At 37.5% G+C, this 63,240-nt stretch overlaps 1 long non-coding RNA gene across 1 annotated transcript; it reads right to left on the bottom strand.

Moving 5' to 3' along the window:
* Positions 1 to 31,873: 31,873 nt before the first annotated feature.
* Positions 31,874 to 53,968, bottom strand: LOC105505996. The gene is made up of 5 exons (XR_001000857.1): positions 53,838 to 53,968; positions 51,137 to 51,307; positions 34,094 to 34,195; positions 33,001 to 33,134; positions 31,874 to 32,031 (listed from the first exon to the last, which is right to left on the bottom strand). It is a non-coding gene; the product is annotated as an uncharacterized LOC105505996 (long non-coding RNA).
* Between the last annotated feature and the right edge of the window lie 9,272 nt (positions 53,969 to 63,240).

The raw sequence follows: 63,240 nt of genomic DNA, 5'->3' as shown, positions 1-63,240 counted from the left end.
CTGCACTCCAGCCTGGGCGACAGAGCGAGACTCCGTCTCAAAAAAAAAAAAAAATCCACATATCTGCCTGTGACCGTCTTAATAGGAGGAGACAATTAAGTCTTTCATTGGAAATAAAACATTTCAGACCAGCACCGTATATCAACATGGGGTAAAGTTTATGTTACTTACATGGAACTTGTTTCCCCAACGTGAGAAATCAACATACAGACAGGTCACAAGCCCTTGAAATTTCAGGAGCAAACTGCAGAGCAAACTGAAAGCACACACAGTTTCACTGAGAAAAATAAAACAACAACCTCTGCTGAAATGCCCACAATAAAGAAATGATAAACTGCCCAAAGAAACAATACATGAGGTCAGATCAACAAACAGGGATATTAGTATACAAAAAATTTGAAGTAATAGAATCATGTAAGAAGACTGTAACACAGATATAAGTCAAATAATTAAGGATATAAAATAAATAATCAAAACACAAGGACAAAAATAAACAGATTTGCTGAAAGACAGGGAAGTCCAAATTAAGATATGTGATCAAAGCAAGAAAAAAGATCATTGGACAAATTAAACTGCTGTTGAAATGAGAATTAGTAATCTGGAGAATAGAACTGGGAAGTTATTCAGAATACAGTACAAAGAGAAAAGGAAATTCAGAATATAAAACATGAACAGAAATAAGAAGGACAGAATAAGGAAGTATGAAAATGTCTAATACAAATTATAACAGGAGAAAGTAGAGAGAACAGTGAATAAAATAAATATTTAAATAGAGAGTAGCTGGAAATTTTTCAGAATTGCTGGAGATTTTAAATACAGTCAGACATGTGGTTTTAAAAAGAGACTCAGGAACTTTTGAGCCCAGTGGTAGAATGGACTAATATACCTGCGAATAACAATTAGAAGCTGAGCAAAATGTAAAAAATATTTTGAAGGCACTGTAAAGTGAGGAAACAAGCAGAAAGCAGGGGGCTTTGGATCTTTGAAAGGAGGAAATTACACTGGGTGAGAGTCCCATTTAGCACAGTATCTTCCCCAGAGGGCTTCCTGCATTCTGTGTAGTATGAAGTAGCTGAGACTTGTCACACTGCAGGCACAATTTAATTCAAGATGAAGCATAAACAAGAATGTAAAAAAAGCTAAATCTAAAACAGCTCCAGAAGACAGAGAATACCTTCCCTACCCAGGATAGATAACATAGGATGTAAAAACATTATGAAGAAAATGGATAAATCAGACTTCATCAAAATTAGAACATCTTCTCTTCAAAGAGCACCAGTAAGAAAAATGAAAATGTAAGCCATGGTCCAGGAGAAAAGATTTATAATTTATCAATTTGAAGAAAGCACTATATTCAGAATATATAAAGAACTGCTTGTGGCTATACAAATTTTTCTATTTTGTGTTACATTCATTTTGGCGGTTTGTATGTTTCAAAGAATGTGTTTATTTCATCTAAGTGTCAGATTGATTGGCATAAAGGTATTCAAGATATTCCATTACTATCTTTTTTTTCTAGTTGCGTTCAACAGCTACACAATACAGTATTTATAAGGGCAAACTGAATATTTGTCAAGTGTTTTAGTCCATTTTGTGTTGCTATACAGGAATATCTCAGACTGGGTAATTTATTTTAAAAAGAGGCTTATTTGGCTGATGGTTTTCCAGGTGGTAAAAGCATGGCACCTGCATCTGCTTGACTTCTGGTGGAAGCCAGAAGCCAGAAAGGAAGCCAGAAAGGAAGGTTTTACTCATGGCAGAAGAGGAAGGGGAAGCAGGTATGTCTCGTGACGGAAGAGGGAGCAAAAGAGAGATGGAGGCAATCCCAGGCTCTTTTTTAACAACCAGATCTCCCATGAACTCATTATCATGGGGAGGGCACCGAGCCATTCATGAGGGATCTGCCCCAATGACCCAAACACCTCCTACCAGGCCCTACTCCTAACACCAGGGATCACATTTCAACATGACATTTGGAAAGGATACACATCCAAACATTTTATGCCCCTGGCCCTCCAAATTTCATGTCCTTCTCACATTGTAAAATACAACCATCCATTCTCAATAGCCTCCCAAAATCTTAACTCATTCCAGCATGAGCCTTCCTGAAGCAAGTTCCTTCCACCTATGAGCCTGTAAAGATCAAACACAAGTTATGTACTCCCAAAATAAAATGGTGGCACAAGCATTGGGAAAACATCCTCATTCTAAGAGGGATAAATTAGCCAAAAGGAAAAGGCAACAAGCCCTACACAAGTCCAAAACCCAGCAGGGCAGACTCAAAATCTTAAAGCTCCCAAATGATCCTGGACTCCATGTCCCACATCCTGGGCACACTGATATGCAGGGTAGGCTCCCAAGGCCTTTGTGCAGCTCTGGCCCTGTGGCTTTGATAGGTGCAGCTTATATAGCTGTTTTCAAAGGTTGGAGTCTGGTGCCTGTAGCTTTTCCATGCTGAGGTTGTAAGCTGCTGGTGGCTCTTCTATTCTGGGGTCTGGAGGACAGTAGCCTTCTTCCCACAGCTCTATTAGGTGGTGTCTCATTGAGGACTCTATCTGGAGGCTGCAACCCCGTATCTCCCCTTGGCATTGCCTTAGCAGAGGTTGTCTGTGGGGGCTCTGCCCCTGTGGCAGACTTCTGCCTGGGCACCCAGGCTTTCTCATACCTCCTGTGAAATCTAAATGGAAGCTGCCAAGCATCTCTTGCTCGTGTACTCTGTGTACCTGCAGACTTAACACTGTGTGGAAGCCACCAAGGTTTATGGTTTGCACCTTCCAGGGCAGAAGCCTGAGCTGTGTCTAGGGTCTTTAAGCCATAGCTGGAGCTAGAGCAGCAAGGATGTAGGGAGCAGCCTCTTAAGGTGACACAGGACAGTGGCATCCCAGGCCTGGCACCTGAAACTATTCTTTCCTCCCGTGCCTCTGGGTCTGTGTTGGGAAAAACTGTCCAGAAGACATCTGAAATGCCTTCCAAACCATTTTCCCAATGTCTTAACTATTAGCGTTTTGCTCCCATTCAGTCATGTCAGTCTCTCTAGCAAATAGTTGCTCTGCAGTCTGCGTGTATTCCTCTCCTGAAAATTCTCTTTCCTTCTTTATCATGTGATCAGGCTGCAAATTTTTAAAACTTTTATGCTCTGCATCCCTTTTAACTAGAAGTTCCAACTTTAAGTCATGTCTTTGCTCCCATATCTGATCATGGGCTATTAAAAGCAGCTGCACCACATATTGAATACTTTACTTTAGAAATTTCTTCCACCAGATACCCTAGGTCATCATTCTTAAGCCTGACCTTCCATAAATCCGTAGAGCATAGACACAACACAGTCAAGGTCTTTGCTATGTCTTAAGAAGAATGGTCTTTATTCCTGGACCCAATAAATTCCTCATTTCCATCTGAGACCTCCTCAGTCTGGCCTCCACTGTTCATATTTCTACCACCATTTTGGTCACAATCACTTAAAAAGTCTCTAAGAATTTCCAAACTTTCTCTCATCTTCCTGTCTTCTTCTGAGCCTTCCAAATTCTTACGACATCTGCCTGTTTCCCTGCTTCAAAGCTGCTTCCACACTCTCAGGTCTTTTACAGCAATGCCTCACTCCTCAGTATGAATTTTCTGTTTACTGTTTTTTGTTGCTATAAAGAATGTAACCAATACTGGATAATTTATAAAGAGAGGAAGTCTGTTTGGCTCATGATTCTGTAGGCTATACAAGCACAGAATATTTATCTGCTTAGCTTCTGGTGAAACCTCAGTAAGCTTTTACTTATGGTGGAAGGCGAAGTGGGGAGCAGGCATCTCACATGATGAGAGAGGGAGCAAGAGGTAGGAGAGCTCCTAAACTCTTTTTAACAACCAGATTTCATGTGAACTCATTAGATGGGGAAGGCACAGAGCCATTCATGAGGGATCTGGCCCCGTAATCTGACATCCCACCAGAGCCTACATCCAACATTAGAGATCACATTTCAACATGAGATTTGGAGGGGACACACATCCCAACCACACCACCAAAATAAACTATATCCTGGATCATATGAACCAAACACCATATGCAGGATAATAAAACAAGTCTTAATAACTTTCAAAGGTTTGAAATCATACGTCGCATGTTTTTTCTAATCTTTTTTTTTTTTTTTTTGAGGTGGAGTCTCCCTCTGTCGCCCAGGCTGGAGTACAGTGGCATGATCTCTACTTACTGCAACCTCTACCTCCTGGGTTCAAGTGATTCTCCTGCCTCAGCCTCCTGAGTAGCTGGGATTACAGGCACGTGCCACCACGCCCACCTAATTTTTTGTGATTTTTAGCAGAGACAGGGTTGGTCTCAAACTCCTGACCTCAAGTGATCTGCCCGCCTCGGCCTCTCAAAATGCTGGTATTACAGGTGTAAGCCACCGTGCCCGACCAATACATCGCATGCTCTGTGACAACAATGAAATTAAATTGAAAAGCAATAGTCATAATAACAAAATATCTGGGTATCTAGAAAAATCAAAATATTTCATAATGAATTAACAGCCTTCTAAATAACCCATGAATCAAATAAAAAATAGCAAAATTAATTAGAAAATATCTTGAAATAAAATTAAAGAAGACGTAATATATCAAAAATTGAGAGATGCAGCTAAAGCAGAGCTTAGAGGAAAATGTATGTTCTTAAATGCTTAATATCAATGTTTAAGCATTTAATACTTAAAATCAATGCCTAAGAATTTAAAATGATTAAAATCAATAATCTAAGTTCCAGCTTAAGAAGCCAGAAAAGCAAGAGCCAAAACAATACAAGGTAAATAGAAAAAAGAAAATAACAAACATAAGAATGGAATTCAATGAAATAGAAAACAAAAAGGGGAAATAATAGATAAAGCCAAAAGTTGGCTCTTTGAAAAATGTAATAAAATTAATAAACCTCTAGCTAACAATTTATCTATGTAAACAAAATGAAAATGAATTTCTAACTAAACATATTCCCATAAAGAAATTTCCTGGCTCAAGTGGCTTTACTTAGCAATTCTGAATAAAGATTTTTTTATGTTCATTGCATGAGAAGTTTCAATATTAAAACAGAAATGTTCTACCCAATTGATCCATAGATTTCAATGCTATCCCAGCCTACATCCCAACAAATTTTTCTGAGAAGTTGATACACTGATTCTAAAATTTATATGGCCATCAGAAGAACCTGGAGGAGCAAATATATATATTTAAAAAGTTCAAAGGCTTAAATCACCAGATTTTAACTTGTAATATGAAGCTATAATAACTCAGATAACATAGTATTGGTATAAAGATAGACACAGATATCAACAAAATAGAACAGAAAGTACAAAAAATAGATTCATATATATAGTCAATTGATTTTCTACAAAGGTGTCAAGGTATTTCATCAGAGGAAAAGATGATTTTTGTTACAAATTGTGCTGAAACAACTATCTATTTTAAAATAAAATAAACTCAAGGTTTATCACACATCATATACAAAAACAACTCAAAATAGATAACAAGCCACAATGTTAAGAACTGAAACTGTAAAATTCTACAACAGCTGTTAAATCTTAGTGGTAAGTACAGAGGTGTCTAATACAAATTTGTATACTATTCTATAATATTCTCAATGTTGAAGCATTCCACTGCATAATTTAACTTCAAAACATTTCTTGTTATCTTCCTTAATTTCTGAGCCAATTTGGGGTATGCCTAGCTTATTTCTTTCTTAGATAATGTACTCCTCAGGCTTCAACTTTTCTGTCTTATTCTAAAAGTGCTTTTCTTGGGAGATCACAGTTCTTCTCTGGTCTCTCTCCCCATGTGGTCAAAGATCCTCATACAACTCAGGAATTATTAGCCTCGAGCTTCAGATTCATTTTGCCTACTTTCAATTGAATATCTTCACCTCAATGACACATGGACAAACATAATTCATTATAACCTAATCTAAAAAACATCCTCCTTCATGTCTCCATCTTTTCTATTTTGGCTTAATGGCTTTATATTGCTTGTCTTGTCTAGAAACCCAAGAGGTCTCTAGACTTACTTTTCCCTTTTATCACAACATTCAAAGAGTCATCAAATAATGCTGATTTCATCTCCAAGGTTTTATTGAATATTTTCACCTTTCCCATTTCTGCTGAAATATTGATTTTCTACCATACCCTGAATATATACCCTATATGGCCTATTGGGGTCATGTTGCCCCATATATATGACCTGATAATATATTATCTGTGCTGCCACTAGATCTATCTTCTATCACAATCTGATGGTAACCTACTGGTTAGCCCTATCTCAGACACTTCCATACTTAACACTCCAACCTTGCAAAACTACATCCTTATCCACTAAATATGTATTTCATGCTCCAACATGGTGTTCTATTAAAAAAAAAAGTTTTCTTCACTTCACTACCTACCAAATGCCAATTTCCCCTTTTAGCTCTCTGTTCAATTTCTCCTTCATAAAATCTTCCTTGCTTCCTTAGACAGATTGAGCTACTTTCTTTTCTATTCCCATAGTATGTTTGTGTGAATATTTCTAACAATAGTACTTGTCACACTATATATTTATTATTGCTTGTCTACCTCTCTTTTTGATGGAATTCGAGCTTATCACAGGCAAAATCTAAGTTTTACTTTAAATAATTACTAGCACAGTGCTTGCAGAATAATCAATACTTAAAATACGTTGAATAAATTGATATAAATGGATGAATTAAGAAACAGAAGAAATTTTTTTATTGTTCTTCTAAAGACATCTCTACCTCCAAGTCAAAAATACTGCTTTCCATTAACTTTGAAGATCATACTCATTGAGATATTTTCATGGATGAAGGTCTTTAAACTCCAGTTATCATGGAAAAGAGAAGATACTTAACATTTATTTTACCTTCTGTAGACATTCCAGTAAGATAGATGGTTTACCTACATGATCTCATTTAGTCCTCACAGTGGACTTTTAAGACATTGTTAGTTTTCGGAGTAGCTAACTGAATTAGTTAAATCAGGTTTGGTTATGAGTAATAGAAAAATATAACAGTGACTCAAACAATCATCATGGACTTAAGGTCCTTCCATTTTGCTACACTACCACTCTCTACACCTTGGTCCCAACTGATTACTGCACTCCTGAAGGGAGGAGAAAAGAAAGGGAAAAGAACATGTCTCTTCCTTCCAGGAAGTTACACCATTGCTTTCATTTATGTATCACTGGCCGAACTTTGTTACTGGTGCACACTACCTGCAAAGGAATCTTGGAAGAACTGTCTTCTTTAAGATATTTCCAATCCTACCTAAAACTCTGGGGATTTATTGCTAAAGAATAAGGGCAAAAACTCAGATTTTTCATGGTTAAATGGTAATATCCTCCTTGATAAAGTCAGACTTCAGAACAAATTCCTGAAAGCTGGTGGTCCTTGGTCCTGACCAGTCTTATCTATTCAGAGGCATTATGTTTTGCTAAGCCCTTTCCTTTTTAGTTCAATAGTGAACGTTTATTTTAATTTATATGTTTTGGATGCTTGTGCACTTAGCACATGAAAATATTTATGGGGTCAGAAATAAAGAAAATCAAAACTGTTTGATGTCTGAAAAGCCTTGAGTTAATTTCACAACAATTTTTCATCTTCTTTTAAAGCATGAAATCACTCTTTGCTAAGTTTTTTTGTTGTTGGTTTTTAAGTCACAAAATTGAAAAATTCCAATACAGTTTGAGGGCTCCCAAGTGAACTCCCTTAGGATAAGAAAAATTGGGAATTGACTAAGAAATCCAAATTAAACTTAAATAATTTGTGTTTTATTAAGAAACATTCATCCTTTTTGAATTCCTCACAACAAAGCAAAATAGTGAGATACTCATGGTTCTCATTTGTGTTGTTTTAAATCACCAATTTGAAAAATGAAGATCAAAAAGCTAAATCTGGTTAAAATTTCCTCAAACCAGGAAATCCCATCAGGTATCAAACACGGAAGTCTTACAAAAACCATGTTTCATCTCAAGCAAGAGCTTTATGCAATTCTTGCAAGAAAGATGTAAGGAAGACCACTTTATTAGTGTTGAAACAAAGAAATTGGAATGTGGTCCTAATTATGAACAGACTCCTTAACATGCCATCAATTCGGACAAAATGGAACTGGAGGTCAATGATCTTCTTTTGGTGGTGAGTTACGTAGAATGAGCTGCCTGGGAAGGGTGAGAGAATAGATAACTAACTTTACGTTGTTATCTGTAGTCTGTTGTCCGCTGACTTGCTTACTTTTTTAAAGGGTGGCCTACATGGGAAGTGTCTTAACATATTCCATGCAGCATAAAATAAAAGACCTTCGTGAAGCCAGTCAACATCCAGACATTATTTTCAACTTTATCTTGGATTAGGATTAAGACATCAATCAATGCTATAGGTTATCAGAGAGAATGATAATTCTTTTTTTTTTCTTTTTTTTTTGAGACAGAGTCTCATTCTGTCGCCTGGGCTGGAGCGCAGTGGCGTGATCTCGGCTCACTGCAAGCTCCATCTCCTGGGTTCACTCCATTCTCCCACCTCAGCCTCCCGAGTAGCTGGGACTACAGGCGCCCGCTACCACGCCTGGATAACTTTTTGTATTTTTAGTAGAGCCAGGGTTTCACCATGTTAGCCAGGATGGTCTCGATCTCCTGACCTCGTGATCCACCCACCTCAGCCTCCCAAAGTGCTGGGATTACAGGCGTGAGCCACTGTGCCCTGCCAGAGAATGAAAATTCTTAATGAATTGGAGGCAGAATAACATATTCCCAATTGACCGGGTGCAGTGGCTCATGCTTGTAATGTGCAGTGGCTCCCAGCACTTTGGGAGGCCAAGGTGGGTGGATCGCCTGAGGTCAGGAGTTCAAGACCAGCCTGACCAATATGGTGAAACCCCATTTCTACTAAAAGTACAAAAAATTAGCCAGGCATGGTGGCAGGCACGTGTAATCCCAGCTAATCAGGAGGCTGAGTCAGGAGGATTGCTTGAATTTGGGAGGCGGAGGTTGCAGTGAGCCAAGATCATGCCATTGCACTCCAGCCTGGACAACAAAGGCGAAACTCTGTCTCAAATACTTATATATATATACACACACGTATGTATATGTATGTATATATGTACATATGTGTATATGTGTATATGTACATATGTGTATATATGTGTGTGTATATATACATTCCCAGTAATGCCCATGTCCTAATCTCGAGAATTGGGGAATATGTTATATTACATGACAAAGGGAAATTAAGATAGCAGACGGAATCAAGGTGGTTGATGAGCTGATTATCCTGGACTATCCAGGTGTGTTCACCATAATCACAGTGTTCTTAACAAGAAAGGCAGAGGAGTCAGCATCAGAGTGCTGTAATGTGAGATGAAAGACGACTGGCTGGCCATTGCTGACTTTGAATATGGAAGAGGGTCATGAGCCAAGGAATGCAGAAGGTTGCTAGCCACTGAAAAGGCAAGAAGACAGATTAACTCCCATAGCCTCCAGAAAAGAATGCAGCACTGCCAACACCTTGATTTTAGCTCAGTGAAGTCCACTTCAGACTTCTGATCTACAAAAATATAAGTTAATAGGTTTAGGTTTATCAGAGTGAACAGGCAACCTACAGAATGGGAGAAAATTTTTGCAATCTACTCATCTGACAAAGGGCTAATATCCAGAATCTACAAAGAACTCAAACAAATTTACAAGAAAAAAACAAACAACCTCATCAAAAAGTGGGCAAAGGATATGAACAGACATTTCTCAAAAGAAGACATTCATACAGCCAACAGACACATGAAAAAATGCTCATCATCACTGGCCATCAGAGAAATGCAAATCAAAACCACAATGAGATACCATCTCACACCAGTTAGAATGGCAATCATTAAAAAGTCAGGAAGCAACAGGTGCTGGAGAGGATGTGGAGAAATAGGAACACTTTTACACTGCTGGTGGGATTGTAAACTAGTTCAACCATTATGGAAAACAGTATGGCGATTCCTCAAGGGTCTAGATCTAGATGTACCATATGACCCAGCCATCCCACTACTGGGTATATACCCAAAGGATTATAAATCATGCTGCTATAAAGACACATGCACACGTATGTTTATTGCGGCACTATTCACAATAGCAAAGACTTGGAATCAACCCAAATGTCCATCTGTGACAGACTGGATTAAGAAAATGTGGCACATATACACCATGGAATATTATGCAACCATAAAAAAGGATGAGTTTGCGTCCTTTGTAGGGACATGGATGCAGCTGGAAACCATCATTCTTAGCAAACTATCACAAGAACAGAAAACCAAACACCGCATGTTCTCACTCATAGGTGGGAACTGAACAATGACATCACTTGGACTCGGGAAGGGGAACATCACACATCGGGGCCTATCATGGGGGGGAGGGGGGAGGGATTGCATTGGGAGTTATACCTGATATAAATGACGAATTGATGGGTGCTGACGAGTTGATGGGTGCAGCACACCAACATGGCACAAGTATACATATGTAACAAACCTGCATGCTATGCACATGTACCCTAGAACTTAAAGTATAATAATAATAAAAAAATAGGTTTAGGTTTTTCAAATTCACTAAGTTTGTAGTAATTTGTTACCACAGCAACAGGAACTGAATATGTCCTTAATACACCCCCTTAGTGGTTTTTTTTTTTTTTAATGAATTCCTGCACAGACTCTCATCTAAGATGGAAAAATTGATTCTTGTCATTCTAAGTCCTTTCTCAAAGGTGTAGAGAACTCCTAACTCCAATGCACTCGGAGTAGTTTTGCCTGGCTAAATAATTGTTAACATATCTGTTACATATTAATAGTTTGTTCCTAAAAGATAGACTGTTCTTACCTAGTGTCACCCCAGGATCTAACAAGCAAGCAGCACTTCTCATTTCTATATATTATCTTCAAATAAACAAATTAATGCTTGTTACCTAAAATTTTGTAGCTAACTGAAATCTTCAAGCAGTTCCCAGAATTTCAACTTGCGGAGTACCAAGTGCTTTTGAGTTACACACTTGAGCAACAAAACTGAAAATGCCTGAGGCCACCCAGTTGATACTGGGATTTCTTAACACTGCCTTTTTATGCTTTCAAAATCAACTTTAATTACCAGTTGAAATTCAGCCCAATTTGAAAGTGTGCAGTAATTGGTATGTAAACAAGTCCAAGGCGAAGATTTTTAACTACTGAATGCTATAAATACCAAATTAAAGCTGCTGGGAAGAGCGCAGATTCTATGCATTTAAGCTGATGAATCTCCATTGCCTAGAAAAGTGTTAGGAATCTGATAAACATTAAATATGTGTTTGTGGAGTTAACAAGTGGTCTAACCCTGTTCTCCTGAGACTTGGTGACCCACTGATCATTATTAAGTTGAAGTGAGGCAACTAGAGGTACTTAGTGGATGTGCAGCAGAAAGTAGGTACATGGCCCAATGACCAGGGGAAGTACATAGAAAAATACCCACCAAAAGCACTCTATGTGAGGCAGCTATATTTAATGAAGAATCAAGGCCAGACGAGGTGGCTCATGCCTGTAATCCCAGCACTTTGGGAGGCTGAGAGGCAGGAAGATCACTTAAGCCCAGGAGTTTGAGGCTACAGTGAGTTGTGATTGTGCTACTGCACTCAGCTTGGGTGACAGAGTGAGACATTGTCTCAAAAAAATAAAAGAAAGAAAGAGAGAGAGAGAAAGAGAGAAAAAAAGAAAGAGAAAGAAAGAGAGAAAGAAAGAGAAAAAAAGAAAAAAAAGAGAAAGAAAGAAAGAAAGAAAGAAAGAAAGAAAGAAAGAGGAAGGAAGGAAGGAAGGAAGGAAGGAAGGAAGGAAGGAAGGAAATAAATGAAGCCTAGCATTCCTCTGCTCTTCCTAGCATCCACTTCTCCTCAGTTTTCTTAGAAATGATTGTAAACATTAGTTGTAGCTATTTTACTGGATTTCAATTCCAGTTACAAAATGAAATATTGTGGATGAAATCTTTGGTGTTTCTATTCATATATCTTTCTTTATTTAAAAATTTACGTACAGTAAAATTCACTCTTTGTGCTTTACAGATCCACGGGATTTGATTCACAATGGTTTTAGCACTTTCAAAATTCCCACACATTCTCCTTTTTCAGTCAACTCATCCTCCATTCCCAATCCCAGGCAACCATTGATCTGTTCTCTTTCCTCATCATTTTTTTGCCATTTCCAGAATGTCATATAAATTGAATCATTTGTATACATGTAGCTTCTTGGGTCTATTTTGTTTCACTTAGAAGAAAGCATTTGGGATTCACCCCTGTTGCTTAGTCAATTAATTTAATTGCATGGATATCCCATGATTTGTTTATCCATTCAACAATTGAAAAACATTTGGTGAGAATGATGGTTTCCAGTTCATCCATGTCTCTACAAAGGACATGAACTCATCCTTTTTTATGGCTGCATAGTATTCCATGGTGTATGTGTGCCACATTTTCTTAATCCAGTCTATCATTGATGGACATTTGGGTTGGTTCCAAGTCTTTGCTATTGTGAATAGTGCCACAATAAACATACATGTACATGTGTCTTTATGTCAGCATGATTTATAATCCTTTGGGTATATATCCAGTAATGGGATGGCTGGGTCAAATGGTATTTCTAGTTCTGGATCCTTGAGGAATTGCCACACTGTCTTCCACAATGGTTGAACTAGTTTACAGTCCCACCAACAGTGTAAAAGTGTTCCTACTTCTCCACAGCCTCTCCAGCACCTGTTGTTCCCTGACTTTTTAATGATCGCCATTCTAACTGGTGTGAGACAGTATCTCATTGTGGTTTTGTTTTGCATTTCTCTGATGGCGAGTGATGATAAGCATTTTTTCATGGGTCTGTTGGCTGCATAAATGTCTTCTTTTGAGAAGTGTCTGTTCATATCCTTCACCCACTTTTTGATGAGGTTGTTTGTTTTTTTCTTGTAAATTTGTTTGAGTTCTTTGTAGATTCTGGATATTAGCCCTTTGTCAGATGAGTAGGTTGCAAAAATTTTCTCCCATTCTGTAGGTTGCCTGTTCACTCTGATGGTAGTTTCTTTTGCTGTGCAGAAGCTAGTTAGTTTAATTAGATCTCATTTGTCAATTCTGGCTTTTGTTGCCGTTACTTTTGGTGTTTTAGACATGAAGTCCTTGCCCATGCCTATGTCCTGAATGATATTGCCTAGGTTTTCTTCTAGGGTTTTTATAGTTTTAGGCCTGGGTTCCTTTGGTTTAGTCCCTCTTCTGGCCCTCTTCTCTCCCCGTGAGCAATCTGCCTATCTCACCAACAACCCAGTCAGATCTCTCTTATTTTCCTGCGCTCTAGAGTAAACTGTCTCAAATTTTTAAAATTTGCATCCTTTTTGGTATCAAGTCTGCAAATAGTTCGTTTAAAAGCCAGGCCATTATTTGGAAAAATAAACTCAAAGTTACCATGCTGTTCATAGCAGCATTTTCTTAATACGTGAAGAGCAGCAATGATCAAAATGAGAAGGATGAAGACTTTAAGAAAATGGAATAGTTTTAAAGCGCCAAACACTATCACAGGGCACTTGGAGTATTTAAATTTCCATCCAACACAGTTCATTTAATACTACCCAGTCAGTGCCACATGAATTACCCTTCTGTTCTTTTTCTTATTAAAGTTATCTCAATTAAGTCGTTTTCTCCAAACTTTGAACTTTTAAGGCAAAAGAGAAAGATAAAATCTGTGGGTTACTTTTGTAACAAGTTATGTTCTTTCCTAATGAATTTTCCATGACATCTGTTTAGGAAAATCTCAGAAGATACCAAAATGAGATAATGATGGGGTTTTATATTTGTCAAAGGCAGCCTTACCCCCATGCACAAATACACTAACTCCCCATTGCACGGCAGGACGCTTTTGTGTGCCCACAGGCACCGTCAGTGAAAGGAAACTAGTTCTAACGAAAAAGATCTTACTAAATCCTCCTTGCTAAAAGTTAGAGCCATCTGAGCTTGACTTTTCTGATATTTCTATCAATTTGGCCTCACTTTTGTTTATATATATACACACACACACACGTATATATATATAAACATATATGAACACACACATACATACATGTGTATGTATATATGTGTACATATATAAATACATATTTTATACACACACCACACACACACACAAACACTTTTGCCTTACTTGTTCTGCTTTCAGGTTGAACTTGAGAACACATTTAAGGAAGTTCTCAGCAATAAGGTATTTTCAGAGAAGGACTCTTCATGATGCAGGAAAATGAGCCTTTGTTTTTGATTTTTGTTTGTTTGTTTTTGAGATGGACTTTCCCTCTTGTTGCTCAGGCTGGAGTGCAATGGCATGATATCGGCTCACTGCAACCTCTGTCTCCTGTGTTCAAGCAATTCTCCTGCCTCAGCCTCCAGAGTAGCTGGGATTACAGGCACGCACCACCACGCCCAGATAATTTTTGTACTTTTAGTAGAGATGGGACTTTGTCATGTTGGTCAGGCTGGTCTCGAACTCCTGACCTCAGGTGATCCACCTGCCTCAGCCTCCCAAAGTGCTGGGATTGCAGGCGTGAGCCACTGTGCCCGGCCGAGACTTTGTCTTTGAATGTTTTTATAGTTGTTCTCAGGTAGTGCCTGACTCAGGCAGAGGCTTTTGTCACCAGTCATAAAGTGATGAGAACCCTTTAGGTTGAGAATACTATAAATGGCACTCTGGGAATCGAACGGCTTTAATGAGATATGTGCTTTGCTTGCTAGGTTTTTTCAAATGCTACTTAATTTATTATTCAATAGAGAATCTGAAGATCTATAGGTCCGTAATCTAAAGAATGATTATTAAGACACGTAATGTCCATTTCTTTCTTTATAACCACCATAGAGGAAATTCTTTGATCTTAATTTTAACCACAAATTCTCTGGAAATACAAATCATGCTGGTCACTAGTAATATTTTAAGATGTTTATGTATGTATTTCCCTATTTAAGATGAGAATATATCAGAGTCACTTCAGCCTAGAAGTTCATCCAGCTCTTACTGAGAATAATGTTCATTTTTTTCCTCAATCTCTTCTCCACAATATTAGTTCCCCAGATGCTCCCCTGTTATTTGTTTCTCTCATTCTCTAAGTGTTTTCATTTGCTCCTTGACCTTCAGTAATCTGCTTCCATTAGTTACACCAGCACATCCAAACCTATGCCTCAGGCTGTGGCATTTTACCTTCAATTCAGTCTTGATTTCCCAATTGACTAGAGACCTGAAGAACCGAGTGTTTTGCTGGTACCACAAACACTTGTAAAAATGAATTCTTCACCACCTGGCATTAAACCAGTGTCTCCTTCAGATTCATCTCTTCCTGCTAAATGATGTTCCATTGGTCCAGACACTCAGATACCCAAGCTCTTGTCTTTTGGACTACTCTCTCAACATCTATACTCAGGAAATATCTATACACAATTTGGTTGTATTTTGTTTTCCCACAGTGTATTTTACTTTAATATTTTCATTGCTGTGTACTCAGTATCATCAAGTGATATACATTAATTAATCCAGGCATTAAGTAAGAGGCTTAATTATATCAGCACTTGGCAATCCATCCACATCCCAACCATCTTAATGGCTACAAGACAAGTTTGCCAAAATTCTACTTTAACAGGTTATTTTCCTACCCCCCAAACATCAAATAGTTCCATTCATATAAAGTCTAGAAAGTCAAAGTTCTGACAACTTTACTCAAGGCTCAATGAAGGTTGACCTGTACTTTTTCAAGGCTTGTATCTTGCTACTTCCTTATATGTACCCCATACCCCAGCAAAACTTTTGCTTTCAAATTCCCAGCATGGCATATTTTCAGCTGCCATACCTTTGTCTATATTCTGTCCATCTACAATTGTTGTCCAACTTAGTCACCTAATGAAATCTAACCTTTCCCTTTAGAATTTGTGCTCCACTTTGATGTACATTAGAATAAACCAAAATGATTGTTAAAAATTCAGATTTTCTTACCCAATGTCAGAATTTTGATTGAAGAAGTTAGAGGAAGGACCCAAGAGTCTACATTTTTAACAAATCCACTTGAGCGATTCTCATACAGATGGTCATGGGACCAAAAACATTTGAAAAACATTATAAAGACCAAAAATATAGACTGTTTAAAGTTTTCTTAGATGTTACTGGTTAAAAACTATTTCTTTTTTAAGGAATACATCAAGCATCTTTATTAAATCTAAAAAGAAGTGAATTCACTACCAGACAGCAGCCTAAATTAGCATTTTGATTCCATCCCGAATTAATTAACTAAGGTCTGTGACACTCTTTTGTAGTCTGTAGAATGTAGTAAATAATAGTACCCGCTTAATAACATTGTTTTAAGCTATGAGAAGCACTTGGCCTGCGTCTGGCACAGAGAAAAAATTACATATTAGCTGTTATTGCATTTCTTACCAGAGGTTCCTAGACACAAAATATTTTTATGGCTTTGGATTATAATCCTGGCCTCCCTTTTCAGTCCCTGTCAAGCATCAGGTTTATTTTTGAACATGCCCTTTCTCCTTAACCAATCATAGAAGTTCCTAAAAAGTGGTGATTATGTTGATAGAGTGTGCATTGAAAAAAAAAAACAAAAAAACTCAGGTCAGGTGTGATGTCTTACACCTGTAATCCCAGCACTTTGGGAAGTCAAGGTGGGCAGATCACGAGGTCAGGAGTTCGAGACCAGCCTGGCCAAAACAGTGAAACCCTGTCTCTACTAAAAATACAAAAATTAGCCGGGTGTTGTGGTGGGCGCCTATAGTCCCAGCTACTGGGGAGGTTGAGGCAGGAGAATTGCTTGAACCCAGGAGGCACAGGTTGCAATGAGCTATGACCATGCCATTGCATGCCAGCCTGGGTGACAGAGTGAGACTCCACCTCAAAACCAAACCAAACCAAAACAAAACAACACAAAACAAAACAAAAAAAGCTCAATAAGTATGTTATTTTATTCTATGTGTATTGCCCACACCTATCTCTGATGTAATAAACAGTAAATGCTAATAAACATTTCAAATTATGTTAATTCAGAAGTTTTATATGTACTTTGAGCAAGTGAAAATTAGGGTGTACATTAGAGAATCTTAAAACTATATGGATCACAGTGATTATGCATGCAAACTTTTTACTTTTGTATGTTACCTTTTCAGAAGAAGAGAGTGAAGTCCACAGAGGTAACATGATCAATGGTCTGCAGTTAGTTGGTGGCAGAGCAAGGTCTGGAACACAAGTCTCTAGGCCATGGGTCCAACACTGTATCTATCATATCTCTGCCGCAACTGCTACTAGAACTTGTGATTTCCACCAAGATTTTAAAACTAGGAATAAAATTTAGTATAAGTCCTCTGAAGATGTTCATAAATAGAACATTCTGTGCACGTGTAACGTCCTAAGTAACTAAGTGAGTTCTGGTGGAGGTAAGTAGGCAAATGCATTTTCTTCATTGAAAATTAAATAAAACCAAGTGTACAAAGTACAGCTTAAAACTAAGGATCCCTATGAATAGTACCTGAGTTGGGTTCTTACTTTTTTAAAACTCAGAGGAGTAGATTTTCAGGCATGACATCCTGTGTCCTACTTTTACGGTAGAACAGGAAGTAGACTAACAGAGAGGAACTCTATGGGGCCCATGAGCTGGCAAACAAACAAACAAAATGACTCTATGTCTAGGAATGGTATTCATACTCCAAAGTCCTTGGTCCATCCAGGATATCTTGTGTCTGTAATGTCAAAACTAATAAGAGAAAGGAATGAAGACAAAGTCCAGAAGTCTGACAGCTGCTTATTTCCTATTGGAAGCCATGATAACTCATGCCTGTGTGATTAAAACAAATGGTTGAAACATCTCAATGATGTCTTATGGATCAGACAGCAGTGACCAAATATTGATACCAGAATTCAATGAAATAGTCCTATAAACCAGCCATACCAAGATTTCAAAATTATTGATTTAATCCCATATATTTTCCCAATTGTCAACACTCAACATTGGATGCCCAGCCAAATGTCTTTTTGGTTATCTTTAAAAATCAAACACTTTATACTTCCCTGAGTGTTTGTTCCATAATCTCACATGTTTTTACTTAGATTTTCCTGATAGAGTGCCTATTTTTTAAAATCTTAGCTTTATCCAATATTCATACTTATTTTATCTTTTTCCATCACATTGCAGTAACTCTCCATCAGTGTTGTAATCTTTGCTTCTGCATTGTTGCTTTTTCTACCACAGATGTATATTAAGACATTACTAAATTCAGAAATTAACTCTGAGATCCTGTTGCAAATGTACCCATCTTGCTGCTTTTGACCCCATACACATCTTTTGGCTAAGAGTAAGAGGGAAAGAAGAAAACCAATGCTCTTATTCATTCCAGAATAAACAATATTTATAATCCCAGACCTGTGGGAAGCATTTCCAAGAAATATGGATCATCACATTGGCTCTCGTTACCAGAACTGTGCAAGGCAAAGGAAGCCCCTCAAAACACACTGAATTATCAAATGGGAAAAAGGTCACATTTACTGGCAAAGAGTCATTCTTTTCCTCATTCATTCAACAACCATGTTTTGATTATACCTTATGAACAAACTGCTGTGTTCGTATAACATTAACTCTTTGGGTGGCATATCTGTCAGTGTCCCAGCAAGGAAAGAAAAAGGCCATATTCAATGGACTTGAGGAAGATTTAATAAAGAAACTATTAGCAAAATTACAGGAAGAGTTCAGAGAAATCAAAAAACAGAGGCAAAAACTACAACACAGTGGTAGCCTAAGGCTAATAATGCCCAAATTGTTATTATCCCTAGGCCTAAATGACAAAGGAAGAGAGATGTTACTGGATCCTGGCAGGAGAGACTCCTGTAGAGGAACTGCCATAAAGAGAAGATAAGGTTCGGGAGAGGGACACAGGTAGCCTCAGTCGACCCCACAGAGAGAGGCTTAGGGGTTAGTCAAAGTGACCTTACTCTTCTCTCTTCAATTGTAGGCTCCCATTGGCTGAACACAACTGGATTTCAGAAGACTTAATGGAGCCTGTACAGGTCAGCCTTCCAGGGTACAGAGCAAGATGGAGAGTGATAGAGTAGATACAGAAGAGCTCACCCAGAGGACAACACTCACTCTGACTACCCAACTTTGTTGAAACTAAAAGAAACTTCATCTTGCTTTAGAGGAAAATAATCTTGGCCAGATATTCAGTTTGGGCTGATAAGTAGACTGCTGTGTATATGTTACACTTCACAGAGATGTGGCAGATACCTAAAATCTGTGTTTAATGAACTGAATAAAAAATACTCTGATGTATATATTTAACTTCCAGATACCTAATAATGAATAGTGTGGTGCACAGACTCTAAGGAAGCCCCCATGATCCCTGCCTCCAGGTGTCCAGGCCTTTGTGAGATCTGCTCCCCTTGAGTGTAGGCAGGATCTGAGACTAGCCTCTAACCCATAAAATTGCAAAGGTAATAGGTTGTCACTACTGTGATTATGTCATTCATATAATAAAGGTGCTGATGTCACTCCTGTGATTATATTGCATTACATAAAGCTGCCCTGCTAGCAGGCTCATGCTGGAGACTTTCTCTCTTGCTGGCTTTGAAGGAATGACCTGCCTTGATGTGAGAGGTTTGGGGAGAGAGCCATGTGGCAAGGAACTGTGGGCAGCCTCTTGGAACTCCTGGTTAACAGTCAGCAAAAAGCCAGAAACCTCAGTTTATAACCACAAAATGATGAATCCTGCCAACAATCTGAGTGGGTCTTGTAGTGGATCCATCCCCCAGTCAAGCTTTCAGATGAGAATCCAGCTCCGGCCAAGAGCCTTTGCTGTTGTTCTTGGAATTCATTGTGGGATTTTTTTCGGTTTTATGGAGACATAGTTGACAAATTAAATTGTAAAAACTTAAAATATACAATGTGATGATAGGATATATTGAGATACTGTGACATGATTACTACAATTAAGTTAATTAACTGTGTTAGGCTATTCTTGCATTGCTGTAAAGAAATAACTGAGGGCTGGGCATGGTGGCATATGCCTGTAATCCCAATACTTTTAGGGGGCCGAGGTGAGCACATTGCTTGAGGTCAGGAGTTCGAGACTAGCCTGGCCAATGTGGTGAAACCCCATCTCTACTAAAAAAAAAAAAAAAAAAAAAAAAAGCCAGGCATGGTGGTGGGCACCTGTAATCCCAGCTACTCGGGAGGGTAAGGCAAGTTTCACTTGAACCTGGAAGGTAGAGGTTGTAGTGAGCCAAGATTGTGCCATGCACTCCAGATCAGAGACAGAGTGAGACTCCGTCTAAAAAAAAAAAAGAAAGAAAGAAAAAGAAAAAGAAAAGAAATAGCTGAGACTTGATAATTTATAAAAAGAAGAGGTTTAATTTGCTCACAGTTCTGCAGGCTGTACAAGAATGACACTGGCATCTGCTCAGCTTCTGGGGAGGCCTCCAGGAACTTTTACTCAAGGCTAAAGGCAAAGCTGAAACAGGCACATGTCATGGCCAGAGCAGGAACAAGAGAGACAATGTGTAGGGGAAGATGCCACACACTTTCAAACAACCGATCTCATGAGAAATGAGAATTCACTCACTAACATAAGGACAGTACGAAACACCTCTAGCACTGAGGATCACAATTCAACATGAGATTTGGTGGGAACATATATTCAAAATAACACATCCATCACCTCACATAGTTACCGTGTGTGTGTGTGTGTGTGTGTGTGTGCAGCGAGAACATTTAAGATCTACAATTTTAGCAAATTTCAAGTATAGGATACAGTATTAACTAGAGTTACCATGCTATACATCAGGCATGTAGAACTTAGTTATCTCATATCTGAAAGTTTGTACCCTGTGACCAACATCTCCTCATTTCCCCACCCCCACCCCCGGCAACCACCATTCTACTTTTTATTTCTTTGAGTTTGATTTTTTTAGATTTCACATACAAATGAGATCATACAGTATTTTTCTTTCTCTGCTTGACTTATTTCACTAAACATAATGCCCTCAAGTTTCATCCATGTTGTTGCAAATGGCAGAATTTCCTTTTTTTTTCAATCTGGCAGACGCCTTGATTCTAGATGGATCCTTTCCAAAAGACCCAGCTAAGCCACACCTAGACCCCTTACCTACAGAACCTGTGAGATAATAAATGTGTCTTGTTTTAAGTCATAAAGTTTGGTAATTTGTTATGTAACAATAGAAACTAATATAAATGAGTATTTCATTTTTCCATATTGCATTATTGAACCCCTTAAAATTAATATTCTCTCACATTCCTAGAACTGGGCCTTGTGGCTCAGGTATTATTTTATTCAATATCTATGTAGGACTTTACCACTTACAAACTATTTTCATAAGTCTTAAATCAACTGTTCATTGAGATAAGCCCATATTATTAGTCTCAGATAAAGGATAAAGAAACAGAGGCTGTGAAGTTTGAGTTGACGTACCCAAGGTTAAATACTAAATGGCAAATTTTGGCTTTTGTCCCTTGACCTCTGACTACAATTCCCAGTTTCTTCCACTCTGCTGCACTGCCTTTTTAAATTTAGTTCCAGATGATTAAAATAGTGCTAACAAGCCACACCTTCAGTCCTTAGAAGGACCAGCTACATTAATCCAGCTCCTCAGAATGGCAAAATGCCTTCTCTTTCTCTCAAAAATAGGTATGTTACTGGCTACAAGATGAAAATTATCTGCCAGTAGGAAAATTCCCATGGAAAATTCAAAGTCTCCTTGGTTAATCATGGCTCAGCAGCACATCCTTATCTAAAAATCATGGTTTGAATTGCAGTTAGGAGTGTTACTAGCAGCAACAGCAGCAAAGACATAAGTTAACATTCAGAAACACTTACTGCATAGTCTACCCAAGCTTAATTGTTTATTCCTTAAAATAGCCGAAAATGAAAGGACTTTGGCAAAATCCCTTATGATAAAAGCCCAGACTCAAAACCTTATTAGAGATCAGAGCAGATGGCAATATTAGTTAACAGATTTTTTTTTTTTTTTTTTGTAAACTGCTCTCTGCTTAAAAAAATGTTTAAAAGTAATGCAAAAGACCTACAATTTACCTCTTTGTGAATGGCCAATGGTGGAATTCTATCTGTGAGGTCTGTTGTTGGTTTGATCCAAAGAACAGTGAACGGCAAATGGCGTATGTGACCATCTCTTTTGAAATGGAGCAGAGCATTTTCTATGATGGAGATCAAAGGCGCTAGTACAACAAGTCATCAAAATGGGCACCTGTAATAATATAAAAAAGAGTGATTGCAGTTTTCCCACCCTTGCGTTTCACATTAGTCCATTTGAATAGTCATCATTAACATTTCTCCCCATATTTGTCTCTTTACTTAGACCTATTAGTATCGTTGGAGCTATGAGAGCCTAAGAATAATTGTATAACAAATAAGACATTGTTTAATGTTGCCAAACATTAATAAGCTTCTAGAAAATATTCTGGGTTGGGTGCAGTGGCTCACGCCTGTAATCCCAGCACTTTGGGAGGCCGAGGCAGGTGGATCACGAGGTCAGGAGTTCGAGACCAGCCTGACCAACACGGTGAAACTCTGTCTCTACTAAAAATACAAAAATTAGCCAGGTGTGGTGGTGGGCACCTGTAATCCCAGCTACTCGGGAGTCTGAGGCAGGAGAATTGCTTGAACCCAGGAGGCGGATGTTGCAGTGAACCGAGATCATGCTATTGTACTCCAGCCTGGGTGACAGAGCGAGACTCCGTCTCAAAAAAAAAAAAAAAGAAAAAAAGAAAATATTCTGTTTTAGTTTGGCTCAAAATTTGGCCCAAGATGAGAGAATTTGTTTGATTGTTGGTTGCTTGTTTTTCTGAACCTACATTTTAAAAGATAGCAGCTTTGGAAATAAAGTTTGATCCTATGATTCAATCTTGGAATGCTCTTCCTGTGTGTCTGTGTGTCTTTTATCAGGGCCCTTGATTAGAAAGAGAAGAGAATGGAGCCCTTTTTGTTCCATCTCTCCCTGTTATTATATTCATTATGAATCTTTCCCTTTCTTTCTGCCAATTAGGACTGGTCCCAATATGGTGGAACCTCCAGAGTACTACCGTTGTCTCTCATGCATGACTCTTTCCAGAAATCCCTTGACTTGAAATTCAATCCTTTTTTTTTTAATGAGAAAATACAGTACCACTGAATCCCAAAGCATTTATATTTAAAGCTTCCATGACCTAAAGCCTTATCAAGAGAAAATGAGAATGATACTATTTTTACCCCTACCTAAACACATAAGCTCACTGCATGCCAAATATTTTAAATATTTAGCCCTTGTTTCTTGACCTTGTGCAGAGAAGCTTCTTATCATAGTGTCACTTCAGGAGAACCAGGCAGAGAGACTTGGGTTCTAGTCCTGACTTCACCTTTACAAACTCTGAACAAAATTCAATATGTTATATATTATGTAACCTCTTTTAAGGCTGTTTTCTAATCTATAAAATAGTAATAATAATCATGGCTTCTTGAGGCTGTGGTAAGGGTTGAATGAATAGTATAGAAGGCCTTAACCCATCATCTGAGACATGGGGAGTCATTTAAAGGCGTTATTATTTCATGACTGAAAACAGCATATTTTTCTCCAATTGCCTTTTTCAAGTATTCCGTCAGTTCCCTTTGGTTTTCCCTCATTCTTATTTGACTAACTTTGCTATAAACATCCGGACACTGTATCTGATTTGTACAAAGGCAAAGAACTGAAAAGGGACCAATTTATTCTAGTCATAAATTTACTTGGGAAATTAGGTTTATCTTCATTGATTAATGATGCAGGTTCAGGACACACTACTCCAAAATACGTCACCTTGATACTTGAGAAGACTGCAGAAGTAAGATCTCTCTGAACTTCTCCCAGTTCTTCCCCTTTGCAGGAGGTCATAAAAACTAGGAAGAGTTTGTCAGAGCTCAGAAACCAATATCCCCAAAATATGCCATTTTTATGTTTATAGAGCACTCTTGATGTAACTAACTCCATTTTAGGAAAAGTTTCCATGTTATATTTCATAGGACACTTTGCCTTTAAGGGTAAGATATTTTGCTTAATAAACAAAAAAATAAAGACTGCATCTAACCACAAGGGTAAGATGTGTTGCTTAATAATCAAAAAAATAAAGACTGCATCTAACCAGATAAGGACACAAACCAAGTACACTCTTCCACAATCAGTTCTCACCAGAGGACTCTTTAACCATAAAGGAGCATGCCTTCAGCAGCTCAGATAGGCCATCTTAACTGACACCACCTTCCAGTAACTTGTGCTAAGAACTCAGCATCTGCCACCAAAGGCTCTGCCATATCAAAGACTCTTCCTTGCAATATCCAGGGACTTTCAGGCCCAAACCAGGACTCCTTTTACTGCTTTGCTCCCCCTGGATCGGTTCATTAATGCTTTCTCCTCTTTTTCCTTTTGATGTTAAATATTACTTTTTTGTTGTGGAATGTTTAATCTATAACATTTACACATGACTAAGTATACTATTATGTATGGTTTGCAATATTGACAGACTTGTGGAGTGGCCTGAGCCTGTGTGTCTGCAGTACTGACTACCAAGTGAATGGGAAGTACTAAGGAGAGTTACCTCCTTGGGAACTCATTGTAACTCATGACTTTTGTGATTGAAACAGTGTTAATAAAAGCCTAACACTGTCAAAAGACATAAATATGTGTAGAACTGGTATCTCTAACCTTTCACTGTTCATAACAGACATGCTGAAATGAAGAAGTTTCAAGGTCTCTCTGACAACCTTCCCTCCATACCATCCCCCTCACAGAAGATGAAGGCTCCTTTATCTGCCTAAGATCCAGACCCACCAAGCAGAATAATTGTGTTTTTCTTCCTCTCCTTGTTATCTCATTACCTATTGCAGAAAAGACCAAGAATGTAACTGCACCTGAGCAGATCCTTTTACACGTGTAATGATGGTCTCCAAGAATTATTAAAATTCCGAAGAGAACTACTACTTATAAGTGAATATCTTTTCCTGGATACATTCATTCTCCCTAGTAATTCTCTCAACAGAATTCTTCTTCTCTCCCCTCCCATAATGTTTTATTGGGATCCAAGCCTCCATTCTTTCTGTAGCCTCAAGATGGTATATACGATTTTCCACTTCATTGGGAGGTAAGATCTTTATTCTGAAGTCTCTCATGCACACATTAAATAAATTCGTATGTATTTTCTCCTATTACTCAATCTACCTTATGTCAGTGATTTTTCAGCAAACCTTTTGGGGACCAAGGGCCTTGGATTCCACAGTTATGGTGCCTTGGGCAAAATCACCAAAGTCTTTCTGTTCTTCTGGAAGCCTCAACAAAAAGACCCAGGAACTTAAGAAGCCAGCAAAAGGGGTAAGAATTTCTTACCAGCTATGGTCCTGCTCTCTCTTTCGGTCAGTCCAGTAGAGTAGATGGTAAAAATTACTGTTTCTCTCCTCTGCAAGGATTTTATTACTGGGTAAAAGGGGCCTGTGTGACTAGTCTTGGGGTATAGCAACTCTAGCGTACTTTTTGGCATTTTATGATATGAATATTTATATTGTTTGATCTCTTTCTTCCAAGAAATATTTTTGTTTGTCTTTGTATTTATGTGTTCTGTCATAAAGAGGGGTACTGGTTGAGGTTCCCTCTTCTCTTGTTTATGTCCTTGAGAACTCGACCTGTGATCAAGTGAACTCTTTCTCTCTTGGTTCCCACCATCCGTGGGGCATGATTTCTGGGTCAGGCCAGGTGGCCAGTCTGAAAATGGCTGGGAATCCAAGACTTTTTCTGTTTCAAATGTGTCAAGCTTGTCATAAGAAGTGCCATTCATAAGCAGCTTTTGTCATCTTGACCTGTGCTGTCTGGTTAGTGCTGAGCAAGTCTAATCCCAGAAGAGCCTACCCAGTGTGACAGATTAACTGGTCTGTGACTCATAGCCCCCAACAAATTTGGGGGTTACAGGAGGCAAACACCATTTTTAACTGTCTATAGCAAAAAGAGTCTTTCGCTATCTCAGCCTATTTCTGGGAAAAAGGGGGAATCTTCGATCTCTGGAATCACTTCTTGTCTAAGAAAGGGTGTTGGATTGAGTTGCTATCGGAAATAAATACATCATTGAAAATTCAATGGCCAAAAGATCCATTCCTTAAATTAGACTCCTAAAAAATGAGAAATAAAATAAAATAAAATTTTAGAGATCCCTTATTCCAAACAATAGGAAGTTGGTATTAAAAGAATCATACTAGTGTCATGGCAAACCTTAAACATTATTTCAACTAAAGAGCAAAATCTGAGATAAAACAAAGTTACACTCACACAGGCCACTTTGGATTCCATGCAACATTCACAGTGGACACTGCTCATTTTGTAGTCTGTTGGTTACAATTCCCATTGTGGCTTAGGTTAGTTTTCTGCTCGGGGAATTACTCCCTCTTGGTTTGATATTTATGTGACTCTTGGGAAACCAATTCATTACTAATCTTTTTCCCTTCCTTGGACAGTATTTGATTTCTTGTCTTCTTCCATCTATGGGAGGTACACAAGGTTTTGGGGCCTTTGTGTGTAGATGAATGGCTGAGAAGCTGAGACCCTAGAGAAGATGGCTGGACAGACATATGAGTTGTACTCCATTTTTAGCTGGTGAAACCCTCCTTTATTTAAGCTGTCTTTAGAATGGTTCTGGATTTTGTGCAAAGGCCATAAATATCAGCTGATTGTCTTGGCTAAAAACTGATAAGATACTTGAAAAGATGTTTTAAAGAATTTTAAGGTTAAAACTCAACTTAATTAAAACCGAATATCCACGCTATATATTATATAGTGTACTATATATATAGGATATATATATGTATATACAATTATATATAATTAAAAGCTGATATCCAAGCCAAGTCACATATATGTGTGTGCATATGTATATTTTACACACACATATACACACCCACACCCACACGTATATATAAATACAGACATATTTTTAAGGATTTTCTGCTTTTTTCTTTTTAAATTCTGTTTCTGGGATTTTTTTTTTTTTTTTTTTTGGTGAATAAAACTCTCCACCTCCCACCCCCAAAACAAAAACATGTGGTTGTATGTTTGTCTGTTCAAGTGCTGCTAATAAAGACATACCCAAGACTGGGTAATTTATTAAGGAAACAGGTTTAATGAACTCACAGTTCCACATGGCTGGGGAGGCCTCATAATCATAGCGGAAGGCAAATGAGGAGTAAAGTCACATCTTACATGGCAGCAGGCAAGAGAGAGCTTGTATGGGGAAGTCCCATTTATAAAACCATCAGACTCATAAGACTTATTCATTACCATGAGTACAGTATGGGGGAAGCCGCCCCCATGATCCAGTTATCTCCACCTGGCCCCACCCTTGACACATGGGGATTATTACAATTCAAGGTGAGATTTGGGTGGGGACAAAACCAAACCATATCATTCAGCCCCTGGACCCTCCCAAATCTCATGTTCTCACATTTCAAAACCAATCATGCCTTCCCAACAGCCCCCTAAAGTCTTAACTCATTTCAGTATTAACTCAAAAGTTCACAGTCCAAAGTATCATCAGAGACAAGGCAAGTCCCTTCCACTTATGAGTCTGTAAAATCAAAAGGAAGTGAGTTACTTCCTAGATATAATGGGGGTACAGGCAGTGGGTAAATATACCTGTTCCAAATGGGAGAAATTGGCCCAAACAAAAGGGCTACAGACTCTGTGAAAGTGTGAAATCCCCAAGGGCAGTCATTAAACCTTAAAGTTCCAAAATGATCTGTTTTGACTTCATGTCTCACATCTAGGTCATGCTGATACAAGAGGTGGGCTCCCACAGCCTTGGGCAGCTCCTCCCCTGTGGCTTTGCAGGGTACAGCCCCCATCCTGGCTGCTTTCAGGGGCTAGTGTTGAGTGTCTGCAGCTTTTCCAGGTGCATAATGCAAGCTGTTGGTGGATCTATCATTCTGGAGTATGGAGGAAGGCGGCCCTCTTCTCACAGCTGTACAAGGCAGTGCCCCAGTGGGGACTCTCTTTGGGGCCTCCAACTCAACATTTCTCTTCCATACCGCCCTAGCAGAGGTTCTTCATGAGGGCCCCACCTCTGCAGCAAACTTCTGCTTGGACATCCAGATGACAGGCATGCAATGCATATAATAATCACATCAGGGTAAATAGAGTATTCATCTCCTTAAGCATTTATCCTTTGTGTTATGAACAATCCAATTATATTCTTTTAGTTATTTGAAAATGTACAATTAAATTATTTTGACTATAGTAACCCTGTTTTGCTATCAAATACCAGGTATTATTCATTCTTTTTTTTTTTTTAACCCATTAGCTATTTTCGTCTTCCCTACCAACCCCAACTACACTTTCCAGCCTCTGATAACCATCTCTCTACACTCTATGTATGCAAATTCAATCATTTTAAATTTTAGCTCCCACAAATAAGTGAGAACATGTGATCTTTGTCTTTCTGTACCTGGCTTATTTCACTTAACATAATGATCTCTGGTTCCATCCATGTTGTTGCAGATGACAGGATCTCATGCTTTTCTATGGCTAAATAATACTCCATTTTGTGTAAGTACCACACTTTCTTTATCCATTCATCTATTGATTGACACTTATATTGCTTCCAAATCTTGACTATTATGAACGGTGTTTCAGCTAACATGGGAGTGCAGGTGTCTCTTCAATATATTGATTTCCCTTCTTTTGATCATATACCTCGGAATAGTATTGCTGGATCATATGGTAGCTCTATTTTTAGTTTTTTGAGGAAGCTCCAAACTATTCTTCAGAGTGGTTATACTAATTTATATTTCCCCATTGTACCAGTGTTCACTTGTCTCCACATCCTCTCCAGCATTTGTTATTGCCTGTCTTTTGGATATGGACAAGTGGGGTCAAATCAAGTTTGAAAGCTTCTGCAGAATGAAGGGAACAATAAACAAAGTGAAGAGACAATGTGTAGAGTGGGAGAAATTATTCACAAACTACCCATCTGACAAAGAATCAATAATCAGAATATGTAAGGAGCTCAAACAACTCTATAAGAAACTATCTAATAATCCAATCAAAAATGGGCAAAAGATTTGAATAGACATTGCTCAAAAGAAGACATACAAATGTCAAACAGGCATATGAAAAGGCATTCAATATCATTGATTATCAGAGAAAAGCAAATCAAACCTAAAATGAGATATCATCTCTCCCCAGTTCAAAACATTTGTTCATTTTGTTTATAAATTTTCTAATTTAATTGCTTTTTTTAATTAGTCAAGTGCAGTAGTGAGAAGGGGGAAGAGCAGAACAAGAAGTAAGATCTGTAACGAACTGTGAACAATCAATTGATATACTTCGCTATCTTCAGACTGGCCTGCTTATTTTTCTTTTAATGTTCAGTTTGAGAGTTCTTTATGTATTCCAAGTAGAAGCCCTATGTTGAATCTTGTGATTTGCAAATATTTCCCTCTAGTCTGTAGATTAACTTCAGATTAAATTTTCATTCCCTAAATGTAGTCTTTCACAGAGCAAAAGTTTTTAATTTTTATGAAGTCCAATAGAGTAATTATATTCTCTTATGAGTTATGCTTTTGGTGTCGTATCTAAGAACTTCTCATCTAGCCCTACTTCCTAAAATTTTTCTTGTTTTATGCTAAAGTTTTTTAGTTTTATATTTTATGTTTAAAACTATATTACACTTTGAATTACTTTTTGAATGAAGTAATAGGTTTAGGTTGAGATTAAATTATTTGCCCTTGGATATCTAATTGCTTTAACATCATCTGTTGAAAGAACTGTTCTTCCACTGAACTGCTTTTATAACCTTTTCAAAAATCAGCTGGGTATATTTGTGTTGTTTAGTTTTGGGTTCTCTCTTCTGTTCCATTGATCTATGAGTCTATCCCCCAACCAATATCACAATCTCTTGATTATTGTAGCCGTATAGTAAGTCTTAATGTTGGATATAATAATCCACCCCACTTTATTCACTTTCAAAGTTGTTTTACTTAGTCCATGACCTGTGCCTTGAGACATAATTTTTAAAATAAATTTTACTATATCTGCAAAAAATTTTTTTGGAATTTTGATATGAATTGAATTGCACCTGTTGATGAAGTTGGAAAGGATTGATATCTTTATTATGTTGATTCTTTCTATCCATTACAAGGTCATCTCTCCATTTATTTAAACGTCCTTTGCATTTGTTCCTTTGGGTTCTGTCATTTTTGGCATAGAGGACCTATGTGTACATTGTTAGATTTGTACCTAATTATTTCTCTCTTTTTTGAAATAATTGTAAATAGTCTTGTATTTTTAATTGTGTTTTCCACATCTTCATTGCTAGCGTATAAAAATATGATCTATTTTCGTATGTTGGTCTTGTATCCTGTGATCTTGCTAAACTTACATATTAGTTCTGGGAGTATTTAAAAGATTGCTTGGAATTTTCTATGTATACAATTATGTCATTTGAAATAGAAACAGTTAAATTTTTTTTCTATTCAAACTGGCTATAGTTTGAATGCATCCCCCAAAGTTTTTGTGTTGGAAACTTAATCCCCAATGCAACAGCGTTAAGAAGTGGAACCTTTAAGAGGTGATTAGGTCATGAGGACTCTGAATGTATTAATGATGTATTGCAGAAGTGACTGAATTATCTCAGGAGTGGGCTCTGGATAAAAAGGATGAGTCTGGCTCCCTCATATCATCCCTTCTCCATCCCTCTCTCTCTTTCTCTCTTGTACCCTTGCCCTTTTGCTTTCTGCCATGGGATGATGCAGCAAGAAGACCCTCACCAAACGCAGGCCCTTGCACCTTGAACTTCTGAGCCTCCAAAACTGTAGGAAATAAACAATTTTCTTAATAAATTATCTAGTCTGTGGCATTCTGTTATAGCAACACAAAATTAACTAACACAAATTTCAGTGTCTTTATTTCTACTGTGTGCCTTATTGCACCAGTGAGAACTTCCAGCACTGTGTGGAATGAGAGTGATGATAGCAAACATCTTCGCCTGGTCCTGATCTTAGGGGGAACTGATTCAGATTCTCACCATTACGTATAATGGTAGCTTTTGTGTTTTCTGTAAATGATCTTTATCAATTTGAGGATATATTTCCCTCTATTACTTATTTTTAGAGAGGTTCTTTAAAATTACAAATAGATGTTGAATTTTGTCATAGATTTGATCTTCATCAACTGATATGATCATGTGATTAGCCTGTTAATATGGTAGATTATACTGGCTTATTTTCAAATATTTAAAAGCATTGCATACCTGAAATAAATCCCACTTGGCTATGGTGCATAATTCTTTTTTACATATTGCTGGATTCAAGTTGCTGATACTTTGTTTAGAAGTGTTTTGTCTAATTTCATATTATATATTGATCTTGTACTGTCTTCCTCTTGTACTGTCTTTGGTTATAATATCAAGGTAATTTTGGCCTCATATAATGACTTGGAAAGATGCTGTAAAGAATTTCTATTTTTTGGAAGATGCTACATAGAATCAGTGTAAGCCTTCTTTAAATGTTCAGGAGAACTCTAAATATTGGAGTGACTTGGATCTTGGCCATAAAACTTTGATTCTTTTCTATCTACATTCTGTCCTCAGGAAATTTAACTTTAGTCTATTTTAAAATATGTCTCACCTGCCAATAAATCCCAAATTTATATCCCCAGCTCCATTCCATTGCACTTAGAATAAATCAAACTTTCCCAACCATAGGGTATCAAATTCCTCACTGGCCTCATTTTTAACCAGTTCTTAAGTTAGGTCCCTGTTTGTCTGCTAGGGTTGCATAACGAATGACCATAGGTTGAGTGGTTGAAACACCAGAAATTAATTTTCTCACAGTTCTGAGAAAGGCTAGAAGTCCAAGATGAGGGTGCCAGCAGGGCTGGTTTTTGTTCTGGTGAGATCTTCCTTCCTGCTTTGCATATGGCCTCCTTCTCACTGTGTCCTCACATGGTCTTTTCTCTATGCATGAAGAGAGACAGAGAGAGAAAGAGAGAGAGAGAGAGAGAGAGAAAGAGAGAGAGAGAGAGAGAGAGAAAGAGAGATCTGGTGTCTTTTCTTATAAGAACACCCATCATATCAGATTAGTGCCCTGCTCTTAGTCTTCATTTAATCTTAGTTACCTCCTTAAAGGCCATATCTCTAATGCAGTAACAGTGGGGATTAGGGCTTCAACATATACATTTTTAAGAAACACAGTACAGTCCCTAGCAGGACCTAGTCTTACTTCCTAGAGTCTACACACCTTGATTTTCTTCTCTAAATCAAGGACACCCAGCTCATTCCTGTCTTAGGAATATGATTTTGTGATTGCAATTCCTGAAGTAGTCTTTCCCTGAATCAACATGTTTGGATCATTTTTATTTATTATATCTCAGCTCAAATGGAATTTCTCTAGTGAGTATCATGCCCTGACAACCCAAGCCGAAGTTTTCTCTACATCTTGGTCATTGTTTTCTATCCCATTGCCTTGTTTAATTTTCCTTATATAACTTACTGCGATCTAAATTATCTTTTTCTCTTTATTGGTTTACATTCTTTGTGCCTCTGTCTCCAAAACTAAGATATAAGCTTCATGAGGACAAGAACTGCTTCTTTGGTCCACCTCTATATTCTGTGTCCCTTGTCCCATTTCTGGTACATGGTAAAGGACAAAAAAAAAAATTTGATAAAGTTTGAATGAGTGGGTTTGATGTAGTTAATGCAGGCAGATTGCACTTGGACCTATTCAATATATGGGTTTCAATGTGCTTCATGGTCTTATGAAGTCCCGAGAAATGAGCCATGAATAAGAACCTGTGGCTTGTATTTATATTTTCAAAAAGATTAGTGAAAATAACTTTATAATTTGTTGATTGTAGAAAATAGCATCTAAGGACTTTAAATTCCTATTTCCTAGGGTTCGGGGGAAAAAATGATAGCAATACTAACCATCTTAATTTCCTCTAGTTTCCCAGATCAGAAATGAAGACAAATAGCACAACTTCATTCTTTGGATTCTTCCTTTCTAATTTATCATCCAGAAAGTGCAAAGGACAATGGATATTCATCTCCATGTATACAATCTAAACAGTGCATGTGAAAGGAGAAGAGAAGAAAAATATGTACATATACCACACTATTTTCAGAAAGGAATAGTATTCCTTACCCACAGAGTGTCCTCCATTGTGAATTTTATGATTAATCATCCATGCACCTGAACGTAATTGGCTTTGTTAGTACTTTACTTATATTTCGCTTCCCTTTACCCGCAAGATAGTTGTTAATGGATTAAATTTGTTCTAAGTGAAGTGATAGGGCTTCAATCTTTGAATAAAATTGGGGTTCATAGGAAATTTACATTTGCATCTTTCAGAGTTATCAAATACTCAGGGGCTTGTAAAGAGAAAAAGCACAGAATGTCATTTAGATTGAAGTCAAAAAAATAGCTTATTTTTCTTATGCTGCATAAGAGATTTAAACTTTTAAGAGATTATCTACATGAGAAGCTTTGGTAAAAATTTCAATGCTTTCTTGAAAACACATGATCAGAAATGCTGAGGAAAGATACAAAAACTTTGCTGGGTGGTCATTTTCAGGTTATTAAACTCTTAAATCATGTATTTTTAAATGATTTATGTTTGTGGAAATTTCAGTAATAAAATAAAATTCAGAAACATCTGCTTCAACAAGCACATTCTCCTGAATTCAGAAAACTGAAATAATTTGTGAGCCAAGACTATGTTCACATATTTTCTATTTCAAATGTAAATTAAATACAACACTTGGGAGATTATGAAGAGTATAATTTGGCCCAGAGAAAGTGGCTGCCTCAATTGAACATTCTTTCTTAGACTGAAGCTGCGTCCATGTTCCTCGGTAGGCACCCAGAACAACACAGGTCACTGTGCGATTTCCTAAAATCAGGAGATCTTTTGCATGGCACGCTCCCTCAAAGTGAATAATGGTTGGCTTCCAGAGCTAGATGTTTTTAGGACAATTTTTTTTGTAACACATAAAAATGCAACCCCATCTTCTTACTTACCTTAAGTACATTTCATGTCAGATTCATGGCTTTGTTTCCACATATTGCTTTCCTAACTACTTCTCCCGTGAGGGGCGAATCCTCTCCTCATGATCAATATACCTATAGCATGGAAGGAAGAAAAACAAAGGTGTTGGAAGAAGAAGACGGAAAACCCATCCTGACGAGACAGTTGTTGGCTAGTTCTTGAAGACAGCTGTACATAAGACTGTATTACCAGCAGATATATTTTAAAATAGTGACATGATCACACGTGAAGCTGGCCCAGCAAAATACTGTTCCTGCACTAAGATCCAAGATCCCCTGAGTGATGTAGAAAAGGCAAGAAATTGTTTCTATCAATAATGAACAGACAGCCAACACATTAAAATAGGTTTTCAAACATAACAGATACACAGGGTATGTTGTAAGAGTTATAAAATAGAAAAAGAAATTATGTTTAAGCCAATCTCCAGTTTCGTTTAGTAGACTAATCAAAGAGCTTAGAGAATTGCATATGAATGACAAAAAAACTATATATGAGAATATAAATATATATACATGCATATATCCTAGATAACTAACATATTAAGCCTTAGAAGTAGTAAAGTATTATTATTTTGCAAGATTTACAATAATGATTCTGATCCAAGGGCTATTTTCCCCCCCAGGGGCCATTTGACAATGTCGGGAGACATTTTTGGTTGTCACGATTGAGGTGGGGCTTGGAGAACCTACTGGCATCCAGTCAATAGAGGCCAAGGATGCCACTAAACATTCTGCAATGCACAGGACACTCCCTCACCCACATAAAGAATATTCTGGCTCAAAATGGCAATAAAGTCAAGACTGAAAAAACCTGATTTAGACATATCACTTGGGCAGACATACAAATGAACTTTTAAGAAGTCTTAAGTCTGTGGCTGAGTTTATTTAGGGGAAAATATCAGATACCTGCAGCTAAATAAAGAACACTTGTTTCCACTCAGTTCTCAAAAAACTCAGTTAATACATTCATGTTCCCACTGCCACATCATGAAAGATATGTTTGTTTATTGAATTTCCTAGATGAGGGAGAATAAGAAAATTTCAAGTTATCTCAATCATTTCCAGAGGACCTCAGCAACTAGGACATTATACCTCTTATCTGAGGGAAAAAAGAAGGCAAACATTTCAGGACTTTTCTTTTTCTTTTTTTTTTTTTTTTTTTTTTGGCTAAAACGGAAATGCTACAAATGCATTCACTTTCAAACTGAGATGCAAGGGCATTTTATAAGTCTTTTGAATGCCTCTCCAAATTTTTCAGGAGTTGCTACATTGAAAGGCTATAAACTTAGTTGCAATAGACATTATTTTTAATTGTTGCCTCTCAGCCTTATCACATACGTGTACAAAAAAAAGAGTGGCATGGAAGATCATTATTTACAGTTCTGAACAGCTTTCATACTGTCATCATTCTATAATGTAAGGTGTTTCTGCATTGAAAGAAAATACACTGGGGCAGCAATGTGAGGAAAGAAAAGCTACAAACTACCAGGTGTTCTGGAAACCTTGTACAGATACTCATGCAAATAATGTGTATGTTTTGTAACTTCACTGATTCCAGGTATCATTATCCATGTGGAAGACTATGCCAGAAGAACTTGTCTCCAACTTTGAAGGTCAGTGTTAACCTCACCACATCCAGGCTCTCTGAATATTGAGGCTGCCTAAAGAATAGTTCCAGGAACTTATCCAATTTGATTTGCTTTTCCAATATTAAAATTTGGATTTTTTTTAACTGAACATGCCAATTCCTAAAAAAAACAGCATAAGAAAAGAAAACCAGGGCTTCTTGCACTAAATATCTGGGGATGCCAAACATGCCCATCAATGAGTTGGGCTAAAAATCTCTGAGCTTGAAGCTTTGTAAATAGATAATTATTTTAGCTGGGCTGATTTTTTTTTTTTTTTTGTCTGTGAATTCCCCTTGTTCCATCTAAACTTTTGGCATTCTAAATGTGTATTATGCAGGTTAGTTCACTTGATAATAATGACTGCACTATACTTCTTATTTGACTGATTGGCTCTGTACTTAAAGAAACTGTGTGAATGTTCCATTTTCAGCCACGTATAGTCACAGTTACATTGTTAGGGTGAAATTCAACTGTAAATACAATCTTAGAAGTTTTACTGTTGTAAAAGATTGGGAATCGCAGGAATGCGGTGATCTGAAACTATTAGCCATGGTATTACGTCTTGTTTGCTTTCATATACAAATTAAAACAAAGCAAACCAAACACTGCAAGAAGAAAATAATATGATATAAATAAATTTGGTAAACCCAGCAAACAAGTAATTTTCTATTTTTTGGCATTGTCACTTCTCTGCTTACCTTTGTTTATTACTAAAAATGATACTGTGTTCCCAATGAATTTCAGAATAAAGAACAAAGTGAGTGACGTAAAGTACAGATAATACTGTATCGTACAATATGTGAAAATTGTTTTACAATGACTGGTTTCTTTTCATTCAGACTTCAAACCAGGGCACCAAACAAGACCTTCAAGGTTCAGAACAAAGTCAGTGTTGACTGACTTTGAAAGATATACAAAATTTGAAAGACAATAAAATCAAAAGACAATAGCATTTTTTATTACTGAAATATAAAGACATATACAACTGAACATTCATGTTAGAAATGTTTAATCACAAAAAGATGATATTCACAGTTATTTTCATTAATTTATTTCTATGGAATCTTTGCTGTATAATTTGTATCTTGGTTACTGATTTTCATTTGACTGAAAAATAATCAGAATATATTTTTTAAAACCACCCATTGAGGTTCTTTCACATGAGAGGCAAATAATTTAATAATGACTTTCTAGCATAAGCTGCATTCCAAGATGTTTATTTCACCTGTTACCCCACATGGGACCTGTATATTCTCCCTCAAAATATGTCTTTGGTCTCAAGACACAGTCACAGGAGCACCAGGTGAATGTGTGGGAATGGTTCATGCCAAGACACTTTCAGTCCTGGGAATGTGATCCAAATCACACACCATTAGCTGCTTGGGAGTCGCTGTCATCTTTCTGTAAGCATAATAGCAGATTCAATCTGATATTGAAACTCATGAGGCTGATAAAGCCCTTTTCTGCAGCAACATGCTAACTAGAAGAAAACAGATCAGGACTTGGGTGTAGCAACTTGAAAAGAGAAATAAAACATGTTGGGACATACTTGATTGTTTCAAAGACTTTGAACGGAAGAATTCACCCACATAGTGGGTTGTAGCAGGATTAATTAGTAAAGCTGCTATAACAAAGCATACTTAGAAAAAAATGATGGCTGGGCGCGGTGGCTCAAGCCTGTAATCCCAGCACTTTGGGAGGCCGAGACGGGCGGATCACGAGGTCAGGAGATCAAGACCATCCTGGCTAACACGGTGAAACCCCGTCTCTACTAAAAAATACAAAAAACTAGCCGGGCGAGGTGGCGGGTGCCTGTAGTCCCAGTTACTCAGGAGGCTGAGGCAGGAGAATGGCGTAAACCCGGGAGGTGGAGCTTGCAGTGAGCTGAGATCCCGCCACTGCACTCCAGCCCTGGCGACAGAGCCAGACTCTGTCTCAAAAAGAAAAAAATGATGTATGGCAATCTCCCTCTCATTTTCCTGTTACATACACATAAAAACAGACAAAAGAGCACAGGTGCCCCATGGTTCTAAGTGTCTTTGTTCACTTTATGCTAAAAATGTATCAGGAGGGAATGCATCCTTCATTTTCAGTTAGTTATAGTTCGTTTTTATTTTTATTTTTCATAATGGACTTTTATTAATCATCTGCTATATTTTGAATAATTTATCTCACTAAATTCATCACATAAAGAAGGAAGCCATGGATCTGACAGCCTAGGGTGACAGGCTAAGCCTTGTGTTAGAATTGCATGAGTATTTTTCTTTCCACTATTCCATAGCTACTTTCAAACAGGTTAAAATTACCTTTCTAAGGCCTTTGTCTTCTTTGCAGAGGATATTTTTCTGTATCATTGTAGAGCTTGTTTGTGCGTGGAGAAAACTGTAACCTTCTGGTGAATTACATTAAGAAATTAAATATAAACCTAACTCATACAAACACCAACAGCAAATGGAAGGCAACTAACCTTGGTGAGCCCTGCTAGATATTTTACTTCCCAACATCCCTTTAATTTCTGTCCTTGTTTCAGAAGTGAAAAAAACAGATGTTTGGGGCGATTCAGAAGTCTGTGGAAGTTGAAGATGTTAATAAATGATACTCAGGTCTGCTTTATTCCCAAGTCTCTTCTTTCTACACCACAAATTTTCCTTTATAAAACTAAAAGAGGGTAACAATAATTCCTGGATGCCTTGTTCTGGCGGAGGCACTAACTCACATCATAGAGCATCTAGTTACTTGGCGATCTCCTTGGACTTTAGAAGCCTGTTCTCCCCTTGTCCAATCCACAGAATTGCCCACACTATTGAAATCTTACAAATGTTTTTCCGTTTGTGGATTTTGAGAATTTCAATATCGAAATTTTATCTAATTGTTGATAGTACTATAGTATGTGTTTACAAAAAAAAATTATTTAAAAAAATGGAATTCATTTGGGTTTCTTCATTATATTTCTATAGATTTTTTTTTCCTGCAGAAACCCAGTAATAGAACCTAGTCTTTCTCTGGCAAGTCCCCATCATACATTTGGTACTTGTTCTTTAAAAAGGAACAACCATTAAGGGTAATAAGAATGGGACTAAATGTCTTCTATGAAAAGATTCTGGAGATGGTGTCAGTGCTTTCTTAAAACACTTCCTTAACATTCCTTAGAAAATATTATTTTTTAAGGCAATAACACACCATATGAAGCAAAATTGTAGTAAAAAACTTTTATTTTGTTATCTTCTTAAAGTGCAAGAAAGGTAAAGACAATTGTTAAAAACAGAGTCAAGCCTACCGATCCATAAAGCTATGGTTTGAAATTCTGATAAAAACAATTTTCGTCATGCTGGATCAGCTAACTTTAATCTCATAAGTGTCCTTGATCTAAGTCTAAATAAAAATAAAATGCTTCAGAAAAAAAAACACCAAGTATTAATAGTTCTTCTGAAACATTTTTAATTTTTTCCATCTGGTTACTTCCAAGAAGAACTATTCAGGATTTCCAAGTAATGAAGAATCAAGCTAGGTAAGTCCTACTCACAGAATTTCAGAAAAACTACTTAAATTTCAAAGGCACAAGTTTTTCCCCACCAACTCTAGCACATTTCATGACCTTATAACCAAGGTCACGCAATTAGATGATCCACCGGAACAAATTATCACAATGGCTATGCAATGTCTCTAGCTTTTTATGACAGTGTTGGCCAAAGCAGGCTAGAGGGCAGTAAGAAAAACTAGAATTTTTGTATGGCTAATTTTCAATCATACCCAGACTCTGTTACCTTAACAAGCACAAATATCCACCCAGCAAATTATCCATTTCACATTTATATTCTTCAGATAATTAAAGGCATTATTTTTACAAAGAGAAAAAATGTTCCTCTTTGATTCTCTATTAAAAGCTCAAAAGTTGGGAATGAGCAAGAAATAGGAAATGCCTATTCCAATAAGTAATGAAATTCTTTATCTAAAACTGGCTTTGTATCCTCTTCCACCCATGCATGCAATTGACGTCATCATTGTCACAACTTAGCTGGATTATCCAATTTATTGCACATATATTCTACTTTATAAGTAACTGCAAATGACAATGTTTCTAAATTTGCTATCACTGCATGACAAGAACACCACTTCTTTCAAATTTATATAACTTTTGACTCACATACCTGCAAGCATATCTGTCTGTCTATCTATCTATCAATCTATCTATCAATCATCTATCTACCTACCTCCCTATATATCTATCTGTGTAGAAGTCATTTAAAATTTGTATCAATGTTATGGGAAAACACTATTATTTTCTGTATTAATGAATGAAAAAATCAAGTCACAAAAGGTTAAGTAATTTGCTAAAGGTACTACAACTAATAAATGGTAAAGCCTGGAATCAAAATTCTGTGATCTGACTCCAAAAGTCAAAGTCTTTAACCACTTGTAATTTTGACTCTCATTATGATATGTATGTACTCTATTACAGCAATTAACGTATAAAGCAATTTTTAACTTCTGCACAGTGGTGCATCCCTTTATGATGAGGATACATTCTGAGAAATTTATCATTAGACGATGATGTTATCTAAACATCATAGTGTGTACTCACAAAAAACCCAGATGGCAAAACCTGTATAGCGGGTTGCTGCTCTTAAAACTGTAGGCAATTGTAACACAGTGGTAAGTATTTGTGTATCTAAACATAGAAAAAGTACAGTAAAAATACACTATTGTAATCTTACTGGGTCACTGTTGTATCTACTGTTTATTGATGAAACAAAATTATGTGATACATAACTGTGTATGTTTATTGCCCTAATAGTTTGTAAGCTACTCAAAGAAACATTTTCATTTCTACATAACGAGCAGCTATCACGGGGCTAGCACACAGGAAAAAGAGATATTTTTAAATAACTATGTAAATGGTCAACTAAACTAGTCACATTAAAGTCATTTTTGTTTCTCTGATAGCTCTGGATTTTCAAGGTTGAAAAAAATACTATTTGTCAAAGCCAGCCTACCAAATGGTTCTCCCAGTGATCCTTATCTCCTAATATTGTATAGTCCTTCCATATACTGTATCACAGTTTGTGTGACCAACAGAATATGGCAGAATTGATGGTTGGTACTTCTGACATTAAGTTATAAAGGGCTGAAGCTTCCCTTTTGGACCTCTCTCTCAGATTTCTCATCCTGGGAGAAACCAGCTACCAGGTCTTGAGGAACACTCAGGTAGCACTGTGGGGAGACCCGTGTGGTGAGGAACTAGAGCCTCTGGATAACACTCAGCAGAAACTGAGGCCTTCCAACAACCCCATGAGTGATACTAAAAACAGATCTCCCAGCCCCAGTCAAGCCTTCAGATGACTGCAGCCTGGTAACAGCTTGAATGCAACCTCACAAGAGATGTTGAGCTACAAGTAGCCAGCCAATCCACTCTTGGATTCCTGACCCTCAGAAACCAATAATAATAAATGTTTGTTGTTTTAAGCTTCTAAGTTTTGTAGTAATTTGTTACAGAGCAATATGTAATTATCATACATTAATATTAACAGTGAGATGGTGGCAAAATACCAACCCACAATGTGGAAGTGGCTTTAGAACTGAGCAATGGGCTTTGAGGAAAGTGTTAGTGACAGTCTGTAGCACCTTGAACACACCGTCAATAGAAGTCTTGTGGTTTTTCCTAAAGCTACAGGTGAGGGCTCACAGGTAAATGAAGTAAATGTCAGAAACAAGAGAAAGCGGGATCTTATTATGTTGTAGTAAAAAAATAGTAATGCTTTTGCCTGAAGTTATGTGGGAAGTAGAAAAAGTACTCAATGAACTGAGTGATCAATAAAGATATATAGATATCAATAAAAACAGATAGATAGATAGATATCATTTCAGCAAGTGATAGTTATATTAACTATTGTTGTAACATTGTAAAGGAAATCTTTAACCAGAAGACAAAAGGGCCACTTCCATGGTAGATTTTGATACTCTTCAAAATAGTTACTGCCTCACACTAAGATACCCTTTTCTCTTGAGGAAGAGTTTTACACCTTCATCCTGTTGAACTCTGACATGTATATGTGACTTGCCTTAGCCAATGAAATATGAGTGTGGTAGTGGCAAACACAAGTTTTAAGAGCTAGAACATGCTTCACTATTTTTATTTTCTCTATGATGAAATAAATAGATAAGATTTACTCCATTAGTCTGGGTCCTGGAATGAAGATTTCTAAAACCAGTCAGTAATGGGGATGTAGTATAAGCAAGAAATATATGTTTGTGGTTATAAGCCACTGTCATTTGCTTCCTAAGCTAGTGTCTCCTGACAGGTTCAGTTTCAGACAAGAGGTAGAACTGGAGGATCAGGAGTACTTTGACTCATGGACCATTGGAAGAAGACACTACAGATAGATAATATTGCAGAGACAGGGGCATCATGGTCTATGAGATCATGAGAGGATTGTGGATGTCTCAAATGTAATGCAGAAATTAGAGCAGCAGCTCTAACCCAGCTGCCATAAATTATAAATCAGTGCTTATAGTTGTATGATATGATACTCAGATCTTATTGTTTTCTAGCAAAACTTGATTGATATACCACTTGATATGGTTTGTCTGTGTCCCCACCCAAAATCTCATCTTGAATTGTTGTCCCTATAATCCCCACATGTCAAGGAAGAGACCAGGTGGAGGTAATTGAATCATGGGGTTAGTTTCCCCCATGCTTTTCTCTTGATGGTGAGTGAGTTCTCACAAGATCTGTTTTATAAGGGGCTTGTCCCCCTTAGCTCAGCACTTCCCCTTCTTTCCACTTTGTAAAGAAGGTGCTTTGCTTCCTCTTCACCTTCCGCCATTATTGTAAGTTTCCTGAGGCTTTCTAGCCATGCTGTGAGTCAATTAAACCTCTTTTCCTATGTAAATTACCCAGTCTCAGGCAGTTCTTTATAGCAGTATGAAAACAAACTAATATGCCTCTGAACTCCAATTCATAAAAATCTGAAATGTGAATAACCCGCTACCTCTCAACTCTATGTTCATTTTAAAATAGTTGACCACAAGGTTCCAGACAAAATTCACCATCTTTTAAGTAATAAAGAATTAATGAAAGAAAATTCTCAAATACTATATTTAATAGCTTTTAATTTGGGGGGTTATTTTTTAGTCATTTATCCATGTATAAGTTAGTTTGACCGGGTCACCTATTCCACCTTAAGAAAATTTGCCCACCTATTATGATAAGGAGTCACTGAATTATGAGGAATAGAATAATATGCCCCAATTCTACATTACAGAGTTAACAATGACAGTATTTTAGAAGACGAAGGTTAAGTCCATGAAAGCACAAGGAAGGAGATCACTGGAATAGTTTAAGGGAGATGTGTTGCATTCATAACCAAGAAAATAGAGAAGTAGGAAGAGGCATTAAAGAGAAAAGAAGTGGGAGAATGTAGTCATTGGGTGGAAATGTTTATGACAACATTGCAGGAACATGAAGTACAGTATGTATCACCTGTGTGTGATTAAATTTTTGTTCAGGAATGGTCACTCCATTCTTTCTCATCTTTCTGAGAGGAATAGGCATTAGCAACACTCGGGCATGTAACATACAATAATGGGGTGGGAATGACCTATGTTCCAGGCCTAGGCCTTCAGTGGCATAATTTTTTTTTCTCTCATCATCTTTGGGACTTCTCATCCCACATCATGAGAACATTCCCCATCCAACCGAGTAGTCTCAAAAGATGAGAACACTTGGAGCAAAACTGATCTGAACACGTGGCTAGAACCCAAGACCAGCTGATCTCAGCCAAGATCAGCCAAACGTACCCTTCCCACCCAGCTGCCATAAGTCAGAAATCAATGCTTATAGTTGTGTGACACTCAGATCTTAATGTTTTCTAGCAACACTTGATTGATACGCCACTGAAATTTTTAAAAATCAGAAATATCAATGACCTAGTACCCCCGATTCTATGTTCATTATAAAATAGTTGACCACAAGTTCCAGACAAAATTCACCATCTTTTAAGTAATAAAGAGTTAATGGAAGAAAATCCTCAAATATTGCATTTAAAGTGTTTTTATTGTGGGGTTTACTTTTAGTTGTTTATCCACATGTAACTATGAAGAAAGACATATAGTTGCACTTGTTCAAATTTCATCTCAAATCTGAGAATATGGATTTTAAAAATTATTTTAAGTTATCACGAGAGGCAATAGCATAAAGCCATATGAGCAGTATATGTGTAAATGATAGTTTTACTTAGTCTTTAAGAAACAAGCTTAGGTGAATCACTTATATGTTTCTGGGATGTGGTCTTGTCCAAAACCCATTAGAAGAAGCACTTTTAAATTTTCAACCTTTACATCATTTTTAAAAGTTCTTTTTGGCTCTCTTATTGGTTTGAAATAAGGCACATAATGTTTTCATCTTTATTAGTCCAAATAAGAGCAAATAAAAGAGTGATAATATATAGGGAAAGAGTTTATTTGCAAACTTTTAAAAGTAGTTTACTTTAATACCCAATTCATTTGCAGATTATAGTCTAGATAATAAGAGGACATCAAAAACTGTAATAAAACTTATCGAACGGTTTGCAAGATATATTCTCTTGTTTGAATGAAGCCTACTTCAGGGGGTCATGATTTTCCCCTTTTTATCTAAATGCTCATAACCTGGATAATAGCCCTGGTTTGTTTCTGAAATATTTTATTTGGGTTTTGTAATTTGACAGAAATGGACTACAAAGAAAGCAAAGTGAACTGCTATAATGTATGTCTAAAATCTATGCCAATGATACCCAGCTGATGCAAAGGTTACTAGCGAACGCTAACTGATTGGAATGAGCACTGAATTGATTGGTTAACACAATATCCTGGGAAAACAATTTTGTCTGTGATATATGAGGAAGCCTCAATTTGGTGCAACCTCCTGTTTAGATATCCTAAATGTTTGTGGGTTGGTGTCACCAATATATTGCCCCCCTACTGTTCAGCTTTTTTAGTATGTTTTTAATTTGGAAGTAATATAACAGCATTATGGGAAGATTACAAATAATGTAAAAGAGATTTTAAACCATTTTAACATCACTCCTATTTTCACTTTTGTGTGTCCTTTTCAGTCTTTTAATAGGGTTTTTTAATTCATTACTAAGTGCCAGGCAATGCTTTAGTGCATGTAAGTCTCATGAAAATGATAGAAAGTATTATCTTCTTTTTAGAGAGATGAGTTGGAGATTTTAAATAATGTCCCTAAGGTTACTGAGCTACCAAGTTCCATGGCTGTGATAGACGACTAGTTGTTTGATTTCCTGACCCAGACCTCTTAAATATGTACCTTACGTAGTTATAAACATAGCGTAAATACAATTTTACGTCCTGTTTTTCCAACTCAATGTTGTATTATATTTTCATGCACAAAAACATAGTTTGTTAGTTTAGCAGGTTGGTTTTCTTTAATTTAGATATGCCCTAACTTTCTTAACTATTCTATTATGAGATATTGGATGACTTTCAAATTCCCATTTTCAAATTTTATAATTTTTCAAATTAACACTATAATTACTATCTTAATGCACCAAGCTTTTACATAATTTAGTCGCTTCTGTTTTCTTCCCCTAGAGGCTAAAAGGTTTGGAAATTCTGAAGATTTTTTTAAATGTGTAACATCTAAAAGGGACTTTTCCATCGTCTCAGTTTGGGCTACGATTTCAAAGCTCAAAAGTGTCTGTGATAATTACTGTACCTTCTGAAGAAAGATGCCTGATCTTTTAAATGTGAACTGCAAAAGGGTTTTCCCAAAACAGATTCAGCTGTTCTTAGTCCTTCACCTACCTTCCCTTATACAACAAAAAGCAAGCATTCATTAGCGGAGTTGATCAATTATTTTTTTGGAACAGTTGTCAGCATTGTTCAGTATTTCTCTTTCCTTCCTCCATACTTTCTTAACTAACCTCAGGCCAAGAAAGGGAATTTAGATCTTGATATGTGAGGGATGTGGAAAACAAAGAGGCCAGCTCTTGACTGCAAAATTTAAAGACAGGAGATTGGCGGGAAACAGTCCTGATGGCTGAACTCAGAGGAAAAGTGGAGCCAGTGTGAACCCTACAGAGGGTAGTGAGGCATGAATTACCTGGAAAGGATCCCAGCATGTGACTTACGTGCAAGGGCTAAAAGACAACAGCACTAAGAGGCTACAGGAAGATTACTCAAGAAGCAGGGGTTCAGGTGGATGTCATTCATAGCCAGCTAGTTGGAACACTGCCCAAGTTAGTGAATAATATAGCAGATTGTTTTCCCTGGCTTTTTCGAAGAACCTACAAAATATCCTCAGTAGGAAAACAGCATTTAGGTATCTGCCTGGCTCCAGATTATAACTGTGTTGATTGATAAATAACTTTTCAACCCTGGTTTCTCATATCTACCCAACATCTCCAAGAGGGGGTCAAGAAATAACATCCTGAGTAAGGGAAGATGAAAGAATAAAGTGGAAAAATAATGAAGTATCTACTTTCCTTACTGTAATTTTCCAAGTACCACATCAGGGGTCCAGGGGAGAAGCTTAAAAGAGGACGAGACAATAAAAGATTTTGTGGTTTTGTTTCTTAAGTTTGACTAGGCTTTTGTACATCAGCTCTACTGGTAACCTAAAGATTGATTTATCAGAAGTTTTTGTCCAGGGGCAAGGATGGAAAATTCAGCACAGAATTTACCAGGCTGTTGCAGAAGAAAAATACAATCATTTCACAATTTCACCCACTAAATTCAGGTTATTCAATCAACAAATACACACATTTTCAAGTTGCATTCTTAAACAGTTTTACAAATTTATAATATCATCAGCAATGAAGGATAATCAGTCCGATGATATTCTTGCTAGCTTTAAACATTCTATTTCTGTATTTACCATAATTTAACATGTGAAATAGGATCTTAATTTATGATACTTCCTTATTATTACCATAATTAAACAGTTTCCATTGGCATATCTGCTATTTTTATTTGCTCATTTATACATTTACTATAACATCGACCAATAAATTATTGTTAATTATGCTAACTATTTTCTTATAAATTTGCATGAAGCATTAAGAGATGAACTCAATCCCCTATTTAATGTAACTATCACTGTAATATGTGGCTTGCCTTTCAACAGAAAATAATTTTTTTACATTAGAAATTTTTTAATGTATTGAAATTTCAACTGTCAATTTTTTCTTTAATTTCAAACTCTTAGGAAGGAAATGTCTATTTGTTTCTTTATTCTTTTGTCATGAGATTTCTAATGTTTAAATGTTTATTTTCCATCTAAAGTTTATTTGTATAAAGCTCAGAATCCGATCAGCATGAGTTGAGTATAACAAATTGTCTGGAAAAAACCTGTTGTTTGTAGGATATTACAAGTTTCATCAATATTCATATTCTATTAATATTTTAAAGCCCAATTATTCTCTCTCTCTAGCAAAGGCTGAAGTGACTTTTAACAATAGATTTTCTTTCCAAAAAAGAAAAAAAAACTCCAAACAATTTCTCCCTTTGTAAGTATAGAGCTGCCTAAGCTCAGTCCCTCTTTTTCTGCCACATTCACCCTTTTCCTCCCACCCTCACCACCATTAGAATTTACACACCATCCATTGTCAGGGACGCAAACTCCTCTACAGTTTGTTAATGTCCAAGAAAGGCCATCACCTCTGAATCATTTTTTCCCCCCACACATAAATCCTTGGGCCAACAAAGAAAAGTGGTGTTTTTCCATTTCCATAATTCCTGTTATTTTAAGTCTATCCCTTAACCAAAGTGGCTTTTTGGTTTTTTTTCCTTGATAACTCACAGGTTCAAATGTAAAAATTTATTATTACAAGGAACAATTATGAGGTTCAAAGCATACTGTGTGCATTCCATGCTCCTAGCTTCTGGTACTGATATACGGAATAAAATATTTGTGGTTGTCTACTCGCATGAAGTGGATGGGATCCAACCGCTGGTGGTGAGAGGCTTAATGAATGTCTGCCTTCGTCAGACCCAACAGGGATCTAGCATCATGGGAGGTTGCCCAAGTGCCATATTGCAGGCATCTCAAAAACAAACTTTTGACCATTTAACTTATTCTTTCCAGTTACTCTTCAACGTCAACAATAACAACCACCAAAGAGGAAAAAATGGCTTTGCTTCTTTTCTTACTTTAAATACTGTTTTGGATTTTAAGATTTCAAGATCTCTTCCCCAAAACATTGAACTAGACAAACCACTGACCTTTTTGAACACCTTTGGGTTTTGCTTCTTCAGTGCAGCATGTTCAGTACTTTTTTGTTATTTTTTATTTTTATTTTTTGAGACGAAGTCTTGCTCTTGTCCCCCAGGTTAGAGTGCTATGGCACAATCTCGGCTCACTGCAACCTCTGTCTCCTGGGTTCAAGCGATTCTCCTGCCTCAGCCTCCTGAGTAGCTGGGATTACAAGCGCCTGCCACCACGCCTGACTAATATTTGTATTTTTTAGTAGAGACGGGGTTTCACCATGTTGGCCAGGCTGGTCTTGAACTCCTGACCTCAGGTGATCTGCCCGCCTTGGCTTCCCAAAGTCCTGGGATTACAGACGTGAGCCACTGCACCTGGCCATGTTCAGCATTTTGACAACTCCCTGCTCATAAAGTCTTCCTTATTTGATGAGATACTTCATTTACATGGTTAAACCAAACAAAACCAAAAACAAAACATGACATTCTTAATAGTTGCTATTTTCTTGTTGTCTCTGTTTACATTTTTTTTTTAAATAAGACTAGGACATAGTAGTTCCCTCTTCTGTGCTCCTATATAATGTTTGTAACTGCGTAATAGAACAAAAAATATATTTTACTTGCTTGTGTGTATGTTTGCCTCTTCTGGAATACTGAGAGCTTTTTGAGGTTACAGATATATCCAGTGCTTTTTATTTGCATAGCACATAACATAAAGTCCAACACATAATAGGTAGTCAATAATGCACTTAAGTAAATGAATTACCTTTGATTTGTGTATGATACTTGGAATGCCTCAAGATTTTTAAATCATCTGCACATTGATATCATACTATCAACAGATCTTTTGCTGTTAAATGTTCAATTAACTATCAATAATAGCTCTTAATACTCTAAGCAATACTGTCTGACAATATAGTCAAATTTGGCATACCCAGATACTTAGTTATGTGCTTTTTGGTGTGACAGACACTGCACATATGCACTAAAATCCATTGGCATTTCCCACTAGGCACACACACACACACACACACACACATACACACACACAAATACATTTTCTATCACACTTTGCAATTAAATATGGCCATATGACTTAATTGTGACCAACAGAATGTGGGCAGAAAAGATGTTAATCAATTTCAGGCCCATTTTATCACAATATCCCACAAGTGATCCTTGTTGCTTTTTTCCATTTGTCCCTGAAAAGGGAAGGATCTGAGAACCTATAATGCAGCCTTAGGATAAAGATCAGATTAAGGAAATGAATATTCACAAATGTTATTTCAGATAGCCTCATGGAGGCTGACAGATGAGGCTGGAACAATGAAGGTCCAGGTCATGTTGTTTCATGGCAAAACATAGGTAAAACCATTTCATACATTAAATAGAAAGGCACAACACACATCATGAGCCTATAAGTCTGTAGTTTTTGGACGTGAGGACAAGAGATTGATATGAGGGTAACAGTGCCTATTTGCTACTATTGGCCTTTCTTAGCAATATATTACAAGAAAGAGATGAGCACAGACAAAAACAGACTTATTTTGAAGCAGAAATTGAAGTGGATATGTATCCAGAGATCAATAACTTTCAGAGTTAATAAACCTGAGAGCTTCTGCATCCTAATTAAGATAAATTGGAAAAGGCTCTGAATGACAACAATAACATTATTGGTAAAAAACAGACAATTTAATATAAAGATTAGATTAAGGAAACAGCATTCAAAAATATTATTTCAGATAGCTTCAGGGAGGTTGGGAGTGGCTTAGAAGGTTATAGGTGAGGAAGCAAAAAATAAATCAGTCATGAGAATTATCACAATGAGAAAACTTCAAATGTAGTTATTGGTACATGGAATTGACTAGAAACAAGACAATTTAAATGTCTATTAGTTTGGGGAAAATTGTTTCCCTAAGGATTCTATGAGAATGGACTAAAAATATTGACTTCTTAAGCTTTAAGATTAGTACTGGGTCCCCCAACTTTTATCAGCACCAAACATAATCCCCACCTCCCACTTCCTGAAGGTCATGGGGAAGACAGACAAAGAAGAATCTCTCAGAGGCTGGAATCAGCAACCATGGAGAACAGTGAAGAAAGGAGATTCTAGGGAGCATAATTTAGGAATAAATAAAAGATTTTTTTCCCAGTCAAATAATAGGACCCTCAATATCTGCCTAGCAGGATTTCAAAATTGCTATGGTTCAGTAACAGCTGCATGCCTCTCATTTTTTCCTTTGCCAAACAGGTGCCTAAAATGTTTTCCTGTATCTATGTATCGTCCCTGCATGGTATGTGTATGCATGTGTGTGTTTGTGCATGTGCGTGTGTGTGTGTGTAAATATATATCATTTATAGGTTTAAATAAGCCACTTCAATTCTGGTCTAGAGAGATGAGCATCACCCAAGGATCCTGGACTTTGAGTTTTATGCAATGACTTGTTGGGACCTTTAGTTTTCCACCTTCAGAAAGGACACCAATGTTGCATGTGTGGCAGGAAAAATGGAATAGATGTTTGGTGAACAAATGGACAGAACTGGCACAGACTGACTAGCTCTTCATCAAATGTATTTTCTTCACGTTCTAAGCACATAGATAGACTATATTTCCAAATGTCCACTGTACTTAGGTATAGTCACATAACTAAGTATTGTCAATGAAATATAGGTAGTAATAATTTTCACTGCCTCCAAACCTGGTGCATAAAACCACACACACAAAAACCTCTCTCTCTTTCTTCATGTACTAACTGAACAGGGAAGGCTATCAAGCTCAGTAGGAAGGCAGATACAGAAGATGAAAGGAACCTGAGTCCCTGAATAGTCACTTAGAGGATTGCTTTACCAGAAACTCCAGATGTGAATAAGAGATAAACTTATTATTTAGTTAAGCCATTGCTATTTGTAGCTTTTCTCTTACACTCTGTGTTAAGCAGAACGACAACACACCCTCAAAGATGTCCACTTCCTCATCTTTGGAACTTGTGAATATATTAAGTTATATGGCTGAATGGGGGAAATTAAGGTTGTAATGGAATATAGGTTGCTTGACAGCTGATCTTAGAAGAGACAGGTTATCCTGGGTTATCCAGATAGGCTTAACATAATTACATGGTCCTTAAAAATGGAAGAAGGAGCAGCAGAGGAGACTGGAGGGATGCCATATCAGGACTCAACTCACTGTTGCTGGCTCTGAAGATGGAAGACAGGGGATAAATGCCAAGGAATGCAGGTAGCCTCTAGGAACTGGAAAAGACAAGGAAATGGATTCTCCCTTAGAGTCTCCAGCAGGGAAGGTGGCCCAGTCAACACCTTGATTTTGGTCCAGTGAAAAACACTTCAGACATCTAACCTAAGATCTAGAAGATAATAAATTTGTATTATTTAAGCCTCTAAGTTTGTGGTAATTTGCTACAGCAGCAATAGAAAACTAATACACAGCCATTAACATTACATTTATTAAGCTTAAATTACATGGCATTGTAAAAATCCCTCATGCATCTCCTCCTTTCAGCCTATCAAAACATATTCTCAGATTGTTAGTTCATATTCGGTATAAATTTCTATATAACATAAAATTAATACCTTCCAAAGAGATTTGAACTTTAGGGGGAAATCAAGTATTATAGTTAACACATAAATCTCTACCAGATGGAAATTCAATCTGGCCTAGAGACTGGGAGAATTACTTTTGCATCTGAATGGTAACATATAGTTCTCTTAGTTTACCTTCCAATGTTCCAGAACCATGTTTTCTCTGATTTTAGATTACCATTTGTTAAGGAGTAAGGAAGATGGCTGGGTGCGGTGGCTCACACTTGTAATCCCAGCACTTTGGGAGGCTGAGGCAGGCAGATCACCTGACGTTAGGAGTTTAAGACCAGCCTGATCAACAAGTAGAAATCTTGTCTCTACTAAAAAAAAAAAAAATTAAGCGGGTGTGGTGGCACATGCCTGTAATCCCAGCTACTTGGGAGGCTGAGGCAGGAGAATCACTTGAACCCGGGAGGCAGAGGTTGCAGTGAGCTGAGATGTGCCATTGTATCTCCAGCCTGGGTGACAAGAGTAAGACTCCGTCAAACCAAAAACAAAAACAAGAACAAAAAAAACAGAGTAAGGAAGCTACTAAAACTGGAGAACTGAGCTCTAGGATATCCAAGCAACAACAGAGATGGGTTGTCTGAAAACAGAAAAATTACTTAACCACTCTAGCTTGTTTTCCTTTCTCCAAGATGAAAGCCATTAGAGTCACACTAACTGGTCTGGTAGATCTCTCTTGGTTCTAAGCTGCTATAAAGCGGATGAGTCTATATTTCTCTAGTGGCTCCCATGCAAATTAGTTTATTAGCAAATATAAATTTTCACATGTTTGACTTTTTCCCACTCTAATTGTTCTTATAACTGATATGCAACTAAGAAGAAATGTGACAATAGTGGGTAGTGACAGAATGACCATGCAGGTATTCACATTCCTTCTTCACTTAATTGTCAACTGGTTAGGAGAAGTGGGATAACTTCCTCTTCTGATGGAGGGAAAAGCTGACCAAGGTATTGTAAATAAAGTTTCATCAGCAGACATCAGACTTGGTTCATACACGTGGTAGTAACAATCAAGCAAAGAAGGAGGAAAGATAATAGACAGCATCTGGGAAATGGTACTGAGAAAGAAGTGGGACACAAAATCTCCATTAGCAGAGAGACAACAGCAGTCTTTGTGTGGTTTACTGTTATAAAATTCTAAATAGGAATTCTGTTTCACAGCTGTTACAAGAGAATTGAAATACAACTGCGTCCAATAATTGAAAAGCAGCTGTTCATTCGCCATGTCTAAAAACAATTATATAGGAGAAATTGGCTTGGCAGTACAGCAAAAAAAAAAAAAAAAAGTGTAATTATTTTTAATTGCCAAAGTGAGGAAGCAATCCGACAGTGGAATACGAAATTGTATGACACCATGAAATCTACTTTTCTGACAGTTGAAAAATGGTTAACATTTTCTCTGCCTGATATGCTCTCTGAAGGCAGGAAGGAGTCCCAGTTCATCTCTTATAGGCCCTTAGAGAGAGCATTGTGATGTCAGTTTCATTTGTCTATTTTTCCTCCACATATGTACACATAGTGTGCACATAACTGATATGTTTTCTTAAGACTTCCCTTTACAGTAGCTATTTCCCACTCTGCTGCAGACTAACAAAAACAGAAAACTAAAGAAAGGGAAATCAGTGTGAGTCCTGAAAGTTGTGCCCTGCAGTGGGGATTCTGCATGAAACACAAAGACAGGACACAAAATATGCAACTTTTCAAGTCACATTTACAAAAGGCTTCTCTTTTATCGTAATTCACTCACCAAAAATACAATTGCATAGTCCTTTAGCATTCTGTAGTATTTCTCAGCACCAGCAAAGAGGTAGTAAGGACTTTTTCACCAAGAGCCGAGAGTAAAGAGAGTTTGTAGCCTTCTATGAGGACCTGGTCACTCTGAACCGTCAAGTAATTGTGGGAAGTTTATTGTCAATGCTCGGGTAGCAACCCTTTCGACTAAGTGATGACCTGCTTTTTTGCTTGCTCTCTATTAAAAAACTATATTTGATTCTGTGCAAATTCATAAACCAAACACAAAATTCAGGGGTTAAACAGTTCAGTAAACAGATGAGACAGACATGCTAATACACTGGAAACATGCTATTTAAATTCAGACTAGTTAAACAGGATGCCCTTTTGTCACTGACCAAATTGTTAAATTGGTGCCTTGGCAAGAGCCTTTTGTACTCGTCTGAAGATTCCCGGGATCCAAACCGCTGTGGTATTAAAACAAAGAGAGTAAATATTTTCCTTGAAGTTTACATCCAAGATCTAAATATTTCCAAGCATGTCAAACTCACTTTTCTCCACCGCTCCCTGCAGGGTCCATGTAGACTTCGGCTGCCAAAGAACCCAGTTGAACTTGCCTTGGGAGGGGCCTCATCCCTGAAGACAGGCAAAGCTCAGAGCCAGAAGCAGAGTGTCTTGCAGCTGTGCTGCTCTGCTTGGCAGAAGGAACTCACACAGCAGCAGGTGTGCTATCTGCTGACTTCAACACACAGAGAGGGGGGAAGGCTCTGTCCTTGCTGCTTGCTCCCTGAGCTTAAATATCTGCCATTCCCTTTTACCTATTTGCAAAGAAGTGCCAAGAACCTACCCTGGGAAACCTGCATTTCTCTTCATTAGCTTTAAGTGTACAAGTCAGCTTTCTAGCTACATAACTTTTAGCTCTACTTAAGCTAGTTACATCTGCAAAATAAAGTGATTCCTCTGCAGAATCTAGCAGAGAATATTAACAAACTGTGTTTCTCCTCTGTCTCTGTCTCCCTTGTTTCATACTGTTTTCCATCCAACATGCAGCTGAAGTTCTCTTGGAAAGAGAATACATGGAATCACAAATGAGTACCATGTATTTTTTTGGACCCTGTATCTTGGGGACTTACTCTGAAAGTGTCCCGGCATAATTGCAAAGACAATGCTCTGCATTTTTGTTTTTTCTTCTTTTGTAGTTACTGACAGTAAATTTTCAAACTGCCATCTCAAATTCAGTGTAATTGAACTCAACCAGAATTACTGAATATAACTGTGGGTATCAATACCTTTGCCTTTAAACTCAGTGAGGTACTTCAAAGTACCTCTTCCCATCACTTACATTTACTTGGAGTTACCTAATGTGAATGAGCCCGGTGCTGCACTGGCCAGACCTTCCTTCACTGAAGAACTTGTTGCTCTTCAGCTGTTGGCAGATGGCCATAAGCTGGCTGCACTTCCAAGGACTGCCTCTGTTACAGAGAGCCACCTTGCCCGAGGACACACCCCTTTACAGGCAGCCCACATCCAAAAAACCCATCAGGGAGGGAGCGTAAGGGCCTGTTCATTGCAACTCATCTTGAGAAAATGCTGAAGGGTCATTTGAGCTCTAGAAATCTCTATGAGATTCACAGAAGCTGTGACGGGTCTCCATGGAAGCGCAACTTCTTTCTCCGCCCTGTCTGCTTCCTTCCCCTACCTCGAGAGGTGTTGATTCCAAGGATGCACCTTAATTCACATAATGAGCTCTTAATTTCATCTCAGAATCTGCTTCCCAGGAACCCTAATCTTTGCCACATAGGCTCATACGAAGCCCATTTTGTGGGGAGTCATGTCTGCATTTGATGCAGGCATCCTATCAGTCAAGTATCTGCTTAAATGGGTACAATGTATACATTTATATGAATAGTAAAATGCGAAAAGAAAATCTACTCCCATCTTGGTAGAATATATAGTCAAGTTAGAGAGATAGCATAACTATATGAAAAGGTAACTCATTATATAATAAAAAGTATCAAATGGTTACATGGCATTAGGACTTATCAGAAGGGAAGACTGGTTTTAGGACAAAGTAGTTGCTGGTTCTTTGAGGAGCAGTAAGTTTACTGTAACCCATTATTATCTGCAGACTGTTCTTCTATGAAAGTCAACTCCTCAGGACATACAAGAGTCTTCATCCTAGAAATGAGATTGATTCTGAGTAGCCTTCCTGCTGCTCTGTACCTCATGATGAAACTGCCAGACAACTCACAATGGCAGTAGGTCAAAAACATACTTCCATAAATACTTTTTCCATGAGATCTGCTATAGCTGGCCCTCTTCTTCCTGGGTCGCTTAAGTTCCCAGGGACTCTCCACTTTCCCCATTCAAACTCCAAAGCATTGACACATAGTGAAGTTGCCTTGCCCTTCTTCTGCTGAGCTGGTTTGCAGGGTTGGCCCTGCCAATGCAAATCCCCAAAGCTAGGTCTTGCTCTCACCTGTCTTGACCTTGCCTTTCTTGGTATCTTCATTGTTTCCATTTCTACTTCTAAGTTCTCTTCTCCATTTTGCCCCCTCTAGATTCTATCAACCCCCTGTGATCTCCCATCTCCAATGTAGAACTAACAGAATTTGCTCTGCCTTTTTACAAAATCACAGTCCAACATGGAGGTCTTGGGCAAATCATTTAATCTCATTCATCTTCAGTAGTCTCATTTACAAAATGAGGATACTAATTCCTACCTCCTGTAGATGAGAATGATAATGATTAATGAACTGACTTGAAAGCAGGAGTCTTCTGGGAAGAAGTAAAAACAAAACATAAACCTAAAATCCTTGCAAAAGCCATTACCTAGATTTACTGTATACCAAGCACTGCGTAAAGTGTTATATCATAATATATAACCCTCCAGTAGAAATTCCAAGGAACTGTGACAAAAAGCTGTGTCACTTGGGAATTAAAATGTGATTTATCTTTGGTTACTCTGACTCTATTCCAGATGTAATCTGAAACAACTCCCTGCCCATTCTTGCATAAGATCTCTTTCGTTTCTTCTTTTTCATTCTCAATCCTACCCCATCCTAAGTTAAGCCTTAGCAATTTATAACTCATCTAAAATGCTGCCTGATTGATTTTCACGACTCTGATTTGAACGTATCTGCATAATTCCCCTGCCCCCCTCAGGCTTGGAGCCAGGTAGAGAATAGCTTCAGGTGGGAAGTGTCCTATCTGCTAGGATGGGGCTCTTGTTATCCATAGTAGAAATAATAGCAATAAGACCTGACGTGGTATCCTGGAGCAAGGCCAGCATCAAAGCTGTGATACAAAAACAAGATTGCTAATCTGAGGAGGACATAAAGCATAGAACATGCGCCAATACTAAATCAAAACAGAGCATAAATAAGGACAACCAATGAACAGCTATACCTAAACACATATGAAAAGGTTAAGTGGGAACTATTTTTAAAGTGGAGAATATATGACTTTTGAAACACTTGCAAAAGTCATGCAACCATCATTACAACCAAATTTCAGAACATTTTTATCACCTCAAGAAAAAAAACCCATATCCATCAGCAGTCACTCCCTGTTTCCCCCTTGCCCCAGCTTCTGGCTACCCCTACTCTGCTTTCTTTCTCTATACATTTACCTATTCTGGACAATGTGCTTCGGCTTCTGGTTGGCATTATTCTGCTGGATGTATTGAAAGAAACTGAAATGTGGTGCATTCTTTCCTGTATGCCTCCATCAATAATTCACATAATGTGTTACTCTGATTTTGCTATCCCTTTCGTCAAGATTTTAACACCCTCTTCTCTTCTCTTCCCCTCCCTTTACACAACTGTTTCCATTGCTCCTTTGTTTCAGGTTAAGACGCTTCATGATAAATTCCATCCAACAATTTTGCACCCCCCTACTTCCACATGTGCCCTCTAATAGGAATCCGAAGTGTACATATTATTTAAGACTAGATCTAATGCCACCTCCTCCACCGTGTTTCCCTAGATCAATCCAAGAAGTTAGCTCTTTTTCTTTTGCGACCTCTATCTCCTGGAGGACTCTGCACCATTCCTTGGTGGGTACAAATATGCACTCCTCTGCTGTAGTTATCTCTCCTCCTTGACTGTAAGTTTCTTAATTAATAGTACCATGTTTCTTTCTCACCCACAGTTCTGGCACATTGTGAGCATATAGTAAGTGCTTGCTGAATAAATATACAAACAAAAAGGAAATTACATGAAATACCCTAAATAACCCCCACTTAGATAACTGTTACATAGAATTCTGGAATTAAAGACCAAAATAATACTATCATATAACAATACAGTGATTTGACTAGATACTTCTAAACTTTGGACACAATAAAATGTGTTAGCGAGCACTATAAATTGTTGGCATACACTTAAAGGCACCTAAATTAATGGGAAACTTGTCACTTAAAAATAATATAATCAGTAATTTTAAAGTGAATGAAGATCATTTGCCCAGTGACTTCAGATTGTTATTCTACTGAGATTTAGATTTTGATAAAAATTTGTAATGAAGAATCTGTATTCAACAGTTTCTCCTTTCTTTTCAAGCTATCTTCTTCAACCCCTCCATTCTATTTCCCTTATGTGAAAATGATAATACATTGCCATAATAATTATTCCCATACACACACAGATCCACTTATAACCTTCATTTTTCTCAACACAATTTGTCAGCCTGTCTTCCCAGCCAGTCTGCTTTGAAAGTGTGAAGTTCACTCAAACAAGTTTCTTTCTTTTGACACATATTTTAAAAGGTCATTAATTAATTTATTGTGCAAACATTTAGTGGAGTCCTGCCTTATGTGAAGCACAGTGTTATAAAAAAAAAATAATATGCTGGCCAGGCGCGGTGGCTCACACCTGTAATCTCAGCACTTTGGGAGGCCAAGACGGGCAGATCACGAGGTCAGGAGATCGAGACCATCCTAACACTGTGAAACCCTGTCTCAACTAAAAATACAAAAAATTAGCTGGGCATGATGGTGGGCACTTGTAGTCCCAGCTACTCGGGAGACTGAGGCAGGAGAAGGGCGTGAACCCAGGAGGTGGAGTTTGCAGTGAGCCGAGATCGCACCATTGTACTCCAGCCTGGTGGACAGAGCGAGACTCCATCTCAAAAAAAAAAAAAAAAAATTAATATACTAAGGCTTCTGTCTTTATGGTTCACATGGTTTTGTAGTGTATCAAGATGCCTAAACATAAGTTAAAGAGAGATGCATGCAGAAAAGAGGTTTAGGTAAAGTGTCTGTGACTTCAGAAAGTGTTTGGATGGTGAAAAGATTGAGCTGTAATAAAACTGTCTTTTGACATGCTTGCTTTTATCTGATGGACCTATGAATCTGATCAATTTTCCTTTTTGGTCTGCTTGCTAGGAATCTCAGAACCATTTTTTTGTGGTCCACCTTTATAGTATAATTTGACCTACAGTATAAATTTCATGCATCAATGGAATCCCTTACTTTTTCTTATTTTGCCACTTCGATATTTTGTCTACTTTTTGGGTTTTATTTATTTTTACTTTGATGTATCGCCTCAAGCTACATAAAATACATGTGTGTGCGTGTGTGGGTGTGGGTGTATATATATATATATATTTTTTTTTTTTTTTTTTTTTGAGATGGAGTCTTGCTTTGTTGCCCAGGCTGGAGTGTAGAGGCATGATCTTGGCTCACTGCAACTTCCGCCTCCTGGGTTCATATAATTCTCCTGCCTCAGCCTCCCGAGTAGCTGGGACTGCAGGCATGCATCACCACACCTGGCTAATAAATACATGTATGTATATTTTTAATGGTGTGAGACATAAGTACTGACTAAAAATAATTCTGAAAAAGGCATACTAAAGAGAGCTATAGAATTGCTTGATTGATTGACCCTCTTCACCCTGAGTGTGTGTGTGTATATATATATATATATATATTTGAACCCAAGACTGGACAATTTACAAAAGAAAGTGTACAAAAGAAAGTTTAATGCATTCACAATTCCACATGGCTGGGGAGGCCTCACAATCACGGTGGAAAGTGAAAGGCACTTCTCACATGGTGGCAGACAAGAGAAGAGAACTTGTGCAGGAAAACTCCCCTTTACAAAACCATCAGATCTCATGAGACTTATTCACTATCACAAGACTAGCAAGGGAAAGACCTACCTCCATGATTCAATGACCTCCCGCCAGGTGCCTCCCACAACACATGGGAACTGTGGGAGCTACATTTCAAGATGAGATTTGGGTGGGGACACAGCCAAACCATGTCATTAATTTTGTATAAATTTAAGGGGTACAAGAGCAGTTTTGTTACATGTATAGATTCCATAGTTGTGAAGACTAGGCTTTTAGTGTAACCACCACCTGAATAATAAACATTGCATACATTAAGTAATTCCTCATTCATCACCCCCTTCCCATGTTCCCACTCTTCTAAGTCTCCAATGTCTATTATTCCACACTCATGTACATGTGTACCCATTATTTCGACCCCACTTACAAGGGAGAACATGCACCTCCACATATGACTATTTTTTATTTTTTTATTTTTTTATTTTTTGGTGAGATGACATCTCACTATACTGCCTAGTTTTGTCTCAAACTTGTGAGCTCAATTGATCCTCTTGCCTTGGCCTCCCAAACTGCTAGGATTACAGGCATGAGCCCTCATGCCCAGCCCCACATTTTATCTTCAGTTTCATTCTATTGTGATGGTTAATATTGAATGTCAATTTGATTAGACTGAAGGATGCAAATTATTGTTACTGGGTGTGTCTGTGAGGGTGTTGCCAAGGGAGATTAACATTTGAGTCAGTGGAATAAGAGAGGCAGACCCATCCTCAATCTGGGTGGGCACCATCTAATCAGCTGCCAGTGTGGCTAGTATACAAGCAGGCAGAGGAACCTGGAAGGAGGACTAGATTGGTTGAGTCTACTGGCCTCCATCTTTCTCCCATGCTAAATGCTGTCTGCCCTTAAATGCCAGACTCCAAGTTTTTTAGCATTTGGGCTCTCGGACTTACACCAGTGATCTGCCAGGGGCTCTCAGGTCTTCAGCCACAGACTGAAGTCTATGCTATTGGCTTTCCTACAGATGAGGTTTTGGGACTTGCACTGGCTTCCTGGCTCTTCAGCTTGCAGACGGCCTATTGTGAGACTTCACCTTGTGATCGTGAGTCAATTCTCCTAATAAACCTCTTTCATATATTCATCTATCCTATTAGTTCTGCCCCTTTAGAGAATCCTGACTAATACAGCTATCTGTCTTCTGTTGATGGACACTTAGGCTGATTCCTTATCTTTGCTATTGTGAATAGTGCTTCGATAAACATACAAGTGCAGGTATCTTTTTGATATAATGATGTCTTTTCCGTTCAGTAGATACCTGGTAGTGGGATTGCTGGATCTAATGGTATTATGTTATATTTTTAGTTCTTTGAGAAATCTCCACACTGTTTTCCATAGAAGCCATACTAATTTGCATTCATTAAAATGATCACAATGCCCAAAGCAATCCACAGATTCAATGCAAGTTCTATAGAAATACCAACATCATTTTTTTACAGACTTAGAAAAAACAATCCCAAAATTGATAATAAAAACATAAAAGAGCCTGAATGAGCAATTATTTTTCCTGTCATCATACCCTTCACCTGAAAATTGCAAAGGTTATTAATTAGAGAGGAAATACTTTTATATACTTATTCATGGTGTACTGATTCAGATAGCCCAATTTGAATTGTTTGGTATAATCATAAAGATATATTTGAATGAAAAACAAAATAACCAATTCTAGCAAATGAAAACACTAAATATGCTATCTATGCTCACTATTTTCCAGCACTGAAATACCAATCTGTATAAAGTTAAATTAATCAACAAAAAGATAATCTACATAAAAGGAAATGGTAATCTATATAGATGTAACTTACATTAACATCTCTTGAGTGAATCATTGAGTAAACAATATTTTCTGAGTCCACATTACTATTTAGAGTACACTGGCTAGATATTTTGCATACATTATTCAGTTTGATCCTCAGATCAGTCTTAAAGGCATATATTATTTTTCTCATCTTAGAAAGAATAAATTGGTTTATAATGAAATTTATAATAGTAATAGAAGCCTTGTTCTCAATGTTTTGCATGAGTTAATTCTTTAATCCTCTCATAAAACCAGTGTGGTCAGATCTATTTATTTTTGTTCTCATTTTATAAATGAAGGAATAAGGAACAGGGATGTTACATAAATCATCCCAGGCTATACAGTTACTCATGAAGCTGGGTTCAAACCCCAGCAGTCTGAGTCCAGAGTGTTTACCCTGAACTAACTAATTTCCCCAAACTGATTTTACGAAACAAATGGCAGACATTCATGTTTTACACTAAAATTTACACCATGCTGCCTTAGGATTCAGTTCAAACCACACACCTACTCTCTACATCTTTTCTGTTGGTTTCAGACAGTTACTTCTTTTCCTGGGTTTCCCTAGAGATAGATAGATAGAATATAGACAGATAGGTATAAAAAGTAGAATAAATACAAGTATACATGAACAGGACTTTCTATATTTTCTTTTAATATGTACCTTTTTAAAATAAGATTTCCTTAAAAGTAGGGATTACTTAATGAAATCTCTCTTTTAAAATTAAATGTATTTTAAAAATATAAATAAGTCAATGAGTGAATAAAATAAAAACTTCACAACATATACATTTGGCCCATTAAAATTTCATCAGTACCTGAAATCCTGCAATGAAAGATTTATTATTTTGGCTTAAATCCTTTTATCACTTGGAAAGAAAAGATTCTGACAAGAATTGCTATATCAGTACACATCTGTCTTTAATATTTTCTTATAAACACATTTACTAGAGCTTTTCCTAAGAATAATTTTGATGAAGCAAAATACAGATAGAACAAGAACACACTACATCTTTCATAAGGTCACCAGAGAGAATCATGGAAGGAAGTTAAGGACAATTGAGGTGGATACCAGAAAATTAATTCTGAAGACTATAACTTTTGGGAGGAAATCTTGACTTTCTTAACATTCTCAAATCTTATCCAAAGAAATATCATCTACGGCCGGGCGCGGTGGCTCAAGCCTGTAATCCCAGCACTTTGGGAGGCCGAGACGGGCGGATCACGAGGTCAGGAGATCGAGACTACTCTGGCAAACACAGTGAAACCCCCTCTCTTCAAAAATACAAAAAAAACTAGCCGGGCGAGGTGGCGGGCGCCTGTAGTCCCAGCTACTCGGGAGGCTGAGGCAGGAGAATGGCGTGAACCCGGGAGGCGGAGCTTGCAGTGAGCTGAGATCCGGCTACTGCACCCCAGCCTGGGCGACAGAGCCAGACTCCGTCTCAAAAAAAAAAAAAAAAGAAATATCATCTACAAATAAAATTCTTTTCTGAGTAAGGAAAGTAAGGAATGACAAATTAGGGGGTGTTAGGTAGATTAAAGTCAACAGACTCATAAGATTTCAAGTTGTTATAACCTGCAGTCCAAACCTGGCCTGGGCAACAGAATCAGCTGCGGGCACTTGAAAAGAATATCTTACCTGTGTCCCAGTACATTTCATTTGAATCTCTATATGCTAAAAATAAAAAATAAAAATATGACTGGGCGCCGTGGCTCACGCCTGTAATCTCAGCACTTTGGGAGGCCGAGGCAGGTGGATCACGAGGTCAAGAGATGGAGAACATCCTGGCCAACATGGTGAAACCCCGTCTCTACTAAAAATACAAAAATTAGCTTGGCATGGTGGTGCGTGCCTGTAGTCCCAGCTATTCGGGAGGCTGAGACAGGAGAATCGCTTGCAGCAGGGAGATGGTTGTAGTGAGCCAAGATCACGCCACTGCATTCCAGCCTGGCAACAAAGCAAGACTCTGTAAGTAAGTAAGTAAGTAAGTAAGTAAGTAAGTAAGTAAGTAAGTAAGTAAGTAAGTAAG

This window comes from Colobus angolensis, unplaced genomic scaffold (assembly GCF_000951035.1).
Source record: "Colobus angolensis palliatus isolate OR3802 unplaced genomic scaffold, Cang.pa_1.0 Scaffold1, whole genome shotgun sequence".
Lineage (NCBI taxonomy): Eukaryota > Metazoa > Chordata > Mammalia > Primates > Cercopithecidae > Colobus > Colobus angolensis.
Note: the sequence above shows the minus strand (reverse complement) of the source record. Positions and strands in the feature narration are given on the sequence as shown.